General features: G+C 48.3%; 2 protein-coding genes across 2 annotated transcripts; both read right to left on the bottom strand.

Annotated features, from left to right (window-relative positions):
- Positions 1–17,382: 17,382 nt before the first annotated feature.
- On the bottom strand, positions 17,383–23,938 carry LOC141148569 (uncharacterized). Its single transcript, XM_073636129.1, has 2 exons — positions 22,849–23,938; positions 17,383–19,164 (listed from the first exon to the last, which is right to left on the bottom strand). Exons 1-2 carry the CDS (start codon positions 23,399–23,401, stop codon positions 18,569–18,571), a joined length of 1,149 nt encoding a protein of 382 aa, XP_073492230.1. The 5' UTR covers positions 23,402–23,938; the 3' UTR covers positions 17,383–18,568.
- A 10,074-nt stretch (positions 23,939–34,012) lies between these two features.
- Positions 34,013–57,844, bottom strand: LOC141148568 (natural cytotoxicity triggering receptor 3 ligand 1-like). The gene is made up of 5 exons (XM_073636128.1): positions 57,704–57,844; positions 45,440–45,766; positions 44,948–45,250; positions 40,810–40,950; positions 34,013–35,478 (listed from the first exon to the last, which is right to left on the bottom strand). The coding sequence occupies exons 1-5, from the start codon at positions 57,774–57,776 to the stop codon at positions 35,303–35,305; spliced, it is 1,020 nt and encodes a 339-aa protein (XP_073492229.1). The 5' UTR covers positions 57,777–57,844; the 3' UTR covers positions 34,013–35,302.
- Positions 57,845–71,298: the final 13,454 nt, after the last annotated feature.

Below are 71,298 nucleotides of genomic sequence, written 5' to 3'. Positions count from 1 at the left end.
CCACTTACGGCTAAATTTCGTCGGCGAGTCTCTTGCAGTATGTATTAGTTTTTCCATTTCTGCTACTTTTTGTATTCTGACGAACCATTCTTTGAGAGTGGGTATCTTTTTTGAATTCCAATGTACAGGGATGCATTGTTTTGCTGCGTTAATTAAGTGCATCATTAGTGATTTATGATACGTTTTGTGTGGTAGGGGGGAGAGGTGTAGGAGAAATTGTGCTGGGGTGAATTCTGGGTTGTAAGTGGTAATTTGCGCGATGATACGGTGGACCTCAGACCAAAAGGTTTGCAGAGGGGTGCACGTCCACCAAACGTGAAGGAGGGTACCCCTCTCTTGATGGCACCTCCAGCACGTTTCGGGGATGTCGGCTTTAAATTTGTGTAACAGTACTGGGGTATGATACCATCTCGTCTGAATTTTGAACCCATTCTCCTGTGTATAGACATTAGTGGAGCCCTTGTGTATGTTTAAAAATATTTGCTCCCAGTTCTCTTCCGAAAGTTGGATGGATAAGTCAGCTTCCCACTTCCTACAGAATTGACTGTCACTGAAGTTGTGTATGCGGGAGATAAGATGGGCTTGTAGCGTTGTTTCGGTACATAATATTTCGTATGGTGTAAGCTGTCTAGAACATTGACCCTTTTTATCTAAAGTTTTGAGGTAGTGGGCTATCATTATGTATGATCACGGAGGGATAGGCGTTTTTTCGAAGTAGGTTGCGATTTGCGCTGCAGTGAGTAATTTGCCCTGTGTGTGGAATTGATATGCCCTAATTTGTCCCTGTGGTAGATTGTCAGAGAGGAATTGGTGGTGCATACCTGGCGGGAAGTCAGGGTTCAACTTAATTGGAGTCGGTGGGCCAGGGGTAGAGGAGATAGAGGTCTTCTTTTTTTTTTGAAAAATATTTATTGAATTTTTCAAAGTATTTACATAGACAACATTTTACAATGCAAGTATAAGGGAGAGATATACAGCTGTTCTTGATACATATTGGCTATTATATCTAAAGACAATTATAGGGAAGAAGGGGGAGAGGGAAGGGGGAAGGAAGGGGGAAGGGGAAATGCAAGTCACGCTTACCGGCCTATCACTAACATTAGGCAGGAATTGCCAAATCTGGTCTATCGTAACTTTTGTACCTTTAGGGAATGGAGGCAACTTTTAAACATGTCTAACTAAATAACCTACATTATGGTTTGGTCAAGACAATTTGTTCGGGTGAAGAAAGTCCCATGGCTGAATATATGAAGTTGGTGGATGTTAAGGAGCTGTAGGCGGATGTAGACAGCTTAGACAGCTTAAGGTGGTTTAAATGAAGAAGGGTCTGACACTGGAGGTAGTTTAAGTTTTCCAAGCGAGTTAGAAATATCTCTTGTCAGGTACCACTCTGTGTAACGAAATGGATGCATTATGTCTTGGATAGTCCGTTGAGGAAATGTGGTTTCTAGAAACCTTCTCCATCGTTTGAAAAATCGTGGGGTAAATCGGAGGCTTGACGTGATGAGATCCAATCTTTCCAAATAAAATAATGATGTCAGAGCTTTTATAACCGCAGGTAGATTAGGCGGTGATGTCGTAATCCAGTGGGACATGATCGTCCTGCGGGCTACAAGAAGACAGATATGAGCCCAGTGTGGTATGTTAGGAGAGTCCAGTGAGGACGAGGAGGAGGCTGAAGGCGTAATGCTGAATAGGCATAGTAGGCAGTCTCTGTGAAGGTTGATATGACTGATTTTGTTAATGTAGGCAATCACATCATTCCAATAGTTGGTAACAACAGGACATTCCCAGAGTCTGTGTAGCAGTGTGGGTCTTGGCAGCGAGCACCATGGGCACAGGGCTTGAGACGGGTCTTCTTTGTTAAAACGGAAAGGGAAGTATGCTCTGTGGATGATCTTAAATTGGGTCTCACGCCAGGTCTCAGAAATTGTAAGCTTACGTGTGAGCCTATATCCGTCAAGGATTTTGTCGGGTAGGTCTTCATCCCCCAGGAGGTGAGACCACTTTTGGAAGGGTGCGAGGCAATATTTCCGCGATTGGTGTTGGATGAGATGAGAGTAGATGGTGGAGATAGAGTATTCTTTGCTTTGTATTATGTTGTCAATAAAGGATGGTTTAAAGGGGTCCGAATCAGGAGCACAGCATGTTCTCAGAAAATCCGTAAGTTGGTGATAGTAGAAGCTGTGAGTTGTCGGCAGGGAGAATTCTCGCATCAAGGTTTGGTACGGCTTGAATGAACATGGCTTATCTTGGTACATTGAAGTTATCTTTATGAGGCCTCTGGATTGCCATTGGGTATAGGCTTTATGTAGAGTAGAAGGTATGAACATAGGGTTGCCTTGTATTGCCAGGTGTTTAGAAATGCTAGAGGGGAGTCCAAGTAATTTTCTGACCTCTCTCCATGCGATGACAGTATCTCTGAAAAGTATGCTAGTTTTGAGGTGACAAGGCAGGTTGTTAGGATTAGAGTGGAGGATGCCTGTAAGATTGTAGGGGCAAGCCATAGAATCTTCCAGGTCATGATTAGAATATTTGGAACTTCCCGTTAACCAATCTAGGCCCTGTCTGAGTAAACAAGCTAAGTTATAGAAGCGAATGTTAGGGAGCCCTGCCCCCCCCTCGCCCTTCGGGAGACATCATTTTTGAAGCGCAATGCGCGGTTTTTTGCCCGACCATAGGAAGGCTGTCAGTGCCTTCTGAAGTTTCTGTACATCTGAGTGCCTCAGTAATAGGGGTATGGTCTGCATGGGATACAGCAAACGTGCAAACGAGACCATTTTAAAAAGGTGGCATCTCCCAAAGAGCGAGAGGGGAAGGGCACCCCAAGCCTCCAATTCCCTGATTATTTTGGTAACCAAGGGAGGGTAGTTGAGTACATATAATGAGGATGGGTCACGCCCTATGTTTATTCCCAAGTATGTAATATATTGGGATGCAATGGCCAGCGGGGACATGTGTGCCCATTTAGTAGAGAGGCGTGGGTGCAATGCTAAGATTTCACTCTTATCAAAGTTTATTCGAAAGCCCGAGCAAACTCGGAAGGCCGCAAAGAGCTGTTTCAGTCTGTCAAAGTCTGATACGGGGTCAGTAGAAAACAATAAAATATCGTCCGCAAATAGCGCAGAGCGAAGTGTTTGGTTACCCATAGTGATACCACTAACTCCCTCGGTTGAGTTGAGGATTCTAGACAGGGGTTCAATCGCGATGTTGAATAACAATGGGGATAGTGGGCACCCCTGTCGCGTTCCCTTTGCTAAAGGGATGGTGTCTGACATGAAGTCCGGAGTGACAAGGCGCGCCGTTGGGGAAGCATACATTGATGATAGGAATTTTGTGATTTGTCCTGAAAAGCCGAATTTCTCCATTACCGTGAATAGCCATGAGAACCCAATGTTGTCAAAGGCTTTTTCGGCATCTAGGGACATAATTGCGACGTCTTGGTCGGGGTGGGTTTTAGCATATTCTAGAGCCATTAAGACTTTACGGATGTTTAGTGTAGCTGATCGTCCTGAGACAAAGCCAGATTGGGCTGGGTGTAGTAGGGACGGGAGCAGGAGAGCTAAGCGCGACGCTACTATTTTAGATAGGATTTTTACATCCACATTTATTAATGAAATTGGACGGTAGGAGCCTGGGAGTAGAGGATCTTTCCCCTTTTTGGCAATTAATTTGATATGGGCCTGTGTTCCTGTGGGGAGGTATGGACCTCCATTCCACATGGCTGCATAGACATGCTTCAGGGTGTGGGGAATAAAGTCAGTTGTGAGTTTGAAGAATTCAGCAGTGAATCCATCTGGACCTGGAGCTTTGGCAGAGGCCATAGATTTGATCGTGTGTTGTATGTCTTCTAGGGTGATAGGTGCGTTTAGTGGCTCCAGTTGCGACATTTGAAGTCTGGGCAGAGGAATCTTGGCTAAAAGAGCTTCCGTGGCAGTTTGATCTGCTGGGTCAGCTCGGTATAGATCTGTATAATAGTCTGCAAGTAGTTTGCTGACCTCGGCAGGCGAGGCTACTAGCGAGCCGGAGGCATTTTTCAAGTTTGGGATATGTGTAGGACGTCTTGGTCCCGAACATAATCTAGCAAGCAGTCTGCCTGCCTTGTTGCCAAACCTGTGAAAGTGTAAAGTAGAGTATGAAGTTTTAGCAGCTTCGTGATGCTCTGCCCAGAGATCAAAGGCGCCCTTGGCTTGCCTCCATTCCTGTATGTTAGTTAGAGTGCGGTTCAGTGTCAAGTCTTCACTTGCTTTCATATAATGTTGTCGGGTGTGCTTTTTAAATTGAACGGTGTAGGAGATAATTTTACCCCGCAGGAAGGCTTTACCCGCTTCCCAAAAGAGGTTTGGGTCAGATATATGTGCTCCATTTGTGGAGATATATTCTTCCCATGTTTGGTGCAATATGTGTTGGAAGTCTTCATTGTCCGCTAAATATGAAGGGAAACGCCATGTAGGGGAAGGAGTTGAGGCCGTGGTCTGGGTCATATGAACTGCAATGGGGCTGTGATCTGAAATTCTGGCATCATAAATGTCTGGGGTGTCTATTACAGAAGCTAGGGCTGGGGAGGCGAAAAAGTAATCTATGCAAGAGAAGGTATTATGTGGGGGCGAGAAAAAAGTGTCTGTCTGTAGGGTGCCTCAGTCGCCAGATGTCAAGAAAATGCATAGAGTCAATGGAGTGCGTTAAGGGGGTAGAGATTGGTGTCAAAGGGGAATCGGCACCTGTCCTTTGTGTAGGGCGATATGTGTGGTCTGCTAGTGTGGACATGACAGCATTAAAGTCTCCGCCTACTAAATGTAAAACCTCAGGGGCAGTAAGAATCCATTGTACCATGTCTTGGAAGAAGGAAACGTCTGGGGAGTTGGGGGCATAGATATTGGTGATAGCCACCGCTTTGTCTCCTATAGTCATATGTATAGTCAGTTTGCGGCCTAGGGAGTCAGCCCTGACTTCTCTGATGGAGTGTCGTAGGTTTTTATGTATAAGAATAGCTACACCAGCTTTACGGCCCATGGCAGGTGATCCGTATACAGATCCCACCCACATTTTCTTAAGGCGTACCAAGTCATCTGCGGACAGGTGTGTCTCCTGCAGAGGTCTTCTTGCACGATTGGTGAAAACATCGTAGGGTGGGGCCTATCGTCGGATGTGTTTGAATGTCTGGTGGGACTTGGTTTGGGGAAATCCAAGGGAGCGAATTTAGGGATAATTTCGTAAAAGAAGCCTCTAAAGAGACCCAGTCTTTTTTTTGGGTATGGACATTCCAGTCCACAATCCTAGTTAGGTGAGTGGCAGTGTGGTAGTGAAAGATGTTCGGGAGGCCTATGCCTCCTAGGTTTTTCGGTCGGGTGAGCAGGTCGTGACTGATCCTGTGCCTGTGTCTTCCCCACAGGAAATTAGAGCATATCTGTCTATGTGTTTTAAAGAAAGAGGGAGGGATCTGTATCGGTATTGTCTGTAGGAGGTATAGAATTCTTGGAAGAACATTCATCTTCAATATGGCTGCTCTGCCAAACCAAGAAAATGTCGGTTTATTCCATGTTTTAAGGTCCGAGTTTAGTCTGTTTAAGAGGGGGAGAAAATTTTTGGTGTATAATTCTGAGAGTTTAGATGGAATCTGGATGCCTAGGTATGTTATCGAATCTGGTTTCCAATGGAATGGGAAATTATCCTTACACTGTTTTACCTGACTGTGGGTTAATGAGATGTTGAGAGCAAAAGATTTAGTAAGGTTAATCTTCAAATTAGAGAGGGTCTGGAAGTGCTTAAATTCAGCTAATAATACTGGTAAAGTCGTTGTCGGTTGTGTGAGGAACATTAGGATGTCATCTGCGAATGCAGCATATTTGTATTCCTTCTCTGGAGATTTAATTCCCTTTATGTCTGGGTTAAGTTTAAGTTTGCGGAGGAAGGGTTCGAGTGTAAGTACAAAAAGGATAGGTGACAGGGGGCATCCCTGTCTCGTTCCATTGCGGATTGGGAAGGCGTCTGACAGAGTACCATTGACCCTCACTTTCGCAGAGGGGTTGCCATATAATGCCAGAATGAGTCCGATCATACGGGGACCAAGTCCTATCGCTTGTAAAACTGCTGTCATGTAATCCCAGGATACTCTGTCAAACGCCTTCTCCGCGTCTAGTGACAGGAAGAAACCGTTTTGCTTAGTTTGGGTTGTCAGGTAGTGTATGTTGATTGCTTTGCTTGTGTTATCCCTGGCTTCACGACCAGGGATAAAACCCACTTGATCTGGAGAGACGATGGAAGGGAGGAAGTTTAACAGTTGGTTGGCTAATATTTTGGAGAATATCTTTATGTCCACGTTCAACAATGAGATTGGCCTGTAGTTACCTGTGTGAGAGGGATCTTTACCTTCTTTGGGAATGACTACTATGTGAGCTTCTAGCATTCCTCCCGTAAGGAGATTTGTGGGGGAGATAGAATTAAAGGTTTTGAGGAATGGGGTTTGTAGTATGTCTGAGAAAGTCTTATAATATACTGCTGGGAGACCATCTGGGCCAGGGCTCTTTCCAGGTTTAAGCTGTTTGACTGCCTGTATCCATTCCGTGGAGGATATTGGGGTGTCAAGGGTAGCCGCTTCGTCTAGAGGTATTTTTCCCGGTATATATTGTTCAAGGAACGATTTATATGTGTTGGGCTCTCAGTGATGCTAAAGATGTGGTGGGTTCTGAGGTGCGTAAATCGTAGAGAGAGGAGTAATATTTTGCGAATTCCTCTGCTATGTAATCATTGCGTGTAAGGGGCTTTCCATTAGTGGATTGTAGTTGGTAGATTGTGTTATTGGCTTTTTTTTTGCGTAGTGCCCGTGCAAGTAAGTGGCCACTCTTGTTTCCAACCTCGTAAAAGAGTTTGTGAGATAGAATGAATTTTTTCTTAAGATTGAGGTGTAGCTCATCCTTGATAAGAGTACGGGTCTCAGTAAGTTCAGAGTGTGTTTGTTGTGCTAGAGTCTGTTTATGTAAGGCTTCAAGTTTCTTCAGTTTCAAAAATAAGTTAGATAGGGTAGCTTTCTTTGCTTTCTTAACAGCTGCTGTTAGGGATATCAGTTTCCCTCGTATGACACATTTGTGAGCCTCCCATTGTGTCTGGGTGGAAGTATCTGGGGTGTCATTTTCGATGAAATAATGCTGTAAGCATGAGCGAATATCTTCTACCTTAAGTTCGTCTGTTAGAAGTGTAGGATCAAGTTTCCATACATACGATCTGTGGGGGGTATCTGGGAGGGAAAGTGTCATGGAGGTAGGATGGTGGTCTGAAAATGTCATGGGGTCTATTGTTGCCGCTTTCAGATTCGGAAGATCTTGTTGTGTAAGAAACAGGTAGTCTATGCGAGAGTACTTGTTGTGGGGGGTTGAGAAGAAGGTAAAGTCTTTGTCTTTTGGGTGTAATGTGCGCCATGCATCGTGTAGTAAAAGTTCTTGTAGGCAGCCCTTGATCTGCTTCAATGCTCTATACGGTAATTGAGATTTGCCTAAAGAGGTGTCTACTAGAGGGTCTAAAGGGACATTCAAATCGCCCCCTAGGATCAATAGGCCTTCATGAAAAGTTGTCAGTTTACTTGTCACTGTTCAGAAAAATGGGACTTGGGAAGTGTTGGGGCTATAAATGTTTGCCAGGGTAATGGGTCTGTTTTTGAGTGTGCCTTTAAGGAAGATGAACCTGCCCTGCTCATCTAGCACGGTATCCGTTATTTGCGTGGGTACATTTTTTGACAGAAGTATGGATACACCTTTCGTTTTTGAATTTGGGGAAGCAGAATGATAGCAATGGGGGTAAGAATGGTTCGTCAGTTTAGGAATATTTTTACTGCTGAAATGGGTCTCTTGAAGAAAGACCACATCTGCCCTCGCACTACGCATGTGGGCAAGCAGTTGTGAATGCTTTTCAGGGGTATTCAAGCCTTTCACATTGAGAGAAATAATTTTCAGAGAGAGAGTAGTGGGTGGTGCTCTGTGGGGGGCCATCGTTTTCTAATCAAGGTGTTGGATACCAAGTGTGCTACTTTCCAATTGGGAAGTCAGAGACGGGGGGGGGAGGTTGACACGAGGGTAGAGATGAGGGGGAGGTGTGTGTGAGGAGGTGAGGGGGGGAGGGATGAGCGGAAGGTGGTTCAGATATGTAGTGTGGGGAAGGGGGGGGTGTGTGTGTAGGAAATGAGAGGGGAATTACAAGGGATGTACCGGTTGTGGGGGATGACCTGCAGTCCCACTAACCAACTCTGTGGGAGACCGGTATTGGTCAGCGGTATCTACCAGAGTCCGCTGGTGGCGGGGGTGGTAGGTGACGTTCAACCGATGGTGGAAGTCCTGTGTTCCCTTGAGGTCATAAAAGCTACTCGCGTGGTTTCTATGTTAATTTGTCTGGGATCTTAAAGGTAGGATAGGTGAGCCCATGTATGATCCCGACAACAAGAGTAAGTTTTCGTACAATGGTGTAGGGATATATTCTTGGGGCTGGAAGGTAGAATAGATGTGTAAGGTCCGTTTGTCGCAGAGAATATAACGGGTGCTGCAAAACTATATATTAATGGCTCGAAAGAAGTATATTTTAGACTATCTATACCGTGTCTAAATAGCGATTGACTGTGGAATCTTGTGTATGTCTAGATATTACGTGTGGTATATGTTGTATAGTTACCGAGTGCCTGTATGGCTTGGACAGATTTTGATTGAGGGAATAGAAATGCGTGGGATGTTAATTATGAATATACAATCCATATGACACAGAGTGAAATGGTGAGCGTATATTGTAGTGTGCAAACTTGGTCAACCGTGACCCTAGAAAAAATGGAACAACTTAACACGTAAATGCATACCTGAGAGAGAAATAGACAATAGCAAGTCCTCTATAATATTTCTTTGGTATCGAGTGGGGCGTGTCCAGTAGTGGTCTAAGGGCAATTAACCTGCTTGCACCCCTCCTCGAAATGGGAGTAATGCTGATCTCTATGTTTATTGTAGGAGGGTAGATCTGATCCTCAGGGAAATATATGAGTGTGCAGGTATAGTGGGTTGTTTTAACTTGCTTACCTGAGCACGCCCCTCTCGACTCCCAGACAGTGTTGTTCACATCATGCTTCCTATGAACTATATTATGGGAATATCTAGAACCACATCTAGAGGGAGAATAAAGGCATGTTAAGTAAACATATCGTTGTTACCCTAAAGAATCTATTGTGAAGATAAACAGCAAGAAAAGCAGGTGAGATAGTGAGGCCTGGAACGTCATAAAAGAAAAAGAATAGTGCAGGGCCGGGCATGACAGTGTGTCTAGTGACACACAGGGTTAAGCTGGCTTGTGTTTTGGTGGGGGGCGGAGTCAGCAGGAAACTTGAGGGGAGCGGCCATACAAAAGGAGGGGCGGAGTTTTGGACGGGGTCAGTGGATTGAGGAAAGACACGAGGAGGCAGATTTTCTCTGCTCCTCCACAGCCATGGCCGACATCGACCTGATCCTGGCTCGTTTGCGGCAGGCAGCGGCGTCCAGGGGACCAGAGTGGCTCCATAGCCAGGTGGCGGGGATCATTGATGCAGAGGCTGGCGGTTCGGCCGCGGCAGGTGAGGGGACTGCGCGTGCGCGGAGGTCGCGGCCTCCGGCGCGGTATTCGCCGGGACCCGGTGGCCGATCGGGTCGCCAGGCACGAAGCCCTAGGGAGGAACAGTCAGCCCCACCGGCCAAGAGGAGTCACCCGACGGCCGCTGCTGGGCCCGGGCGGAACACACGCCGAGGCCACAGCGCGGTGGGCGGGGCTACGAGGCAACATGGCGCCGGTTCCCCGAGTACAGGGCCCAGGCGGGAGCGAGCGAACCCCCCAGCAGCTCAGCACGAGCCGAGGGGGGAGGACAGAAGGGAGAGGACAGCGGCAGCGGCGTCCAGGGCTGTAACTAGAAGCCGTACCGACACCGCAGGTGGGCATCGGTCACCTGGCGTTGGGAGAGAGCTGCAGAGGGAAGGCCAGAGGACTGATCAGGCCGGGCGGGTGTCAGTCACTCCAGGGCGGCGCGGACTCCAGTCGGGAGGCGGGGCTTCGGAGGTCAGACAGGTCGCGTCCCAGCGGGGACATACGGCTTCCAGGAGGGACGCGCCTGGGGGGCTCACTACGCCGGCAAGCCCATCTCAAGGGGACCGGTCGGACGGGGAGGAGTCGGAAGAAGGTGAGGTGGAGACACGCCAGCAAGATACGGCGGTGGAAACCAGATCAGCGGCTGTCGGGAGGTCTCCGGGTCGGCCCGGTAAGTCAAGTAATAATTTTTCTGTCACCAATGATTTACAAAATATATGGGCCATGGTTACCTCGGGTACGGCAGGGGTAGCCGCCCACCCGCCACGTTTGCAGGGACAGGGCCAGGACCACCAATTGGCGGGACCAGGATCCGCCGGTTCGGGGTCAGGGGGACAACTTCAGGAGCTGTTGGAGGGCCTGAGGGCACTAGTGGGGCGCTTTGGGGAACAACCTCCTCAGGCGACCACGAGTTCAGCATCGCAAGAAGCGCAAGGGACTGGCGGGGGCGTGTCTGCGGGGGGGAGGTAGAAGTCTCTTCAGGGGTGTCTGCTAACAAGACCCCGGAATCGGGGGTCGGTAAGGAAAGGATGGGAGAAAGAGGGGCAGCGGAGGCTGTGGGTAGAACGGATCGCGGACGCAGCGAAATGCGAGGAATACGTCTGTTTTGAGGGCCCGCTGGGTGCGCATCTGAAACAGGAGGTTCGGGAAAAAATTCAAAAAGGGGAATACGTGGAAATCTTTTCCTTGTTGCCGTTGGAAAAGTTTAATTTGGACAGGGTTAGGCCTGATGACTCCAAGAAGGAAGAGGAGGAGAAGAGGAGATACAGGTTGATTCCAAGGATGTTTGTTAACTGGTTACAAGCGTTCGCTATCATGGCCAGCGTCATTGGCGAAAAGAATCCTGAACATTGTTCGGGGTTGTTTTGTTATATGGATGCTATCGGGGAGGCTCACAGAGTTTATGGGGGAACGGCTTGGCTGCGCTATGACGAGCAGTTCCGGCAACGCAGAGCGGTTCGTCCGGCCCTGCGTTGGGACCATAAGGACATTAGTCTGTGAATGAGACTGATGTCCTCGGCCAAGGCCTTGCCTCAGTTTTTTCAAGGGGGGGCCGGGGGTACACACTCCTCAGGACTACCGGCCGGTAAAAAATGGGGAGTGTGTTGTCAATACAACGAAGGGAACTGTAAGTTTGGGGGTTCGTGCAAATTCAAGCACGAATGCTCAGGGTGTGGGGGAGCCCACACATTTGCCAGATGCTTCAAAAAAGGGAAACGTACCGGGGAGCCTGCTAACAAGAAGGATGACGCCGGTGAAGGTGGAAAGGATGCTGCCTTTCCTAAGTATCCGGATAAGGAAGCGGCATCGCTAATCATTGCAGGTTTTAGGGAGGGGTTCAAAATACCATGCACCTTGGAGGTGGTTCCCCCCATGGCAAGGAATTTAAAATCAGCATTGCAACCCCCCGGGGGTGGTGGGTGAAAAATTGGCGAAAGAAGTGGCGTTAGGCTGCATGGTAGGGCCATTCACGGAGAAGCCATTACCGGATTTAGTGGTGTTCCCACTGGGGGTGGTGCCCAAAAAAGAACCAAATAAGTTTCGGTTAATTCAGCATTTATCCTTTCCAAAAGGGGGCTCGGTCAATGACTTCATTGACCCTGATGCCTGCGCTGTATCCTATACTTCATTCGATGCAGCGGTGCGGTGGGTTAGGAGGTACGGAAAGGGGGCACTGATGGCAAAGTCCGACATAGAAGCGGCGTTTCGGCTACTCCCAGTGCATCCGGACAGCTTTAGGCTGCTGGGTTGCCACTGGCAAGAACAGTTTTATGTCGATAAATGTTTGCCCATGGGTTGCTCCATTTCTTGCGCCATGTTCGAAGCATTCAGTTCCTTTTTGGAGTGGGTGATTAGGGATGTGTCAGGGCTGGACTCGGTTATCCATTACTTGGATGACTTCCTTTGTATAGGTCCTCCTTCCTCCAGTGTGTGTGCGATTTTATTGTCAACGTTGCAGCACATTGCGGAAAGGTTCAGCGTGCCATTGGCAGCTGAGAAGACAGAAGGCCCAACAACTGAGATTAGTTTCCTGGGTATCGTTATCGACACGATACAAATGGAATGCAGGTTACCACAAAAAAAATTAGTGGATTTGCAGAAGGAGATCCGGGAGATGCATGGAATGCGGAAGGTGCAATTGCGGACCCTGCAGTCATTGCTAGGTAAGCTAAATTTCACTTATAGGATCATACCTATGGGTAGGGTGTTTTGTAGAAGACTGTCCGCAGCCACGGCGGGAGTTAAAGCCCCTACACATTTTATCAGGTTGACTCGGGAGCATCGGGAGGACCTGAAGGTATGGTATCAATTCCTGTCAGTGTACAACGGAAGAGCAGTGTGGATGTCAGGTCCGGTAAGTAACTTTGACGTGGAGCTAGTTACGGACGCGGCGGGTTCTACGGGTTACGGAGCATATTTTCAAGGGCAATGGAGTGCTGAACCTTGGCCACAATCATGGGTGACGGCGGGGTTTCTTCGTAACCTGGTACTGTTGGAACTGTTTCCAGTGGTGCTGGCTATGGAGTTATGGGGGCGGTCTTGCCAGAATTTGAAGTTGAGGCTTAATTGCGATAACATGGGGGTTGTGCAGGTCGTCAATCGCATGTCAGCGTCTTCCCAACCTGTCATTAGGCTGATGCGACAGTTGGTATTGCGGTGCTTGCAATTGAATATCTTTATATATGCTGTACACATACCGGGGATTGACAACTCATTGGCTGATTTGCTGTCTCGCTTTCAGTGGGACAAGTTCAGGGAACTAGCTCCGGCGGCAGAGAAGCAAGGGATTCCTTGCCCAGAGTGGATTTGGGAGCTGACATTGGAGTCGCCACAGGATGGATCCAGCAATCAGTGAGTAATTCCACTTGGATGGCATATGTGAAGGTATGGAGAGAATGGGTGGGTCTAATCCATGAAGCTGGGGTGGAGAAGGATGGGTCCGGGGTGAGTTTACTGGTCTTGTATTTTGTGTCCAGAAACATGGAAAACGGGGTTGCGGTTTCGTCCATTGAAAAGAAGATGGCAGCCTTGTCATTTCTTTTCAAGTTACAAAGGAGGGAGGACTGGACGAAGGATTTTTGGGTTAGGCAAGCCCTCAAGGGGTACAAAAAAGGACAAAAGAGAAAAGATACAAGAAGGCCCGTCACTTTTGCAAACCTGATGTCCATTTGCGGGCAGTTAGGGTCAATATGTTCTTCTAGTTATGAATGTTTGCTGTTTACAGCAGCTTTTTCGTTAGCGTTTTTTTGAGCGTTCAGGATTGGGGAATTGGTTAGCCCGGCACGGGGGACTGCGGGTGGCATTTTGGTACAGGACGTTAGGTCACACAGGGATAAAGTGTGTTTGCGATTGCGGAGGTCAAAGACTGATCAGACGGGGAAGGGTATAGACGTATGGTTGGTCGCTCTGCCTGGATCCACGGTATGCCCGGTAAGGGCGGTCGAGGAATTGGCACGGGTAAGGCCGACGGGTGGAGGACCATTTTTGCGTCATGAGGACGGGTCCTATTTATCTAAGTTTCAATTTGTAGCAGTATTTAGAAAATGTTTGGCGAAGTTGGGATTGGATGGGAAGGCTTACGCTTCACACTCCTTCCGCATTGGGGCGGCTACTGAAGCTGCCAGATGTGGGTTGGATGAGGCAGCCATGAGGAGGATCGGTAGATGGGAATCGAGAAGGTTCGGCACCTACATACGACCTCAGCTGATTGTAGAATAAAAAAAAAAAAAAAGGGAAGGTCCGGGTAAGTGGGGGGTTTTGTTAAGTTTATTATAAATGAACGTTGCCTTGGTTTGTGATCTTTTCATTTCAGAGGGAGGTGCTCCACGCCTCGTCTGGATTCTTGGGCACTCTTACGTGGGTTGGGGGGCCCGGAGAGGTGATGCGAGACGGCAGCTGGGAATATCAAGGAGAGAGGCATATATCATGTGGCTGGGGAGACCGGGTATGATGTGGGGTAGAGTCGTTCCGGAAGTGGAACGTTATGCGAGGTTAGACAGACCACCAGATGTGTTGGGCATTCACGCAGGAGGAAATGATTTAGGGTTACGGACGGTCAGAGCATTAATGGCAGATGTTAAGTTGGATTTGTTATATATCCGCACGGTTTTTCCCAATACCCTTCTGTTATGGTCCGACATGGTGGTACGAACCACCTGGCGGATGGCAAGATCTGTTGCACGGCTTAACAAAGCACGTATACGCGTTAACAAGGTAGTGGGGAGGTTTTTGGTGCAACAAGGGGGTATGGTGATAAGGCATAGAGAACTGGAGATTAATGTTGGCCTTTATTTACGCAGGGATGGGGTTCACCTCACGGATGTGGGGATAGATCTGTGGACCATGGGGCTGCAGGATGGAATCCAAAGGGCATTGAGGGTGTGGAGGGGCCCTTAAGGATAAGGGTTCATCCTTTCGGGGTGTGGCTGTGTTTTTTCTGTTGGTCGGTGGCGGTAGCAGTAAACAAATGTGGTAAAAAGGGGTGGGGGGGTCATCGATAGTATGGCCCCTCGGGTGTATTCCCGAAATGGAATACCGGTATGTTTACACTGCGGGCAAGGAGTTGTCTCCGAGCGGCACAGCTGGAGGCCTATCAAGTTGGAAATGGTTCCCGCAGTGTATTGTTTTGATATGTGGTAAAAGGGGGTAGCTCTGCCATTGACCAACAGATTGCGGTTAATAATATGTAGTTTGCACTGAAGTTATATGGTATTTTTATACTTAAGGTTATTGGAGTTATTTATTCATTTTGTTTAATAAAAAGGCTGTTGTGGCCAGTTTATACTCCAGTAAGTTGGTGTGGTCTCGTTAATTAAGATAAGAGGTAAAAGGGGTCAGAGTAAAATGGTATAGCGGTAAGAGGAAGTAGGTGGGTACATCTAGAATACACTGGTCAAGGGTTAAGATGGGTAGAGGTTATTTGTAGATAATATCTATTAGGGAAAACTAGGAGGGGGACATAGGAGTAAGAGGAGAGATAGGGTGGAAGGGGAGAAAGGAGGAGAGGGGGAGAAAAGGGGTAATAAATGTATGCATAGATACTGCATGTGTCCTTAAGCGAGTTCCAACGATTATCTCTTGTCTTCTTAGCTGTTGCGGGCTGGGATCTATGGTGGATGAAAGCTCCGTTGGATGTAGATAAATGTTGCATCAGTGCTGTTCGGCAACCAGGATAATAGATGCTTTCGGACGACAGGAACCAAGCAGGGAGAGTATCTGGATGAGGACAGTAGCTTCCACCTTTGTAGAAGAGGGAGGGGGAAGGGTTAGGGCCAATGGCAAGGGGGTGGCGTTTTCGTTCAGTGCAGAGTGATCTATAGCCGAGTGCAATGTCAGTATCTTGCTCTGGTGGATAAGTGGGGGAAGCGATGATGGAGTAGGCAGTTAAGTCTCTCTTGAGCGGGGTAGAACCACTGTCTGGAGCCTCAATGATGCATCAAGAAGTCCGGTGTCAGAAAAAAAAATAAAGGTGACTCTCACAGGTATTGGCATCTTATATATGAAAAGGGGTGAAAAACTTGGAGGTTTCCATCCTGTGTCATGTGTCAAAAAAGAGATGTGAAGGCAAGGCACGGCCGCCTGTTTAAGTGATACAGGCCCTGCTATGTGCAGAGGAGGCCGTGGGACTACCATTCCGTGGTATACCTGGGTCTCTTAGAGGAGAATGGGGAGGTGCTGGTTGAGGGCGGCGGCGACCGAGATAGAAGTTTCCCACTTCTGCGATGCCATCCATCGATGTAGCTCTTTGCATCTGAGGTAAACGGAAGTCGCTATACCAATCAGGCAGCGCGACTGCTGGAATGTCCAGAGTGGAACAAAAATGTTCCAGGTCTTCCAGGACCCTGAGAAGGGCTGTGTGGCCTTGATGTGTTGCTGAGAGTCCAAAAGGGAACTTCCACCTGTAGATAATAGATCTGGCCCTTAGTATGTCTAGCAGTGGTCTTAATTTGCGTCTCCTTTGCAGTGTGATATTAGAAAGATCTTGGTATATCTTGATACTTGATCCTTGGAAAGTCAGTTGGTTGCGATTTCTGGATGCTCGCAGGATTTCTTCCTTGAGGGAGAAATCTATTAGACAGCACACTGTATCTCTGGGGGGATCTGTGTCCCTTCCCCTCGGGCGTAATGCTCTGTGAATGCGTTCGAAGGCGACCGGGGCATCCTGGGGTCTCTCAAGCAGCTCATTAACAATGGATGTTACTGTTTGAGAAAGTTGATTAGGATCGATCGATTCTGGAATCCCTCTCAGACGGAGGTTGCGGCGTCTCCCGCAAATGTCAAGATCCTCCATGTGTCTGTTTATGTCTCTCAAGTGAATTGCGTGAGACTCTGTGAGCTGCTGTACATGGCATAGAGAGGATTCATGGCGCGTCTGTGTTGCTTCTACTTCCTCCACCCTGAGAGATATAGCTTGCAGGTCAGACCTCATGTCTGAGATGGCTGCCATTAGGGGGTTTTTTATATCAGCAGCTACGCTGTGTAAGTCTTCCAGGCTGACTGCGGGATGATGTCTCTGCTCTATTCCCGTTCCTGATGGGCTCTGGGCTCCCGAGCGGTGGGGGCTGACGCTTAGGGGGTATGTCTTACTTGAGGCGGCTGGATGTGAGGCCTGCATGGTGCTTCTAGGCCGGGGACGGAAGATCTCGGGGATGTGCCTATCGCAGTGATCTTCTTCATTCCGTGGGGACCGGGACCTGGTAGCTGAGGCACTGCGGGATGTCCTCACCATAGCCGAGGGAGTTCAAATGCTGTATAGCTGAATAAGCTGGACCTCATGGACGGGAGCTTCAGAACATCACGTCCATCTTACAGCGGCTCCAGACCACGCCCCCTTTTTTCATTTATAGCGCAGAAAATAAAAAACCCAGAAGTGCTCAAATACCACCAAAAGAAAGCTCTATTTGTGTGAAAAAAAGGACGAAAATTTCATATGGGTACAGAGTTGCATGACTGAGTGATTGTCATTCAAAATGTGAGAGCACTGAAAGCTGAAAATTGGTCTGGTTAGGAAGGGAGTTTAAGTGCCCAGTGGTCAAGTGGTTAAAGTTCACCAAACTCCACTTTTCATTCAATAAAGTGCATCCAATCACACATTTCCCAGTTTCTATTACATTTGGGTAATAAGCCCCCATCATGTCTAGGAGGACAACAAGGAGAGGCAGACGTTTCCATGCCACTATGAGGGGGGGCAGCAGCGTATGTCTCCACAGGCAAAGGTGGACATGGTCCATTCTCAGGCAGGGCATCATGACCTGTGAAGGACTAAACTTCAGTCCTAGAAGCTACCCCTTAACCATCAACCTCTAATACCTCCCACAAATGACACGACAAGGTGGTGGAGTAAATGGCCTTGTCGGCCTTTTATTAATAAAATATAAAACCAATAAATAACATTTTTGTAAATAACTTTTAAATAACTTTTAAATAACTTTACGGAATTATTGGAGTCTAGGAGGGGAATCCACCCACAGGTCACTGCATAGGAACTCTTAAACTTTTTAAGGCCTCCAGTCGCTAACCCCAGACTGTGAGACAGTACCCAACCTCTCAGTGACCAAACTTTTCCCCTTCCTGGTTAACCCCTCGTAACCGGAAGGTACATAAAAACAGCCCATATTATATATGGGTACCAACCGTGTAAACTCTAAACAGCCCATATTATATATGGGTACCAACCGTGTAAACTCTCCATACCATCAATCTCCTCCTCCTCACAGACCCAAACCACTGCCACACTACAACCAACGTCCCTTATTGCCATAACCTCAGGGAGGGTGGGTGGGAATCTTCCTCCCCGCCGCTCTCCACTGACGTCACATCCCCCCTTCTCCTCTCTACATTTCCTTCTGCCTCCTCCTCTGCTCCAGCCCCTCCCTTATCCTTAAAGGGGAAAGTGACCAGCACAAACAGCCTGACTGTGCAGTCCACACAGGTCATGCTGTCCCTGCGCTGATCCCCTGCTCCTCTCTGCTCCGGGACCTTCTTGACCTGTGAAGGACTAAACTTCAGTCCTAGAAGCTACCCCTTAACCATCAACCTCTAATACCTCCCACAAATGACACGACAAGGTGGTGGAGTAAATGGCCTTGTCGGCCTTTTATTAATAAAATATAAAACCAATAAATAACATTTTTGTAAATAACTTTTAAATAACTTTTAAATAACTTTACGGAATTATTGGAGTCTAGGAGGGGAATCCACCCACAGGTCACTGCATAGGAACTCTTAAACTTTTTAAGGCCTCCAGTCGCTAACCCCAGACTGTGAGACAGTACCCAACCTCTCAGTGACCAAACTTTTCCCCTTCCTGGTTAACCCCTCGTAACCGGAAGGTACATAAAAACAGCCCATATTATATATGGGTACCAACCGTGTAAACTCTAAACAGCCCATATTATATATGGGTACCAACCGTGTAAACTCTCCATACCATCAATCTCCTCCTCCTCACAGACCCAAACCACTGCCACTGCTCACAAGGGGTAAAACCTTACCCTTGCGAGCACCTCCACACCCTCAAAGCTCGCTGTACCCCCTCCTGCAAACCAAGCGCCCAAAGATCAGTGCCCACATCATTCAGATGCACCCCATCACTTCTCAGGTACCTCCAGGTATCCACCTCCAACTCCCTATGCCGTATGGTCACTCCCCCATTCCGCATAACAAACTTGCTGACCTCCTTATTTACCTTCACACGTGCCCTATCAACCTTTATATCAGACAAAGCCCAGCGCCATGACCTTCTACCCACCATGTCCGACCATACTATCACCATCCCAGGGAAAGCCGCCTGTAAACGTAGAACATCACATTTTATGTCACGTATGAGGTCCCTCATGGACCTGACCCCCATGTCATTGCCCCCCACGTGTAAAACTAAAACATCCGGGGCCCTGTCCCACCGAGCAAACTTGTGGACCTCTGACCTTACCCTGTTCCACATCATCCCTGACAACCCAATCCACCTTACCCGTGCTTCCTGCCTTGGGATACCCAGCTGCCTACCATTCGGCCGAACGTCGGCCCGCTTGGCACCCCAGAACACGAATGAGTGGCCCAATATCCAAACCAGGGGCACCGAGTCACCTGTAAAGTAAGGTTAACAGGACACAACAATAAATCACCAAAAACTTTCACCAGACCCCCCAAAATTCAAAAAGAAACACCCCCCTTTTTCTCAACAAGCCTATAATAAATGCGGGCGGATGTAAAGCTTAAACCTATCTGAGTCCCACCTGCCAATACGCTTAACTGCCTCAGAACCCAGGCCCGCCCTGGCCGCTTCAGTAGCAGCCCCAATACGAAAGGAATGGGACGAGTATCTATTGGGGTCATACCCGGCTGCCGATAAACACCTTTTGAACACGGCAACAAACTGGAATTTTGACAAAGAGGATCTGTCCGCATGTATCAGAAATGAGCCCGGGCAACGCGGGCGCAAATCACAAAATTTCTTTACCGCTGCTACCGGACAAATCTGGGATCCCGCGATCCGGAACACCTCAAGTTGTACTCCCTTCCCTGCCTGATCTGTTTTTGACCGTTTTATGTAAATCCTAACCGATTCCTGTGTACAGACCAAATCATCCCATTGCAGTCCCCCATTTGCTCGTTTGGACGGGCTGACCAGTTCGCTCACCCGTAGCGCCCCAAAAAACGCTAAAGCAAAAGCCGCACAAAAAAGTGCGCTTTCAAAACTAGAATTACAAATGCCTTCTATCTGGCTAAATAGCCCGTGTAACATTTCAAACGACACAGGTCGTCGCCCATCCCTGCTCTTATGACCTTTTCTGTAACCTTTCAAAGCTTGCCTAACCCAAAAATCCTTTGTATGGTCCCGCAACCCCTGCAACTTAAAGAGAAAGGCCAAACCCGCCATTTTCTTATCGATGGCGGCTGCCGAGATGCCCCGCTCGAAACCGAAATTGAGAAAGTATAGCATCGCCTGAGGTATCTCCCGGCTCACAGGGTCGATGTTTAAACTTTTTAAGCATGCCAACCATTCTTGCCATACCTTAGAGTAAGCGTCCCAAGTGACCTTACTCACGGAGTTTTGGATCCACCTGGCCGCGCTCCCAAGGCAACGGTCCATATCCAGTCCGGGCAGGTAACCCCCTGCTGCTCCGCGTCTGGTGCCAGTTCCCGAAACTTGTCCCACTGAAAACGAGACAGAGCATCAGCTACGGTGTTGTCCACTCCAGGTAAGTGTACAGCGTAGATGAAAACATTCATTTTCAAACAGCGCAACACTAAATGCCTCAGCAACCTGACCACTGGCAAAGACTTGGCCGACAAACGATTAATCACCTGAACCACGCCTAGGTTGTCACAGTTCAGCCGCACCTTCAAATTCCTAAAAGACTCCCCCCATATTTCCATTGCCACCACAATTGGAAATAATTCCAGCAGGACCAGGTTCTTCAAGAACCCTGCTTCCACCCAAGCTGTGGGCCAACGGGCGGCGCTCCAATTTCTTTGGAAAATAGCCCCATAGCCCGTAGAACCTGCTGCATCAGTAAATAGTTCTAGATCCCAATTACTGATGGGACCTGACATCCACAAGGCCCGCCCGTTAAAGGAGTCTAAGAACTCGTGCCATACCCCTAAGTCCTCTCTGTGCTCCCTGTTGAGCGTCACAAAGTGAGTGGGGGTGGTGACCCCCGCGGTCGCTGCCGACAACCGTCGGCAGAACACCCTGCCCATTGGCATTATTCGGCAAGCAAAATTCAGCTTGCCCAATAATGATTGCAGCTGCCGCAATTGCACTTTACGCTTGCCAATGGTCCCACGTACTTCAGCCTTGAGATTTTCCAGCTTGTCCACCGGTAGCCGACACTCCATCCCCATGGAGTCTATCTCAATACCCAGAAAAACAATGGTGGACGTAGGGCCCTCCGTCTTTTCCGGTGCTAGCGGGACGCCGAAACGGTCTGCTATGTGCTGCAAAGTCCCTAATAGGACCGCACAAACGTTGGAACCCGCTGGGCCAACACAAAGGAAATCGTCAAGGTAATGGATTACCGATTGGATCCCCGACACGTCCCTGACCACCCATTCGAGAAATGAACTGAATTTTTCGAAAAGGGCGCATGAGATCGAACATCCCATTGGAAGGCAGCGATCCACGTAGAACGCGCCATTCCATGTGCACCCAAGCAGGTGAAAACTATCCGGATGAACCGGCAAAAGCCTGAAAGCAGACTCGATATCCGCCTTCGCCAGCAGCGCCCCCCGACCATAGCGCCGCACCCATGATACTGCAGCATCAAAGGAAGTGTACGTCACCGCACACATTTCCGGCGCGATTGCATCGTTGACCGACGCACCCTTCGGAAAGGAAAGGTGGTGGATCAACCGGAATTTGTTGGGCTCCTTCTTAGGAACTACCCCCAACGGAGAAACCACCAATCCCGGCAGGGGTGCGGAGGTAAAAGGGCCCGCCATGCGCCCCAAATGTACCTCTTTTCCCAATTTTTCGGCAACCACCGATGGGTGCATGAGAGCCGACCGTAAATTCTTTGCTAAGGGGGGCGCCGCCTCCAAGGAAGCTGGTATTTTAAAACCGTTTTCAAAACCCGAGTCTAATAACCGTGCTGCCTCCCGGTCGGGATATCTACTGAGAAAAGGACGCATCCTTTCCACCCGTATTGGGGTCTTCCCTTTTGTTCGAAGGCTCCCCTCCACGACCTTTTCCCCGTCTAAAGCATTTGGACAGGGCATGGGATCCCCCGCAACCCGAGCACGTGTGCTTGAACCGGCAGGTTGCACCAAACTTACAGGTGCCCTCATTGAACTGCCAGCAGAAGCCCCATTTTTTGTCGGTCGGCTGTCCTGGAGCTGCGTTACCTCCGACCCCTGCCTGAAAAAACTGGTTCGGAGCCCTCGCCGCCGTCATAAGCTTCATCCACAGGCTGATGTCCTTATGATCCCAGCGTAGTGACGGTCGGACGGCCATCCGTTGTCTAAACTGTTCATCGTACCGCAGCCACGCCACTCCGCCGTACGTCCGATGAGCCTCGCTGATAGCGTCCAAGTACACAAACAAGGCCGAGCAGTGTTCGGGAGCCTTCTCCCCCACCACACTCGCCAGGATAGCGAACGCTTGCAACCAATTGGAAAAGGTACGCGGAATCAGCCGATACCTGCGTTTTTCCTCATCCTCTTTTTTGCGTTCTTCTGGCTTCAATCTATCCAGATTGAATTTTTCTAAGGGCAACAACGTGAATATCTCCACATATTCCCCTTTCCAAATTTTTTCTTTTACCTCTGCTTTAAGATGTGCACCCAATGGGCCTTCAAAGCAAACGTACACTTCACTTTTTGCCGCATCCGCCAATCTGACGGACTCGGCCTTCTTATCTCCAGTTTTACCCTGGCTGTTCGTGGCGGAATCTCCACTTGACGTCCCAGGCGACTCAACGGTCGCCGACCCTGCGGCCTCCGTCTCCGCACTTCCACCCACCACGACCGCCGGTACTGGCGTACTTACCACAGCCGTCTCCTTCTCTGGGGTTGTGCCCCACGCCCGCGCCGGTGACGCTCCGTCCCCCGTGGGTGGATCAAAACGCTGCACTAAATCCCGCAAACCAGCCAACAAATCCTGCAAGCCCTTACTACTCGCCCTCTCGCTTGCCTCCCTAGGATGTGTAGCCGGTGACCTAACCTCACTCACCCCCCCGGAACCAGCCCCCCCAGAGGGAGCCCCTTTTCTACCCTGTTCTAACAATTGTTCTAATAAAGAAGAAATGGAAACATTAGATCTGCACTCACCAGGCTGCACAGGACTGGGCCGATCAGCCGCCCTTCCGGAATCCACCGCCGACGCTTGTCCCTGGTCCTCGTCTCTCTCTGACCCGGACAGTTCACCTTCCGACCTGTCGCTGACTTCCTCCTGGCGAACGACCGGTGCCTGCACGCCAGAGGTTCCCGCTCTGGCTGCCGGGGGTCTCCGCTGTTGCTCTCTCCCCGCACGCTGCGCCGCAACACCGGACCCGCGTCCTGGCCTTGTAGACGGACTTCTGTTCCTCTGACTATGCTGGGCCTCCGCTGTTCTCCTTTCACCTCTGTTCACCACCGACACTGTGCTTCTCAAGGTTCCACCTCTGGCTGGCGTAGGGCTGCTGGCCGCATGGACCCCCTGACCAGCCCCCCGATCAACTGCCGATGATCGACGGTCCGACTGACCGCTTGCTGACCCCAGCGACTCTCCATCTGGTTGTTCCTGTCGCCTGCGACGCGCTGAGGGGGGGGAACCGAGGGTTGCGCTGGTCTCCCCCATCCCTGCACTTCTTCCTCTGCGCTGTGAACGCTGCACCTCTCCCATGCTGGCTCCCCGAGCTTGCTGAGCACTGGGGGGGGGTGGCTGATTCTGTCTGCCTCTGTGCTGGTCCCTGGGCCTCTGACTCACAGGAGAAGAGTCAGGGCTGAAGCGCTGTGGCGGCCTGGAACGGCGCCCACGTGGAGTCTCCTGGCCCCCCCCCGCTCGGTGCCGCTCTGTCTTCCTGTATTATGGCTGCGACCTGAGCCTGCAGCCAGTCTGCCCCCTGAGTTGCGGCCACCGCTCTGAGCTGTTCGAGCAAAGCCGCCGCCGTTACATCCGCCATGACAGTGGATTTTTTTTTTTTTTTTTTTTATGGAGCAGTGTGAGAGCGTGTCGAATCTTCCTCCCCGCCGCTCTCCACTGACGTCACATCCCCCCTTCTCCTCTCTACATTTCCTTCTGCCTCCTCCTCTGCTCCAGCCCCTCCCTTATCCTTAAAGGGGAAAGTGACCAGCACAAACAGCCTGACTGTGCAGTCCACACAGGTCATGCTGTCCCTGCGCTGATCCCCTGCTCCTCTCTGCTCCGGGACCTTCTTTTCCTCTGTTTAGTCATGTGCCCATGTTATCCATCCAGCCACAGCATGCAGAGGAAGTGGTGGACTGGCTTACTAAACTATCCTCATCCTCCTCATCTTCTATGACCCAAGCTGACACTAGTGGGCACTCCACCGTAGCTGCCAGAGCGGCTTATTCTGCCTCCTTGTCCAGAGCTATTCCTGCCATAGCCTCACTATCATGCATGGAGGAGTCAGCTGAGTTATTTGAACACAGCGTCAGCCATTTGCTTATTGGCAATGCAGAGCCATTGCTTGATTCCGATGTTGGTTCTGAGGCAGTAGCGGCTGGGGAAGTTTTAGGATGGGGGGGTGCCAGACCCTGCCCTTCCTTTTTGACCCCTCCCACTTGGTGAAAATGGGCGTGGTTTCAGCAAAATAGTGGGCGTGGCTCTAAGGTGGTGTGGTTAGCGTCTGAGATGAATGAGGGATGGAGGGAGAGAGGGATGGAGGGACAGCAGGCCCACATCCTACACAACAATAGAAATATGTGTATTCTAGAAAGTTTAACAATCAGCAGATAAAGATACTCCAAACACCTAGTGTTAGCACTTCAATCATCCCGGCACCATGGTTGTTGTGGTGTCAGGATGATTGAAGCGCATTATTTCTATTATTACATTGTAATATAAAATGAAATCATTCAACTCACCATAATTCAGAATCAGTGGGAGCCCTGAGCGTGTCACTAGCCACGTCGCCTGCCACCAGATGCCATCAGGTGTCCCCAGCGGAGTCCCTCCTTACATGTAGCCTGTGTCACATCAAATGCAGCCTGTGTCACATCAAATGCATCCAGCCTGTGTCCAGCCTGTGTCCCATGAAATGCAGCCAGCCTGTGTCCCTGCGTCCAGCCTGTGTCCCTGCGTCCAGCCTGTGTCACAAAAAATGCCGCCAGCCTGTGTCCCTGTGTCCAGCCTGTGTCACATGAAATGCAACCAGCCTGTGTCCCATGAAATGAAGCCAGCCTGTGTTCCCGTGTCCAGCCTGTGTCCCATGAAATGCAGCCAGCCTGTGTCCCTGTATCCAGCCTGTGTCCCCAGAAATGCAGCCAGCCTGTGTCCCCAGAAATGCAGCCAGCCTGTGTCCCATGAAATGCAGCCAGCCTGTGTCCCTGCGTCCAGCCTGTGTCCCATGAAATGCAGCCAGCCTGTGTCCCATGAAATGCAGCCAGCCTGTGTCCCATGAAATGTAGCCGGCCTGTGTCCCTGTGTCCAGCCTGAGTCATATGAAATGCAGCCAGCCTGTGTCCCTGTGTCCAGCATGTGTCACATGAAATGCAACCAGCCTGTGTGACATGAAATGCAGCCAGCCTGTGTCCCTGTGTCCAGCCTGTGTCCCATGAACTGCAGCCAGCCTGTGTCCCATGAAATGCAGCCAGCCTATGTCCCTGCGTCCAGCCTGTGTCCCATGAAATGCAGCCAGCCTGTGTCCCTGTGTCCAGCCTGTGTCCCATGAAATGCAGCCAGCCTATGTCCCTGCGTCCAGCCTGTGTCCCATGAAATGCAGCCAGCCTGTGTCCTTGTGTCCAGCCTGTGTCCCATGAAATGCAAACAGCCTGCGTCCCTGTGTCCAGCCTGTGTCCCATTAAATGCAGCCAGCCTGTGTCCCTGTATCTAGCCTGTGTCCCCAGAAATGCAGCCAGCCTGTGTCCCATGAAATGCAGCCAGCCTGTGTCCCATGAAATGCAGCCAGCCTGTGTGCCTGCGTCCAGCCTGTGTCCCATGAAAGGCAGCCAGCCTGTGTCCCATGAAATGCAGCCAGCCTGTGTCCCATGAAATGTAGCCGGCCTGTGTCCCTGTGTCCAGCCTGTGTCCCATGAAATGCAGCCAGCCTGTGTCCCTGTGTCCAGCATGTGTCACATGAAATGCAACCAGCCTGTGTGACATGAAATGCAGTCAGCCTGTGTCCCTGTGTCCAGCCTGTGTGACATGAAATGCAGCCAGCCTGTGTCCCTGTGTCCAGCCTGTGTCCCATGAACTGCAGCCAGACTGTGTCCCATGAAATGCAGCCAGCCTGTGTCCCTGTGTCCAGCCTGTGTCCCATAAAATGCAACCAGCCTGTGTCCCTGTGTCCAGCCTGTGTCCCATGAAATGCAGCCAGCCTATGTCCCTGCGTCCAGCCTGTGTCCCATGAAATGCAGCCAGCCTGTGTCCCTGTGTCCAGCCTGTGTCCCATGAAATGCAGCCAGCCTATGTCCCTGCGTCCAGCCTGTGTCCCATGAAATGCAGCCAGCCTGTGTCCTTGTGTCCAGCCTGTGTCCTATGAAATGCAACCAGCCTGCGTCCCTGTGTCCAGCCTGTGTCCCATGAAATGCAGCCAGCCTATGTCCCTGCATCCAGCCTGTGTCCCATGAAATGCAGCCAGCCTGTGTCCCTGTGTCCAGCCTGTGTCCCATGAAATGCAGCCAGCCTGTGTCCTTGTGTCCAGCCTGTGTCCCATGAAATGCAACCAGCCTGTGTCCCTGTGTCCAGCCTGTGTCCCATGAAATGCAGCCAGCCTGTGTCCCATGAAATGCAGCCAGCCTGTGTCCCTGTGTCCAGCCTGTGTCCCATGAAATGCAGCCAGCCTGTGTCCCTGTGTCCAGCCTGTGTCCCATGAAATGCAGCCAGCCTGTGTCCCTGTGTCCAGCCTGTGTCCCATGAAATGCAGCCAGCCTGTGTCCCTGTGTCCAGCCTTTGTCCCATGAAATGAAGCCAGCCTGTGTTCCCGTGTCCAGCCTGTGTCCCATGAAATGCAGCCAGCCTGTGTCCCTGTGTCCAGCCTGTGCCCCAAGAAATGCAGTCAGCCTGTGTCCCATGAAATGCAGCCAGCCTGTGTCCCATGAAATGCAGCCAGCCTGTGTCCCTGCGTCCGGCCTGTGTCCCATGAAATGTAGCCGGCCTGTGTCCCTGTGTCCAGCCTGGGTCACATGAAATGCAGCCAGCCTGTGTCCCTGTGTCCAGCATGTGTCACATGAAATGCAACCAGCCTGTGTGACATGAAATGCAGCCAGCCTGTGTCCCTGTGTCCAGCCTGTGTCCCATGAACTGCAGCCAGCCTGTGTCCCTGTGTCCAGCCTGTGTCCCATGAAATGCAGCCAATCTATGTCCCTGTGTCCAGCCTGTGTCCCATGAAATGCAGCCAGCCTGTGTCCTTGTGTCCAGCCTGTGTCCCATGAAATGCAACCAGCCTGTGTCCCATGAAATGCAGCCAGCCTATGTCCCTGCGTCCAGCCTGTGTCCCATGAAATGCAGCCAGCCTGTGTCCCTGTGTCCAGCCTATGTCCCATGAAATGCAGCCAGCCTGTGTCCCTGTGTCCAGCCTGTGTCCCATGAACTGCAGCCAGCCTGTGTCCCATGAAATGCAGCCAGCCTGTGTCCCTGTGTCCAGCCTGTGTCCCATAAAATGCAACCAGCCTGTGTCCCTGTGTCCAGCCTGTGTCCCATGAAATGCAGCAAGCCTATGTCCCTGCGTCCAGCCTATGTCCCATGAAATGCAGCCAGCCTGTGTCCCTGTGTCCAGCCTGTGTCCCATGAAATGCAGCCAGCCTATGTCCCTGCGTCCAGCCTGTGTCCCATGAAATGCAGCCAGCCTGTGTCCCTGTGTCCAGCCTATGTCCCATGAAATGCAGCCAGTCTGTGTCCCTGTGTCCAGCCTGTGTCCCATGAAATGCAGCCAGCCTGTGTCCTTGTGTCCAGCCTGTGTCCCATGAAATGCAACCAGCCTGTGTCCCTGTGTCCAGCCTGTGTCCCATGAAATGCAGCCAGCCTGTGTCCCATGAAATGCAGCCAGCCTGTGTCCCTGTGTCCAGCCTGTGTCCCATGAAATGCAGCCAGCCTGTGTCCCTGTGTCCAGCCTGTGTCCCATGAAATGCAGCCAGCCTATGTCCCTGCGTCCAGCCTGTGTCCCATGAAATGCAGCCAGCCTGTGTCCCTGTGTCCAGCCTGTGTCCCATGAAATGAAGCCAGCCTGTGTTCCCGTGTCCAGCCTGTGTCCCATGAAATGCAGCCAGCCTGTGTCCCTGTGTCCAGCCTGTGTCCCAAGAAATGCAGCCAGCCTGTGTCCCATGAAATGCAGCCAGCCTGTGTCCCATGAAATGCAGCCAGCCTGTGTCCCTGCGTCCGGCCTGTGTCCCATGAAATGTAGCCGGCCTGTGTCCCTGTGTCCAGCCTGGGTCACATGAAATGCAGCCAGCCTGTGTCCCTGTGTCCAGCATGTGTCACATGAAATGCAACCAGCCTGTGTGACATGAAATGCAGCCAGCCTGCGTCCCTGTGTCCAGCCTGTGTCCCATGAACTGCAGCCAGCCTGTGTCCCTGTGTCCAGCCTGTGTCCCATGAACTGCAGCCAGCCTGTGTCCCTGTGTCCAGCCTGTGTCCCATGAAATGCAACCAGCCTGTGTCCCTGTGTCCAGCCTGTGTCCCATGAACTGCAGCCAGCCTGTGTCCCATGAAATGCAGCCAGCCTATGTCCCTGCGTCCAGCCTGTGTCCCATGAAATGCAGCCAACCTATGTCCCTGTGTCCAGCCTGTGTCCCATGAAATGCAGCCAGCCTATGTCCCTGCGTCCAGCCTGTGTGACATGAAATGCAGCCAGCCTGTGTCCCTGCGTCCAGCCTGTGTCACATGAAATGCCGCCAGCCTGTGTCCCATGAAATGCAGCCAGCCTGTGTCCCTGTGTCCAGCCTGGGTCCCATGAAATGCAACCAGCCTGTGTCCTTGTGTCCAGCCTGTGTCCCATGAACTGCAGCCAGCCTGTGTCCCATGAACTGCAGCCAGCCTGTGTCCCATGAATTGCAGCCAGCCTGTGTCCCTGTGTCCAGCCTGTGTCCCATGAAATGCAGCCAACCTGTGTCCCTGTGTCCAGCCTGTGTACCATGAAATGCAGCCAGCCTATGTCCCTGTGTCCAGCCTGTGTCCCATGAAATGCAGCCAGCCTGTGTCCTTGTGTCCGGCCTGTGTCCCATGAAATGCAACCAGCCTGTGTCCTTGTGTCCAGCCTGTGTCCCATGAACTGCAGCCAGCCTGTGTCCCATGAAATGCAGCCAGCCTATGTCCCTGCGTCCAGCCTGTGTCCCATGAAATGCAGCCAACCTGTGTCCCTGTGTCCAGCCTGTGTCCCATGAAATGCAGCCAGCCTATGTCCCTGTGTCCAGCCTGTGTCCCATGAAATGCAGCCAGCCTGTGTCCTTGTGTCCGGCCTGTGTCCCATGAAATGCAACCAGCCTGTGTCCCATGAAATGCAGCCAGCCTATGTCCCTGCGCCCAGCCTGTGTCCCATGAAATGCAGCCAGCCTGTGTCCCTGTGTCCAGCCTATGTCTCATGAAATGCAGCCAGCCTGTGTCCCTGTGTCCAGCCTGTGTCCCATGAAATGCAGCCAGCCTGTGTCCCTGTGTCCAGCCTGTGTCCCATGAAATGCAGCCAGCCTATGTCCCTGCGTCCAGCCTGTGTGACATGAAATGCAGCCAACCTGTGTCCCATGAAATGCAGCCAGCCTGTGTCCCTGTGTCCAGCCTGTGTCCCATGAAATGCAGCCAGCCTGTGTCCCTGCGTCCAGCCTGTGTCACATGAAATGCCGCCAGCCTGTGTCCCATGAAATGCAGCCAGCCTGTGTCTCTGTGTCCAGCCTATGTCCCATGAAATGCAGCCAGCCTGTGTCCCTGTGTCCAGCCTGTGTCCCATGAAATGCAGCCAGCCTGTGTCCCTGTGTCCAGCCTGTGTCCGATGAAATGCAGCCAGCCTATGTCCCTGTGTCCAGCCTGTGTGATATGAAATGCAGCCAGCCTGTGTCCCTGTGTCCAGCCTGTGTCACATGAAATGCAGCCAGCCTGTGTCCCATGAAAAGCAGCCAGCCTGTGTCCCTGTGTCCCATGAAATGCAGCCAGCCTGTGTCCAGCCTGTGTGACATGAAATGCAGCCAGCTTGTGTCCAGCCTGGGTCCCTGTGTCCAGCCTGTGTGATATGAAATGCAGCCAGCCTGTGTCCCTGTGTCCCATGAAATGCAGCCAGCCTGTGTCCCTGTGTCCAGGCTGTGTCCCATGAAATGCAGCCAGCCTGTGTCCAGCCTGTGTCCCATGAACTGCAGCTAGCCTGTGTCCCATGAAATGCAGCAAGCCTGTGTCCAGCCTGTGTCCCATGAAATGCAGCCAGCCTGTGTCCAGCCTGTGTCCCATGAAATGCAGCCAGCCTGTGTCCAGCTTGTGTCCCATGAAATGCAGCCAGCCTGTGTCCCTGTGTCCAGCCTGTGTACTTACCTTGCTGTGGTGTCCTCTCCTGCGATGTCTCCTTCCACTGGCAGTGGTGACTCCGCTCCTCATACTTCCTGTTTCCTCTCTCCCAGGCGCAATGGGAGAGAGAAAACAGGAAGTTATATCAAAGTCGCATGTCAATCAAACTGCCCGGCCGTGGTAATAGATACTACAAGCGCCGGGCGGAAGCTACTCGGCGCTTCGGAAAGTGCTGCAAGGTGGGATAAAAGCCTGCAAATGAAGCGCCGTGTCTGCAATCTCGTGATTGCATAGACGTGGCGCTTCCCATAAGTGCACTGTGTCTGGTGTCGCACTGTGTCCGGCGTCCGAACACAGTGCACTTAAGGACCTTTTTTTTTTTTTTTTTAAAGGGCCAGCTTTAAAATTTTTTTTACATTTTTTTTGTGTCTGCCGGAGGGAGGAAGGGGGGCCGCCCAGTGTATTGCAAAGTTGGCTGCAGTGATGATGAGAATGGAGGATGGAGGGGATGATGATAAGGTCACTGACGCAACTTGGGTGCCAGATATCGCAGACGAGAAAAGAGAGGGTGAGGCACAACCCCAACGAGGCAGCCATCATGGGAGAGTAGAGAGCAGCCACCCTATTCCATCACATTGTGAAGCTGTTATCTCCCGGCCCACTTCCCACAACTCAGCTGTCTGGGCCTTTTTTAGTACATGTGCAGCTGATCGCACTGTTGCAATTTGCAATCTCTGCTGCAAGCAGTTCAAGCGTGGCAAAAACACCAACCATTTACTATAGCCATAGCTGACATCCTTCTGTAAGTGGTGGGTTGTGAGGCATAGTGGGTGCAAAGATGATGGAAGTCATTGGGCGCCAGACACTTCTTGCATGTAATAGAGGTTCTATTTCTTTTGACAGTCCTTTTTATATATTTTGGGGGAAAGAGGGTTAGGGCCAGGACACCCTTAGTTGCAAGCTCAATTGGCAGTCTCCGAAACTTTAATAGGAGGACAGTCGTACAGGGAAAGGCCCCAGCAAGGCGCCACTTCTGCACGTGCAGGATTGCTGTCTCCTATGGTAACAGTCCTTTAACAGTTCCTAACTCAAACGTAACAGTTCTTTCAGCTCCACTACAACTGCTCCTTGTAGTTCTTCAATACTTAGCTCCCGGTCTCTCACTAGACCCTCTGATTCACTGACTACGAATCCCTTGAGCTCCTCCAAGGTTTGCGGTGGTATCTACCTCAAGCATCACCCCCCGCTTCTCTGCTGGGTCCCTAGCTTGGCACTATGGATATCTTCAAGCTTCACCCCTGCTAACCAGCTCGGTCCCTGGCTTGACACACAGGGTGCTCTGCAAGCATCTCCTCCACTGGTTAGGTCCTTGACTTGATCACGGCCTGAAGTTTCCTGATTCTCCACTGTGCCCTTTCAGTGAGAATATGATTCCGGTACTTTCTTCAGTTACTCACTGTGGTCCCTGGTAAAGGCGATTGGTCCCTTCGTGGCGACAGCTTTCCTTCTACCTCCGAACACTGACAGGTTATCCAGCCGGCAGAAACGTCACTTTTGCTTGGACTGCAAGCCGCAGTCCCAACCCTGCGCTGCCCTCTTACTTCTGGATAGGCCCTCACACAGCCTGGCAGCCAGATGCCCCCGGGATAGGCCCAATCTCCAGCCTAGCAGCCCGGGGCAGATGACACACGTCCACCCAGACAGCCGTCCAGGTGGCAAAGAACACAGATCACTTGACCTCACCCGAATATATAGGCTCTCCCAGCAGGCCAAGGGATTAAAGAAACCCCTGCCCATTGGCTGGGACACCCACATACCCATAACCTGACCTTAGGTTGCCCTTCTCGTATCTAGTACCACCAAGTACCCGGCCACCTAGTCAGACATCTCAAGTCTCCCGGGAGCCTCCCGCATTTGGCTGTGGGCTCCCGGGCTCCCACGGGTGCAGGGTGATCTCCTGGCTGTGCCTGTCACTCAGCCACAGACAGACAGAGCAGCCTGAATGGCTGAATGGAGTACGGCTGCTCTGTCTGTGACTGATTGACAGGCAGAGGGGGGACAGCCAATACTGCTGTCCCCAGTCTGCTTTGGCTGCTGCATGGGCATGGGTACATTTTTTCAGCAGGGAAGGAGGGGGGTGGGCGGAGGCAGTGGCATTGTTATGAAGGGGCGGGGGGTGCGGACTGCATCCGGGTGACACCTGTGGGCAGCGGCATCGCACAATCCGCACACCCCACTGATCTGTGTCTCTCCTTGGCTCTCAGCTCAGATCGGTACCCCGCCCCTCCAGCCCTCTTCACTGCAGCTCCTCCCACACTACTGTACACAGGATGGATGAGGGAGTCCATGGAGGGACACACCGCTGTACATATCCCACGCTGTTCTGAGGTCTGAACAGTGTACTGTATATTTGTACATGGACAAATGCTGGGGGCGCTATGGGAGGGGGGACTACTAGCACAAGTGGAGAGGGGGGTCTGCACTGAGGGGGTTTATGCTGATGGAGGGGGTGGTCTGCACTGAGGGGAGTCTATGCTGAGGGAGGGGGATCTGCACTGGGGGGTCTATACTGATGGAGGGGGGTGAATATGCTGAGGGGGTGTCTATACTGATGGGGAGGTCTATACTGCGGAAGGGGGGTCTGTACTGAGGGAGAGGTGTCTATACTGCGGGAGGGGGGTCTGCACTGAGGGAGGGGGTCTGTACTGAGGGAGGGGGGTCTGTACTGCGGGAGGGCGGTCTGTACTGCGGGAGAGGGGTCTGCACTGTAGGATAGGGGTCTGCACTGCGAGAGTGTGGGATAGGAGTCTGTACTGCGGGAGAGGGGTCTGCACTTTGGGAGTGTGGGAGAGGAGTTTGCACTGCGCGAGAGGGGTCTGTACTGCGGGAGTGCAGGAGAGGAGTCTGTGCTGCGGGAGAGGGGTCTGCACTGCGGGAGGGGGGTCTGTACTGAATTCACTGACTGGGACGCCTCATCAGCCCCATTGCAGCCAAACCCCAGGCTCCAGGACCAGCAGCCAGACCCCAGGACCAGCAGCCCAGCTCCAGCAGCTGGACCCTCGGCCCCAGCAGCCAGACCCTTGTCCCCAGCAGCCGGCCCTTGACCCCAGCAGCCGGACCTCAGGCCCCAACAGCCAGACCCCAGGACCAGCAGCCCAGCTCTAGCAGCCAGACCCTTGGCCCCAGCAGCCAGACCCCAGGACCAGCAGCCCAACTCCAGCAGCCGGACCCATGGCCCCAGCAGCCAGACCCCAGGCTCCAGCAGCCAGACCCCAGGACCAGCAGCACAGCTCCAGCAGCCAGACCCCAGGACCACCAGCCCAGCCCCTGTGTGATCAGGCTGCATTTCATGGGCACTGGTAAGGATGCATTCCATGGGCACTGGTATAGCTGCATTTTATTGTAGGGGGGTCGGCACCGGCGCGAAGCGTCACCTCCCTGAAATAAGTTTGAAACCTCCCTAAAATTAGTTTTTGCAGGTTGGGATGTCTGCCTAGTGGTAGAAGAGAAAAGTGCAACAGGGCCAAGCTTAGGGAGAAATCAATAGATCCCTACCAATCGACCAAGATAATTACTCTTGGCAAGTAAATTTGTGAGGAGCTCCCTGACCAGGGCGCTACAGGCACATCAGCTGTCAGCGGGTTTCCCTACTGACAGCTGAATGTAAAAAAAAGAATGTCGGCAATGAAAAATACATGAAAGAAGAACGGCGTGAGGTTCAACCCCCCCCCCCCCCCCCCCCCCCCCATGCATACCAGGAACAAAAACTTTTGACCCTGAAGTGTAAAGATTTGCTCTACTATAGGCTATGTGTACAGGTCAGGCAACAAATGACACCAAGAAACAAAATTATCAATGAACATTTTATGTAGGTGAAATACACACTGGGCTGGCAGGAAGGTTTATAATGAAAGGGATGGTCGGCACGCAGGATGACATCCAAAATGGCATTTCTTTATTAAATACATGTACAAAGTTGTAAAACAGCCTAAGTGTTTTGGACGTTAGTCCTTAGTCATGGCTGAAGGTTTATAATGCCTTAAAATTGCTCTAATGCCGCATACACACGGGCAGACTTTTCGGACGGTCTTTCCGACGGACTTTCGACGGACTTTCGAACGAACGGACTTGCCTACACACGATCACACCAAAGTCCGACAGATTCGTTCGTGATGACATACACCGGACTAAAATAAGGAAGTTGATAGCCAGTAGCCAATAGCTGCCCTAGCGTCGGTTTTTGTCCATCGGACTAGCAGACGAGCGGATTTTTCGACCGGACTCGAGTCCGTCCGAAAGATTTGAAACATGTTCCAAATCTAAAGTCTGTCAAATTTTCGACCGAAAAAGTCAGTTGCAGGTCCGATGGAGCCCACACACGATCGGATTGTCCGCCGGATTCGGTCCTTCGGACCAGTCCAGTCGAACAGTCCGCCCGTGTGTACACAGCATAAGGTGTGTTTTTCTTTGTGTCCTGGGTATTCTCTTTTCACCTTTTTTTGCATTCTTTGAGGATTTTTAGGAAAAACAGAATCTGAATAGCAAATTAAAATAGTTTTTTTCTTTTTACATTTTTTCCCTTTTCTTTTTTGGTGTGTAGGAAGGTACAGCATGGTGCAGTATCGAACCATGTGTAGGCTCCATCGTACATTTGCTGTCGGAATTTCCGACAACAAATGTTTGGGAGCTGGTTCTCAAATTTTCCGACAACAAAACTTGTTGTCGGAAATTCCGATCGTGTGTACACAATTCCGACGCACAAAATTCTACGCATGCTCTGAATCAAGCAGAAGAGCAGCACTGGCTATTGAACTTCATTTTTCTCGGCTCGTTGTACGTGTTGTACGTCACCGCGTTCTTGACGTTCGGAATTTCCGACAAGATTTGTGTGACCGTGTGTATGCAAGACAAGTTTGAGCCAACATCCGTCGGAAAAAAATCCACAGTTTTGTTGTCGGAATGTGCGATCGTGTGTACAGGGCATTACTGTTATTAATAAAACAATTCACATCCCATTCCCCTCTTTGTCTGTCTCTGGATCTAGAGGATGGATTATCTCTCAGTAAGGATGTGGTGGTGGTTTTGGCTTCCTTGGCTGCTGGACTTTGATCACCTCGTCTGAGACTGCATTGTCTATGTTTATAGAGTTGTGTCTTTTTGCCTTATGGCTCTCTTCTGGGGTGTGCTGGTTTGTTCTTGTTTCAAGCGTTCCCTCTCTTCTGCATCATTTTGCACGGGCCGTGGGTCATTTTCTTCCCCCTCATTTGCATTTTCTCCACATTTTTTTTGATCAGGGTTCTTGGGAATTTTGGCATCTACAGCACACATTTAAAATAATACATTAAACATCAGTAGTGTAAATGACAATGTCATTAAATATAAATATATATATATATATAGCCTATGCAGGGAACAGAGCTGTGGGAGGGGCCCAGCAGGCTCCACCCACCACAGGCTGCCTGCAGAAAACTACAGGAGGAGGCGGAGACAAGACCAGTCATCCTGCACAAGGAGAGAGATCAGCAGTGAGCGGTCTTTATTACAGGAAGTCTCACACTGGATCACTGCACAGATCTGGAAGAAATATACAAAGCTCACCGAGATTCAAATAAGATGTCTCTTATACAGTATGTACAAAAAACGGTACCTAGCATAAGAGTGAAGGGTATTGGTTTTGGTGACCAGATTGCTTTAAGCAAAGAAATCCAGTAACCCAAATCAACCAATCAGGATCCATCTTGTACTGCTCTGATGTCATCAGCATGAGTTCTGATTGGTTACTATCCCTTACTATTATCTATCTATCCCTTACTATTATCGATCTTTCTATTACTATCCCTTACCTTTGTTGGCATAGTCATCTCTACCTTTGCCTTTGATACAGGAAACTCCCGAGAGCCTTAGTACAGTGTTTCTCAACTCCAGTCAGCAAGGCGCCCCAACAGGTCATGTTTTCAGGATTTCCCTCAGATGAAACGGCTGTGGTAATTACTAAGGTAGTGAAACTGATCAAATCACCTGTGCAAAATAATGGAAGGCCTGAAAACGTGACCTGTTGGGCAGCCTTGGGGACTGTAGTTGAGAAACACTGACTTAGTAAGACTGGAGGGTGAATATGTATTTGGCTAAACTTCCACTACAATCACCTAAAAGCATCTCTCTTTTATAGAAAATGTCTACTCCAGAATTCAGCTTTAATCATACAAAGTTATTTTTAACATCTGTATGGTGCAGTCAAACATATTTACTATACCTCCCAAATGTCCCTGATTTGGAGGGGCTATCCTATAATGGAACCAAATCCTTCTGTCAGTACCTGTGAAACTGCATCTACATTTATTCTCTGCAAATGGGGACAAAATCAAATATAACTATGCCAACACATTTCAGGGGCCACACAATCCCCCTTCATCAGGGATGGGTGAAATGGCAGAATGCTAAATGGACTCGAAAGCACCCCTAAGCAGACTGATTTGCAGACAGAGGATGTTGTAGACGGTAAACGGTCAGTGCTGTGTTCACAGTAGAGTTTAGAGGGCCTTACTTTTGAGTTAATTTAACATTAAAGTCAATGGGAAGGTTAATGTTGGAATTAGAATTATAGAGATGGTTAATGTTAGGTTACTCATGGGATTAGGGTTAGAGTTATGGGAAAGTTTCATGTTGGTGTTATGGATAGGGTTAGTGTTAGTATTGGAGATATAAGAAGGGTTCATGTTGGTGGCTAACGGATGGGGTTAGTGTTAGGGTTGTAGTTAAAGGCAGGGTTAGGATTACAGTTCTGGAGATGTTAGGGTTACACATGGGGTTAGGGTTGGAGTTATGAGAATGGTTCATATTGGTGTTACGGATGGGGTTAGGGTTGGAGTTATGGAAAGGGTTCATGTTGGTGTTACAGATGGGGTTAGTGTTATGGTTGGAATTATGGGAAGGGTTCATGTTAGTGTTATGGATGGGGTTAGTGTTATGGTTGGAATTATGGGAAGGGTTTATGTTGGTGTTACGGATGGGGTTAGTGTTAAGGTTGGAGTTATGGGAAGGGTTCATGTTAGTGTTACAGATGGGGTTAGTGTTATGGTTGGAATTATGGGAAGGGTTCATGTTGGTGTTACGGATGGGGTTAGTGTTAAGGTTGGAGTTATGGGAAGGGTTCATGTTGGTGTTACGGATGGGGTTAGTGTTATGGTTGGAATTATGGGAAGGGTTCATGTTAGTGTTACAGATGGGGTTAGTGTTATGGTTGGAATTATGGGAAGGGTTCATGTTAGTGTTACAGATGGGGTTAGTGTTATGGTTGGAATTATGGGAAGGGTTCATGTTGGTGTTACGGATGGGGTTAGTGTTAGGGTTGGAGTTATGGGAAGGGTTCATGTTGGTGTTACGGATGGGGTTAGTGTTAAGGTTGGAGTTATGGGAAGGGTTCATGTTAGTGTTATGGATGGGGTTAGTGTTATGGTTGGAATTATGGGAAGGGTTCATGTTGGTGTTACGGATGGGGTAAGTGTTAGGGTTGGAGTTATGGGAAGGGTTCATGTTAGTGTTATGGATAGGGTTAGTGTTATGGTTGGAATTATGGAAAGGGTTCATGTTGGTGTTACAAATTGGGTTAGTGTTATGGTTGGAATTATGGGAAGGGTTCATGTTAGTGTTATGGATGGGGTTAGTGTTATGGTTGGAATTATGGGAAGGGTTTATGTTGGTGTTACGGATGGGGTTAGTGTTAAGGTTGGAGTTATGGGAAGGGTTCATGTTGGTGTTACGGATGGGGTTAGTGTTATGGTTGGAATTATGGGAAGGGTTCATGTTAGTGTTACAGATGGGGTTAGTGTTATGGTTGGAATTATGGGAAGGGTTCATGTTGGTGTTACGGATGGGGTTAGTGTTAAGGTTGGAGTTATGGGAAGGGTTCATGTTGGTGTTACAGATGGGGTTAGTGTTAAGGTTGGAGTTATGGGAAGGGTTCATGTTAGTGTTATGGATGGGGTTAGTGTTATGGTTGGAATTATGGGAAGGGTTCATGTTAGTGTTACAGATGGGATTAGTGTTATGGTTGGAATTATGAGAAGGGTTCATGTTGGTGTTACGGATGGGGTAAGTGTTAGGGTTGGAGTTATGGGAAGGGTTCATGTTAGTGTTATGGATGGGGTTAGTGTTATGGTTGGAATTATGGGAAGGGTTCATGTTGGTGTTACGGATGGGGTTAGTGTTAAGGTTGGAGTTATGAGAAGGGTTCATGTTGGTGTTACGGATGGGGTTAGTATTAGGGTTGGAGTTATGGGAAGGGTTCATGTTGGTGTTACGGATGGGGTTAGTATTAGGGTTGGAGTTATGGGAAGGGTTCATGTTGGTGTTACGGATGGGGTTAGTTTTAGGGTTGGAGTTATGGGAAGGGTTCATGTTGGTGTTATGGATGGGGTTAGGTTTGGAGTTATGGAAAGGGTTCATGTTAGTGTTACAGATGGGGTTAGTGTTAAGGTTGGAGTTATGGGAATGGTTCATGTTAGTCTTACAGATGGGGTTAGTGTTAAAGAGGAACTGCAGTCTGCTCACATAATTTGTAATAAAAACATGTTTGCCATTCTGAAGCTTCCCTCCAACCACTTTGCATATTATTTTATATATACTGTGATCTGTACTTGTCAAATATGCTGCAGAAGTCTCCCTCCACCGAGTCTGTCTGTAACCATTTTAACTGTGGGCAGCTGAAGCTGCTGCATTTCCACTTCCTGGATTTACACAGACGCATACCTCCAGCTCTGCAGCTCTCATTGGCACTCTTATGACTCATCCCCCCTCCCTTCCTGGCAAACTCTCACGAGAGTGAGAGAGAGAGCTGTGCGTGATGTCATAAGCCTAGGCTAATGACCAGACAAGAAACAGGAAGTGGGCTGTATAAGGGATTTACTGGCAGAAGGAAAATGTTTTACTATCCAAAGTTAAAACAACAACAGGGGCAGAAGATTTAATAGATGGAAAGATGAAAAAATGACTGAAGTTCTGCTTTAGACCCCTTTCACACTGTGCCGCCACCGGCGTCATCAGTAAAGTGGCGCTATTTTTAGCACCACTTTACCGTTGTTTTAGCAGTGCTAGCGGGGGGGGTTTTAACCCCCCCGCTAGCCACCGAAATGGGGAAAAATCCGCCTGCAAAATGCCGCTGGAGCGCCGTTTTGGCGGCGGTATCGCAGTGCAGCCCCATTGATTTCAATGGGGAGCAGCGGTGGAGGAGCGGTGAGTTCACCGCTCCAAAGAAGCTGCTGGCAGGACTTTTTCTGATGCCCTGCCAACGCAACACTCCAGTGTGAAAGCCCTTGGGTGAATGGAGCAGCTGTTTAGGGGCGGTTTGCACGCTATTTTTAACGCTATAGAGCCTGCAAAACGCCCCAGTGTGAAAGGGGTCTTAAGGTTGAAGTTATGGGCAGGGTTCATGTTAGTGTTAGGGTTGGAGTCACGGGAAGGGTTCAGGTTGTTGTTACAAATGGGGTTAGTGTTAATGTTGGAGTTAAATGAAGTGTTAGTGTTAGGGTTAGAATTATGGTTAGGGTTAATGTTAGAGTTACAGAGAGGTTTGTTGTTAGAATCATAGTTATGGAGAAGATTGATATTAGGATTAGAGTTAGAGGGAGACCTCTCCTTGTAGCCCCCACTGTCTAAAACATCTTATGGTGACGGAGCAGTATTAAACCCAAAACCAAAAAATGTAATGTATTAGATGTGGTAGCTGCATTCGTTTTCTTTTTTAGACTTTTTCCCTTGGTTTTCCCCTGGTGACCTAGCAGGCAAAACACTTCCCGTATTAGAGTGCCCCCCACTCTGGATGAAGAAGCGCAGGTAACACATTTGAACAGCACCATTGTTACTCCAGAGGGATGGATTAGCAGACTTAAATATACTAACAAATTGAAGACAAACTCCAGCTCACACTTTAAACCAGTTACAACAAAGTAGTTTCCTTTATTCCTTTTGGGATAAAGGTTTTACATAAATAAGTAAAAGCTGATTATTGTAAGCACCCCTGTCAGTAATAAATGGTTTGTCCCAACCCCCCAACTTCTACATCTGCAGGACAGCTTGTTCTTTTGAAAAACAACAGATTTACTGACCAGATCACCAGGTGACAAAAAGGGAACGAAAGCCTAAAAAATAAAACGAATGCAGTCATAATATTTAAGAACTGGTAAGCTGCAATAAAATAAATGTTTGATCTTGGGTTAACTAGCACTAATTTTGTCCAAGCAGCCAATCTCCTGCACAGGCCGTGCTCCCTTCTTCTTTGGGTTCTTTCATAGTGATCCATTCATAAGTTGCTGAAACCTGTGCCTGGCTGATTTATATGTGTTTTATTTGTCTTGGCCAGGAATAGTGGATCTTCTGAACTCTTCCATCCTCTTCTTGAGCCGACTCACAGTTGTGTATGTGCATTTGTCACCTCGGTAATACAGAATACCTTCTTTACCTTCCCCCAGCCACCAAAATAATCACATTTACTGATTTTATTTTATTTTGATGAAAAAAAAAAGTTTCTGCAGAAATGTAATATTTAATCAATGCAAGCTACGGATCGAATGAAACAGGTGCAGCCTTAGTCATGTGATATTTGGTTTCAAAGACAAAACAGTTGAGTTATTTGAGATGTAGCTTCCTACCTTGTATTTGTTTTTTCAGCATATTGTGATCATATTTCCACAAAAGACAACAAATGATTATGGCTAATACCGACAGCCCAAAAAAGCAGCCAAGAATAATAGTTACAACTTTATAGTCAACGTCATTGGACATCTTTTCATCTGCAGAAAGAACAATGTTTACCTGTAAATTAAACTTCAAGTTGTTTTCTTTAACCACACAATAAATGACGCAGATAAGCAGGAAAAACAAAGAGAGAAATGAAGAGCAGCCACATTCTGTGAATACTGTAATGTACAATTCTCTCATTTGTCCCAGAGAGGTTAAAGTCATAAAAATGGTTCCATATGAAGTTAATAACAATAACAAGAGTCCCCCTTTACATCAGAGTCCACAGAGTTCCCCTTTTACATCTGATCTCGCAGAGTTCCCTTTCACTATAAGGGGGGACTCTGCAGACTCTGATGTAAGGAAAGAACTCTGGGGACTCCGACATAAGGGATGCTCTGGGAACCCGGATTTAAGGGGGAACGCTGAGAACTCTGATGTACAGAGAGGACTTTGCTGTGAGGGGAAACACTGTGGCCTCTGGTGTAAAGGGGAAATCTGATGTAAGGGGTGCTCTGAGAAGCCTGATTTGCCTTAGTGTACCTACTCAGAGGCAGGAGAGAAAAGGGGAGACTTCAGTCACAGACAGGGATGGATGGTGAGCTCACTCACCCCTTGGCAGTCAGCACCTCTCATCCAGATGTATCTGAGGCTGCTGGACTTCAATCCCCAGTGCTATGCCTAAGAAAAGGAAAGTTGGGGCTGAAAATTTGGAGTGTGGGCAGACACTGAGGGGTAGGGGCGGGAGGAAGAGGTGCAGATTGAGCCCTCTCTCCTCTCCCGTCTGTTTGTGTGTTGGGGTGGGGGGTTGGGGTTTGTTAGTGTTGGCTTTAGGCGCTGTGAAAGAGTTATGCCGCATACACAAGAGCAGACTTTTCAACTGACCGAACTCCGTCGGACAATTCGACCGTGTGTGGGCTCCAGCTGACTTTTTTTCCCCCAAAAGTCCGACGGACCTAGAAATAAAACTTGTTTCAAATCTTTCCGACAGACTCGAGTCCGGTTGAAAAGTCAGCTTGTCTGTATGCTAGTCCGATGGACAAAAAACGACGCTAGGGCAGCTGTTGGCTACTGGCTATCAACTTCCTTGTTTTAGTCCGGTGTACGTCATCACGTACGAATCTGTCGGACTTTGGTTGATCGTGTGTAGGCAAGTCCGTTCATTCGGAAAGTCCGTCTGAAAGTCTGTCAAGGAGTCCGCCCGTGTGTACGCGGCATAACAGACACTCTCAGCTTAGACAACTGCAGCCAGCAACCCTGCTGGGAAGCCATAGTCCAGTTTAAATAATGTGTCTGGGTTTCAGGCAGTCTGAAACCCAAACGCATGATTCCAAACACAAACTGTCCGGGTGAATCCTGGACAGGTGGCAACCCTAGACTGGCTGTCCAATCACGTGACCACTGTGATTGGCTATCACAGTGGTCACATGACTGAGGGCCTGTCCTACTGGTTCCTGAACATTCCTAGAGATCAGGACTTGTCCATGACAGCTCGGTCTCTGTGCTGGGAGTGTGTAGTGAGTGCGCTCTGAGCACAGAAACATTGGCTAACCATGGATGTACAGTATATGTCTGCTGTGTGGGTGTTAAGGGCCACCCTCTTTGCTGCTGCACTTATACATTGCATGGGCAGCAAGAAACAAACCCTTTTACTGCAGAGGAACCCTTAAAATAGTTTTCAGGTCTAGGGGAGCCTCTGCTAAAATTAGTTTATTGGGCTTTAGTGGGAAGAACGGACCGAACATTGGTGGTCAGTGGGAAGAATGTTCCTTACATTGGTGATCATTGGGAAGAATGATCCTTACATTGGTGATCAGTGGGAAGAATGCTTCTTACATTGGTGGTCAGTGGAAAGAATGCTTCTTACATTGGTGATCAGTGGGAAGAATGCTCCTTACATTGGTGGATAGTAAGAAGAATGTCCCTTTTACAAACAGCTAAAAAGATAACAGGTGTCATAGCATCGGGTCTTTCAAATGGCATTGACCCCACAACTATGCAAGCACCAGGGACGTGCATTCAGGGGAGGCAGGTGAGGCAGAGCCATGAACATAAAAAAATAAATAAAAATAAAAGATCGACTTCAAGGGTCGTAACTCAGTCCCAGAGACCCCAAATTTGTATAATATGAAAGATGAAGCTTTAAAATTGTGCACACACGTGGAATGGCACCAAACTTCAGTACTTAAAAATCTCCATAGGTGACGCTTTAAATTTTTTTACAGGTTACATGTTTAGAGTTACAGAGGAGGTCTAGTGCTAGAATTATTGCTCTCGCTTTAACGATCGTGGCGTATGTAACCTGTGTGTATCTGGCTCTGATACTAGCCAGTGCCTCACCAGCTACTGACCTCACCGCACGTCCCTGGCAAGCACCATCAAATCAGATGTCAGTCATCCACAGCTCAAGGTCCCCTAGCAACCTCCAGAGGAACCCAAGATTTTCCACAGAACCCTAGTGGAGAATGGCTGTTCAAAAACCATCATCCTACCTATGAATCTGTTGCAAGTAGCACTGGCCTGTTGATTTTTTTTTCTTTTTTATGCTCCCTAAGCAATGGAGACAGTAATGCCGCGTACACGCGGTCAGACTTTCCGGCTTCAAAAGTCCGACAGCCCGTCTGACAGACTTTCGATTGACTTTTGGCGGACTTTTGGCGGACTTGCGGCAGACTTTCTAACGAACGGACTTGCCTACATACGATCACACGAAAGTCCGACAGATTCGTACGTGATGACGTACACCGGACTAAAATAAGGAAGTTGATAGCCAGTAGCCAATAGCTGCCCTAGCGTGGGTTTGTGTCCATCGGACTAGCATACAGACGAGCGGATTTCTGGGTCCAGCGTAGTTACGGCGTAAAGATTTGAAGCATATTTGAAATCTAAAGTCCGTCAGATTTGCGGCTGGAAAAGTCCGCTGAAAGTCCGGGGAAGCCCACACACGATCCGATTGTCAGCCGGCTTTAGTCCGTCGGCCTTTTGTAGACGAAAAGTCCGACCGTGTGTACGCGGCATAAGGCTCCATTCATACCTAGGTGTTTGGAATCGCGGGTGGAATAGCCGCGATTCTGCCCGTGATCCCAGAATCGCGACAAAACGCAAGACGTGATTGAAATGCTATTGTTAATGGCACCCCAATCACGGTGTGATTTTGCCACGATTGTCCCGCAATAAATTGCGCTGCAATCGTGGCAAAATCGCAACGCTTGAAGCTTGCCGCTCAAAAAGGAGCTTCTTTTGCGTGACAGCATTGTGCATTGCAATTTTGCGGCTATTGCAAGCCGATTTATCGCGAGACAATCGTGGCAAAATCGCACCGCGATTGGGGTGTCATTAACAAGTAATGGTATCCCAATCGTGTCCCACATTTCGCCCACGATTCTAAACGCCTAGGTATGAATGAAGCTTCACAGCCAGTTTCCCTTACCTAAGATGCCAGCACCTGGACCTGAAGCTGATTAAAGAATCGGCTTGGGTGAGGACATTGCTGGATCCCTGGACAGATAAGTGTCCTTATATTAAAAGTTAGCAGCTACAGTTTTTGCACCTACTGACTTTTAATTTTTTGAGGGGGAGACTGGAGCTCCTCTTTAAGACAAGACTGCAAAATATGGCGTAACCACCAATCTGGAAGACGCTTTAGGCTGGGTTCACACTTATGCAAATTGGATGTGGGTTTCCCCCTGCTGCGTGCCGCTTCGCAGTGTGAACTCAGCCTTAGGCCAACCATTCTTGTCCAGGATCCCTCCAGGGATGTTGCTCAAACTGTGGTTGATTTATCTCCCCTCTGATGATGCCTCCAAAGTTCTTGGGCCAAAACCACTTGGCAGAGCCAGCAGCATGACACCAATGATCTTTTAAGCTGCCTGTAATGGTTGCATTCTTCCTACTGACCAACATCGTAAGGGACATTTTTCCCATGGACCCTGAATAAATTGGATTTAGTAAGGGTTCCTCAAGACCTGAAGATTGTTGTAGAGGTTCCTCTAATGTTAAAAAAAAAAGGTTTAGAAAGGCTGCTTTAGGCAAAATAAACAGCGTCATTACCTCCATATATATACAGTTGAAGGTCTTTATTCAGAGGTGTAGGTAAAGATACATGGTGGACTCTGCAGGAGAAGTTCCGCTTTCTGTCCTCCTCAGTGAGTCTTAGTATTATCGAGCTGTTTATACTGTATGTCCCATCCGGATTGTTTTGAAGTTTTCCTTCTAGAACATTGCCCAATGGCTCTCCATCCCGGAGCCATGTGATGTAAATGTCCACCGGGTAGAATCCAGAGATTTCATAGCACAGGAAACTCGTTTTATTTATCATGACATCATCATTAACAACTGTGATCTTCGGAACAGCTGTTAAATATATAAAAAAAAGTACAAAACCAGTATTGTGAGGTCAGTTCCAATGTATATGTGAAATACATAACTACAAATATATGTAAGCTATAATGACGTTTACACATTCCTCATGGAGTATGCACTTATATATTAAACATGGGTGATGTTCCTCTTTAATGTGTGGACACATCTAATATACCGTACCTAGAACGCTCACTGTAATTGTTTGCTCTTGGGATTGTGTATAGCTCACTAAACATTTGTAGATTCCACGATCTGCCACAGATATGTTAGAGATCCTCAGATTTGCAGTGCCATTTAAAGCTTGGTACTTATCCATGGAATATTTGGACGTATTATACCCCACCAAACCATCAGTTCTTAGAATAACTGATTCATTATAATACCAAAAAACTGCAAACTGTGGAAAATCCTTGAGATTTTGATCCGATGTGAATGTGCAGGGAATGTGAGCATTTGATCCGAGGGTGGCTGTATATGTAGAAGGTCCGGTCATCTTTACATCAGCATCTGCAGTGACAATAAATAAAGTGGTTATGTTTGTATGATAAGATAAATACACACACTGCATGCAGTCACAATCCTAGTGCTCCAAGTCATTGGATCCTTCTGTCCTTTTGTGACCATACAGTAGTTGCAAGGAATGCTAAAGCAGAAAATAACACAATTGACATGAATAGTCCATTAAAAGACAACGCGGCAAAACCAATTTTGCTGCAATATCCAGGTTCAATACAGAAATGTCCCATGCAGGAGTTTTTTTCTGCCACTAGATGTCCTCATTCAGTATGGACAGCATAATATAACCTACTTTCTGTGAGCCCAGGTCATCCTGAATCCACCGCAGTCTGTGATTGGATAGTGTAAAGAGATGCAACATGAGTTCATCTCTCTGTCACTCTGATTTCTCCTCCTATCAGCATTTTGTCAGTACATGAGCAGATTGGCTACCTGTGCTGGTACTTCCTCTCACACTCCAGCCCTGCTGTACAGGGACTGTTGTAGGCTGAGACCAGGTAAAATCTGCTAGTATTTAACCACTCCAGCTCTGGAAGACTTGCTTCCCTTCACCGGGTCATTTTTTGTGATACGGCACTGCGTTACTTTAACTGACAATTGTGCGGCCATGCGACGCTGTACTCAAATAAAATGTATGTCATTTTTTTCCCACAAATAGAGCTTTCTTTTGGTCATATTTGGTCACCTCTGCGGTTTTTATTTGCGCTATAAACAAAAAAAGACAGACATCTTGAAAAAAACAAAACAATATTTTTTACTTTCTGCTATAACACATATTCAATACATTTTTTAAAAAAAAATCTAATTTCTTCATCAATTTTGGCCAATATGTATTCTGCTACATGTTTTTAGTAAAAAAAAAAAAAAAAATCAATACATGTATATTGATTGGTTTGTGCAAAAGTTATCACGTCTACAAACTAAGGGATATTTTTCTATATTTTTTCTTTATTTTATTTTTTTTACTTGGTGGTGATTAGCGACTTATAGGGGGACTGTGATATTGCGGTAGACAAATCAGACACCTAACTGACCCTTTCACACTTTTAGGGGACCAGTGACACCAATACAGTGATCAGTGAAAAAAATATCCACTGACACTGCACTAATGACACTGACAGGGAAGGGGTTAACATCAGGGGGCAATCAAAGGGTTAAATGTGTTCTTAGGGAGTGCTTGCTAACTATGGGGTGGGGGAGGTGCTTTGACTTGGGAAAGGTAAAGATCCATGTTCCTGCTTAGCAGAAACACAGGATCAGTACATTCCCCTCTCACAGAACGATGATCTGCCTTGTTTACATAGGCACAGGGCTGGAATGGGACACAAATTTGGCCCTGGACTTCATCCAGACTGGCCCACTTTAATTTTGAGTGTCCCCATCAGCAGTCCCCTTACATCAATGTCCCCATTAGCAGTCCCCTTACATCAGTGTCCCCATCAGCAGTCCCCTTACATCAGTGTCCCCATCAGCAGTCCCCTTACATCAGTGTCTCCATCAGCAGCCCCCTTACATCAGTGTCCTCATTAGCAGTCCCCTTACATTAGTGTCCCCATCAGCAGTCCCCTTACATCAGTGTCTCCATCAGCAGCCCCCTTACATCAGTGTCCCCATCAGCAGTCCCCTTACATCAGTGTCCCTGTCATGAAGATCCTGCCAGTAACCGGCGATCCAGGCGCCCGGGAACACGGCCACGGGTACCACTGCGCATGCGCGCGCGTTCACGGGTGCGGTCACGCATGGGCACGCGCGCGCGCACTCCCGCTGGTATCAGGCGGGCTATTTAAACCGGACTATCACACCATCTCCGCTGTCTGCTCTACAGCGTTGTGTGTGTGTAACCTGATCTGATCTGAGTATCCTGCTATCTGACCCGGCTTTCCCATTGACCATCCTGCTATCTGCCTGCACCAGACCCTCTTGGCTTGCCTGACCATCCGCTGTCTTATCCCTGGTACCTCTGCTGCCCGACTGTTACCGACTACCGGCTTGTTGACCCTTCTACCTGCTGTCTATACCAGTCCAGCGTTCCAGTCTATTACCTGCTGTCTGTTCCAGTCCAGCGTTCCAGTCTACTACCTGCTGTCTGTACCAGTCCAGCGTTCCAGTCTATTACCTGCTGTCTGTTCCAGTCCAGCGTTCCAGTCTATTACCTGCTGTCTGTTCCAGTCCAGCGTTCCAGTCTATTACCTGCTGTCTGTTCCAGTCCAGCGTTCCAGGCTCCTACCTGCTGTCTGTTCCAGTCCAGCGTTCCAGGCTCCTACCTGCTGTCGGTTCCAGTCCAGTGTTCCAGGCTCCTACCTGCTGTCGGTTCCAGTCCAGCGTTCCAGGCTCCTACCTGCTGTCTGTTCCAGTCCAGCGTTCCAGGCTCCTACCTGCTGTCGGTTCCAGTCCAGCGTTCCAGGCTCCTACCTGCTGTCTGTTCCAGTCCAGCGTTCCAGGCTCCTACCTGCTGTCTGTTCCAGTCCAGCGTTCCAGGCTCCTACCTGCTGTCTGTTCCAGTCCAGTGTTCCAGGCTCCTACCTGCTGTCTGTTCCAGTCCAGCGTTCCAGTCTACTACCTGCTATTGTTCCTGGTTCCAGTCCTGTGTTTCTGGCTCTTACCTGCTGGGTTCCTGGTCCACCCTGCAGTCCAGTCTTTGCCTTCAGTCTTCTCTTGGCTTCAGATTCCAGAGGGTGCCACCACTACTGAACTCCACGACTGTTGATCCTGCCAGGCACTCATACCACTCCTCACTCCTGGCCCCCTGTCTCCATTCCAGGGGAGCAGGAGTGGGAGGTGTAGGGGAGGTCTCTCTCTGCACTTCAGGCTCAAAACCTACCAGGTACGTGACAGTCCCCATCAGCAGTCCCCTTACATAAGTGTCCCCATCATCAGCCCCCTTACATCAGTATCTCCATCAGCAGCCCCCTTACATCAGTGTCCCCATCAGCAGCCCCCTTACATCAGTGTCCCCATCAGCAGCCCCCTTACATCAGTGTCCCCATCAGCAGTCCCCTTACATCAGTGTCTCCATCAGCAGTCCCCTTACATCAGTGTCCCCATCAGCAGTCCCCTTACATCAGTGTCCCCATCATCAGCCCCCTTACATCAGTGTCCCCATCAGCAGCCCCCTTACATCAATGTACCCATCAGCAGCCCCCTTACATCAATGTCCCCATCAGCAGTCCCCTTACATCAGTGTCCCCATCATCAGCCCCCTTACATCAGTGTCCCCATCAGCAGTCCCCTTACATCAGTGTCCCCATCAGCAGTCCCCTTTATTCTCTTTATTCTGCCTATGAAGCCAAATAATTGGAAATATTAGGACCAGGATACACTCAGATTCAGGGTCCCATCTATACGTTTTTTTGGTTCTTTTTGCAAAAATGCACTACAGTCCACTTAACATGGTTTCCTATGGGATAGGTTCACACCTGTGCTTTTTTCAGCCGTTGCATTTTTGGAAAGGGTCAGGGGCTTTTTTTTAAACACAAAATGGTGCTTTTTTTGCTTTTTTGGTTCCATAGACTTCAGTGGAGAAGCTGCAGAAGAGCATGTAGTGCAATAAAAATTGGCCAAAAAAACCCCGCAAAACTCAAAATCGTGTGTGCAAAAACGCACAGCAAAATGCACTGTAGAATGCACCAATCGCAGACTGCATAGATGTGAACCGAGCCTTATGGCAGGTTTACACTAGACAAACTGGGCTGCACTAGGCAGCCACGCCCAGCACAGTCCCAACACATAGAGAAGGCAAAAGCTTCATATTGAATAAAGGATTCTGAAGTAGGCCTAAAGCTAATAAGATTCTATCCTGTTATGAACTCTCCAAGACTTCCCAGGTGTTTTATCATGGTTATATGATAGTTTACATTTTTTGGGTTTATTTGAGATGTGCAAAAGAGAGATCACACAAACACTTAGGCCTCTTTCACACGGACGATCCGTATGTCCGTTTTTCATCCTTATGTTTTCGGATGAAAAACGGACATACATTCATCCCTATGGAGCGTCGGATGTCAGCGGTGACATGTCCGCTGACATCCGACCCGCTCCGATCCGAAAAGTGTAACGGAGGAAAAACCTACTTTTCCATCCGTTATCGGATCGGGTGACGACGGACACTACGGTCCGTCATCACCCGATCCCCCATAGGGGAGAGCGGCGCTCTGACAGGTCCGCCGCTGCACAGCGTGCAGCGATGGACCTGTCATCTTCCTGCTCAGCGGGGATCGGCGGAGCGATCCCCGCTGAGCCAGCGGATGTTCATGGGGCGGATCATCACTGATCCGCCCCGTGAGAAAGAGGCCTTATATGTGTAACGTTTATTTAAGTAATGGCAGATACAGATAACAAATGTAATAATATTAGAAAATATAACTAAAATACTTAGCTATAGATGCCTTTTTCACCACGGAGTCCCCCGTCCTTATGGCGTGGCACAAATGATCATATTAGATGCGTGTGTAATTTCAGCTCTGAGATGTGACTCACTTTTACAAGTTTTAGCTGTAGTATATACAGGACTAGTGTGTGAGTAAATGATCATAATTGTTTGTAGAGTGATATCACCTTTTAGGGAAAATACTGGACTTGGCCATATAGTCAGTTTACAATGCCATTCCTATAGCATTAGATCAGTTAAAGTGGTTGTAAAGGCAGAAGGTTTTTTTATCTTGATGCATTCTATGCATTAAGATAAAAAAAACCTTTTGTGTGTAGAAGCCTCCCCAGCCCCATTTCTCTCCAGCGATGTCCACGAGTGTCTAAGCCATCTGGGACACTCCTCCTGATTGGCTGAGACACAGCAGCACCGCCATTGGCTCCCGCAGCTGTCAATCAAAATCAGTCAGCCAATCAGGGGAGAGAGGGGGAAGGGCCGGTTTGGGCTCTGTGCCTGAATGGACACAAGGAGCTGTCGGTTCCAGTGTCCCCATAGGAAGCTGCTGACTGTGGGGGCACTTGATAGGAGGGAGGAGCCAGGAGCAGCAAAGAGGGACCCAAGAAGAGGAGGATCTGGGCTGCTCTGTGCAAAACCAACTGCACAGAGGAGGGAAGTGTAGTGCTTGGTTGCTACTAGTAACTAACATCTACCATATCACCCAGCTGCCAGACCTCCATCTATCACCTCAGAGACAATGAACAGTCATTTGCGTTGTTTTGCCTTTGTTTATTGAGGGATATAACTTGGTTAGAGGAAAGGGAATATGGGATGCCCATAGAACATGTTGCTTTGCCATCATATTAACCACCTCAATACTGGGCACTTTCACCCCCTTCCTGCCCAAGCCATTTTTCAGTTTTCAGCACCGTCGCACCTTGAATGACAATTGCGCGGTCATGCAACACTGCACCCTAATGAAATTTTTATCATTTTTTTCCCCACAAATAGAGCTTTCTTTTGGTGGTATTTGATCACCTCTGCGGTTTTTATTTATTGCCCTATAAACAAAAGAAGAGGGACAAGTTTGAAAAAACACAATATTTTTTACTTTTTGCTATAATAAATATCCAAATTTTTTTTTGTTTTTAAACAAATTGTTTCCTCAGTTTAGGCCGATATGTGTTTTTCTACATATTTTTGGTAAAAAAAAATCGCAATAAGCGTATATTGATTGGTTTGTTTGCGCAAAAGTTATAGCATCTACAAAATAGGGGATAGATTTATAGCATTTTTATTTATTAATTTTTTTTACTAGTCATGGTGGCGATCTGCGATTTTTATTGTGACTGAGATATTGCAGCGGACATATCGGACACTTTTGACACATTTTTGGGGACCATTCACATTTATACAGCGATCCGTGCTATAAAAATGCATTGATTACTGTGTAAATGTGACTGACAGGGAAGGAGTTAACACTAGGGGGTGATCGAGGGGTTAAATGTGTGTACTAGGGAGGTGATTCTAACTGTGGGGGGAGGGGACTGACTGGGGGGAGGTGACCGATCGGTGTCCCTATGTACAAGGGACACACCATCGGTCTCCTCTCCTCTGACAGGACGTGGATCTGTGTGTTTACACACACAGATCCACGGTCCTGCTCTGTTACCCGGACATCGCAGCCGCCGGGCATGAGCATCGGGTCCCGAGCGACGCGGCGGGCACGCGCCCCCTAGTGGCTCGGGAGGGCGATCACGTCATATGACGTCCGCCCAGAACAAGAGCTGCCTCGTCCCGCAGTCATATGACAGTGGGCGGGCAGCTAGTGGTTAAAGAACTTGAAATTTGGTTGAGCCTTGAAGTACTGATGCACATATAATATCTACAGTCTCTTCCCCTGCATCACCATGCAGACTATTTCCCCTCCTCTGCGTACCTCCTGCAGACTGTTGCTCCCAGGACTTCTATCCTCCTGCACAAACTTTACTGTAGATCATTATCTTGCCTGTCACATCATCCTCTATGAGCAAAAGAGGCCGCTCTGAACAGTCTCAGTGGCTGGCTGTAATAGTTGTTGTTACTAGGCCAGAGGTCTGCAGTACCTCTCCCCGGTGGCCTAGTAATTTAGTAGCACATGTAGATTGGTGGACTTCCAGCTAGTCCAGTTTGCAAATTCTGCATCCTCAGTCCGCATTGATTTGACACTTTCCCCACAGTCTCTCCACTGGCCTCGCACCCAGCTCCCCTGGCATGCCTCATCCAGCAATCCAATTTGGACCACTCACCGACCTTCTCCTGTCCCGAGTCCATGATGGAGAACTCTCACTGTACATATGTTCTGGCAGCTTCTCCAGCCCCTCTGTTCCAGGATGCTTCACGCATGACTGTGTAAAGATGAAGCTCCCTCCCAGCTCTCCCGGGGTCCTCCACTAGGCCTCGCACCCCCCCAGATGGGGATGGGGACCCTGCTACTGCCTAGTACTCCATTTTCCACATCGCCGACAACCCTCCCCCAGTGGGCTGGACCTGAGCTTATATTGGAGGCCCGCCTCATGCCAATTCCAATTGGGGATTGGTCAGGGCTCCTCATATGAGCTCCCTGCCACTCCAGTCCTGTGCCCTGCCCCTCTTCCAGATCATTCTCCCTGGAAGCAGGGGAGGCGCCCCAGAACTAAAGCAGGTGGTCACACTCACTGCTACACTAACCACTCCCTGCCCACAGATGAAAACAAACAGGCCTAGCCTGAAGCATAGGCCTGCCCAAATTGACCTGCTCTGGCAGCTTTCCTACAAAAATCCTCACTCTAGCACCTACCTAAGGTAGAGGGTGCTACAGAGGTGTAACATGTTTGTTATTTTTTAAAGAAAAAAAACAGACTTTACAATCACTTTAAGGTAAAACCATACTTATGTCCTTATATGGTCCCTTAACCAGGATTTGGAGGCTTTCTTATACATTAATGAGCCACATTTAAAGGAGAAATTAATTTTCTCCATCACTGGGGTAACTACAACAGGAACGTGTGGATGTTTCATGACCCTGAACCTGACTTGTGGTTTATCTGTAGTATGACATCCCACTTTTGCTAAATTTAAATTGTAGTTTACCAGTTCTAGGGCCAGCCATCACATCCTTAAATAGCAAGAACACCTAAAAAGGTGATTGACTCCTAAAAAGATAGGACTTTGAAGGATATGAGGCTGTCACTGAGGTGAGCTCACAATCAAGGTAATATTGTACAAACATTATTAAAATTCCATAAAGATAGATACAATCATATCACAAAGTGTAAACATTAGCACAAAGCTAGAGTTGATATTGATACTTGTTTCCAGCAAGAATATATTGAGTTCATTGATACAGAGAAGTCCAACGCATTTCGCAGAGTGGTGTCTCCGCTTCCTCAGGGAAACTCAGTATATGTCAACTTCATCAAAATATAAGTGTGTATGTTTCTATGGATGCAAAGGACCGAGACTGCAAGCTGGCCAAGTAGTCCATGGCGTCAGTACCCAGGACCAGGACTGGCAGACACTGGATCGCACACAGGTGGATTCAGGCGGAAGCAGTTTATATGCCCAGAATGCTAACAGATCAGCTCAGCAAAGCACTGCACACAGCTTTGCAAACAATGTCCACCGCCGGATATACGTGGATATCAGAGCTGACATATACTGAGTTTCCCTGAAGAAGCAGAAACACCACTCTGCGAAGCGCATTGGACTACTCTGTGCCAATTAACTCAATTTATTCTTGCTGGAAACAAGTATCAACTCTAGCTTTGTGCTATTGTTTAAGATATAGGAAGCAGAAAAAAGAGGAAGAAGCGCCAGGGCAGTACATGTGCAGCATAAAATGATTTTATTGTAAAAACAAGATTTGTAACAAAGTGTTATGCACTCACATAGTGCTCTGTAGGTGGGGGGCTTACAGCGGGCCTGAGGAGCCGCCCACCGCTCTGATAGCCAATCAGTGAATACTGATTGGCTATCAGAGCGGTGGGCGGCTTCCCAGTGTGACAGCTCAGGATCACTTCTACACTGAGCAATCCAGCTGGCATCCTTCTGTGATCCCGCGAGGCTTCAGCTCCGCGCTGACACAAGATGATCACGGCATTACAACCCAAGGATGCAGCAGTCTTTCAAACGCAAATTTTGGGGAAAAAAATTATTTCACGAATTAAAAAAAAAAATAAACAGAAAAGTTAGCCCAACTGTTTTGTATAATGTAAAAGATGATGTTATGTCGAGTAAATAGATACCTAACATGTCATGCTTTGAAATTGCGCACACTCGTGGAATGGCGACAAACTACGGTACCTAAAAATCTCCATACGCTTTAAATTTTTTTAGCGGTTACCAGGTTAGAGATACAGAGGAGATCTGGTTCTGATGATTACGGGGACACCTCACATGTGTGATTTGAACACCGTTTACATATGCGGGCGTGACTTACGCATGCACTTTGCTGCGTGAGCTCGCGGGGACGGGAGCGTTTTAAATGTTTTTCTTTTTTTTTTTCTTATTTATTTTATTTCTTTATTTTTTTTTACACTATCTCTGTAAAAAAAAAAAAAAAATTCTGATCACTTTTATAGCTGTCACAAGGACTGTAAACATCCCTTGTGACAGTAATAGGTGGTGACAGGTACTCTTTATAGAGGGATCTAAAAGACCCTCCTTTGCACTTCAAAGTATTTAGATCGCCAAAAACGATGATTCTGAATACTGTAGTTTTTTTTTAAATTCGGCGCCATTGGCAGCCGAGTAAACTGGAAGTGACGTTGTGACGTCGCTTCCGTGTTTTCACATAGGAGACTGGAACGAAGCCATTTCCGGCTTTTATTCAGTCTCTCTAGCCGGTGGAAGTGCCGGATCGCGGATCGGGTCTCCCGGTGGGTTGAGAGGCCCGGGAACATCGGCGGAAGGCAGCGGGAGGGGGCATGTCCCCTCCCGTTCCTGTGGCATAACAACCTTACGGCTTTTAGCCACAACGGTTGTTATCCCTAAAGAGCCGACTGCCCGCTCTAAAAAACAGTACTGGGGTGATGCCTGCAGCTACAGCTATCACCCCCGTATAACCCCTGAAAGCCAAGGCTGCATATGTGTGTACGGTGGGCACTAAGGGGATAAACAAGTTTATATTACCTTGATTGTGTGCTCACCTCAGTGACAGCCTCATATCCTTCAAAATCCTACCTTTGTAGGAGTCAATCACCGTTTTACGTGGTCCCACTTTTGCTAATCTGTTCAGATTATTTTTCTGTCAAAGCTTTTTAATGCCTGTAAATACTGCTTACCAAGTGTTTAGGTCATTGTATAAATAATTATATTACAAAATATGTACTGAACATTTATATCCATGTATGCCAATAAACTCCTCTGTTATCTCACCCGTAAGAAAAGTGGCCATGATTGAATTCCACTAAACGAAGAAACAAAGGGTGATAGACAATGGCCAGAACAAGGTAGATGAAGGCTACATTCACACTGTTGCATGTTGGGAAATCATGCAAAATCACGTACTTTCCCGACATGCACAGAAACGTGCTGCCTTTAGCAGATGTTCGGCAGTACAATTAATTCTTAATACCACCCCTCACACATCTCCTAATGCACACACCATGCGGCCCGATTTTACAAACGGTTCAGGGAATTCTTTTGTATGTTTCTCGCTTGTAGGGCAGCCCATTGAAATGAATGGGCTGCACTACACGTAATGCATAGGAAACGCGCTTCTGCTCCATCTTACCTCTACAGTAAGTAGAAATTCATTACTAGAAATAGTATGGCAAGCAACAGTGGAACTGTTCCAGGGACATGCAGGTCTGCTTGATCATGGAGACAAGGTGTGGAATGAGAACAACACCCTTGTCTGATGGGGGAGTCACATTGGACACAAGCAAATCCCAACCATGCATAAGAAAGGCAGATATCATTCATGGCTATCTATCACAAGTCTTACTATCAAGCTTACTCCGGAAGGGTGTTGTTTAAAGCAACTGTGATGTAGATGGAGTGATTACAATGTAATCGACTAGATAGATGAAAGGAAGGAATGAAAGAAGGAAAGATGGAAGATGGAAAAAAGAAGGACAGAAGAAAGGATGGAAAGAAGGAAGGAACGAAGGAAAGAAAGAAAAAGAAAGAAGGAAAGAAAGAAGCAAAGATGGGAGAAAGAAGGAAGGAAGGAACGAAGGAAAGAGAAAGAAGGAAGGAATGAAAGAAGGAAAGATGGAAGAAAAGAAGGACAGAAGGAAGGATGGAAAGAAGGAAGGGACAAAAGAAAGAAAAAGGCAGAAAGACGAAAAGAAGCAAAGAAGAAAAGAAGGACAGAAGGACAGAAGGAAGGATAGAAAAAGTAAAGAAGGAAGGAACAAAAGTAAGAAAAAATAAGAAAGACGGAAAGAAGCAAAGAAGCAAAGATAGATGGAGGGAAAGAAGGAAGGAAAGAAAGAAAGAAGGATAGACAGAAGGAAAGAAGAAAGAAAGAAGGAAGAAAAGAAGGAAAGAAAGAAAAACAAACAAAAGAAAGGAAGGAAGAAAAGAGAGATAGATAGATAGATAGATAGATAGATAGATAGATAGATAGATAGATATGAAAGTTTAGGCTGGCAATACATTACACAACTTTCTTGTACAATTTTCCTTTAGATTTACTAAATCCATATAATATGAGGTCAGACCTAAACCCAATTTGTATGAAATCAGGCAGGTCCTTGTACTACATAGTTGAAGGTAAATCTAAAGGAAATTGAATAAGAAATTTGTATGGCCAGCCTTAGCTTTAGCTGATAAATAGAGATAGATAGATAGATAGATAGATAGATAGATAGCAATGAGAGATTAGCTTCAGCTGCTCTGATAATGAAGAAATTAGGTGTCAGTTTCTGTGTCAGTATATACTGATAGTGTTCCCTACATCATGCAACTAAACTAAGGCCCCTTTCACACATGCGGACCGTATGTCCGTATTTCATCCATCCGTTTTCGGATGAAATACGGACATACATGCATCCCTATGGGATAGCGGGTGTCAGCGGATGTACATCCGCTGACACCTGATGTTGTCCGGCTCCGCTCTCGTCCGATTCTGCGGACGGAAGAAAATCCTATTTTTCTATCCGTCTGCAGAGCGGATCGGATGAACACGGACAGACGGTCCGTGTTCCTCCGATCCCCCATAGGGGAGAGCGGAGATCTGACATGGCGGTCCCTGCACAGTGTGCGGGTCCCGCCCTGTCATCTGCCTGCTCAGCTGGGGAAAACGGAGCGGATCAACATGGATCCGTCCCGTGTGAAAGGGGCCTAAGGCTGACCATACATTATGCAATTTTCTTGAAAAATATTTCCTTTAGATTTACCAAAACCATATAATATGAGGTCAGACCTAAACACATTCAACTACACTACACTACATAGTTAAGGTAAATCTAAAGGAATTTGAACAAGAAAATTATATAATGTATGGCCAGCCTAAGTCCGTTGTTCAGTACCTCCCATAATATAACAATGATGCTCCTCTCAGTGAATGAACAAAAGAATAGTGAAATCAAACTGACCTGTATAATAGAGAAGCAAGAGGAGGACGGCTGCCTGTCCATACCCCATGTTGTTCTGAGGGTTCCATACCATTTGTTGATTTTCTTTAAGTTGCTCAGATGAATTTACTTTCGATATTTCTTACTAGTATTTCCGGTTAGAGGTGTACAAAGGCATCTGATGAATGTCACCTTTCCACAGAGTGACATAAAGATTGTATATTCAGATGACATAGAAATTCATTCTTCTGAAACCATCAGTCATAGAGCAGGTCGGGGTAAAAAAACGGAAAGGTATAAGAAAAATATTTGCGTAGGTACTATGTGGAAATTACTGACGCTTGTACGAGGACGTTCCAAGAATTTATGGAAATATAGTTTTCTATAAATATAGAAAAATGATGGGTTGGTGACACCCAGCTACCTCATTAAGGTTATTGGACCTAGGACAAGTCCAAAGGATTAAAGGTACAAAGAAACAAAGGGTGAGACCTGGCGCTTAGGATAATGAAATAAAGTCAGAATATACACATAAACAGATATTACATTGAGTGACGTGAAAAAGTATATTGGAACTCAGTGTTCAGCGGGGGAAATCTGAAATAGTAGATTGGGTCAAAGCTGTGCACTGGGATTGGCTCTGTGTGAAGTCAGGAGGTGACAGCAACCGAAGATACAAGCAGAGGCAAGGTTGTATATAGAGGGCACTCTGGATTTCAGTAAAGTCAGGATACCATTGTAAGGACTGAGCGGTGGTATGGATGGAAGCTCAGGGAGGAGTGGAAATGAGAGCTGTCTCCTCTTCAGTGTCGGCAGAGTAATAGGAAATGGAGTCAATTCAGGGCCACAACCGGGTTGCAGCATGCGCTCCCTGTTTCTGTTGCCTAGCAAGGTTTCGGACAGAGACCCTTTCTCAAACTTGAAACCTCCCTATACATTACAGTGTCCTTAGTACAATAAAGGGGAACTATACTGCATCTGACCATCACAAACAAAAAATGCCATTTCATTCATTTTCAATATTTTAAGCAAACCCCCATCCAGTCGGGTGTCTCCTAGATTTATTTTGCTGAGAAACCATTTTGAACCCCCCCCCCAGCATTTCTGGCCATGGCCATCTTGAGTAAGGGCACATGATTACTTACTTCCAGGAATCCATGTGCCCTTAGCTCGCGCATGCAGGAAGGAGGATGTGCTTAGCTGAGAAAATCCTCCTCCACTCCTGAAGGCTCCTGGGAGGTATAACGTCATTTGCCTAGGCATGAAAATCAGGAAGTAACTGAAGAAATGTAAAATAAAAAATAAGTTTAAAACAAGTAAATATGATATACCTTCCTATCTAATTACTAATGCTAGCAGCATAAGGATTCAAAATAGCTGATGTTGATGGAGAGTGAAGATCCACTTTAACATGCTGTAGTTGGTTATAGAAATAAATGATTACTTTTTCAGATGGTCATATAATTGTCCTCATCTCTCCATTCTGAAGGTGGGTGGATATACCCAGCATTGGATACACAGCCCCAGAAACTCAAAACTCTGCACATGGCTTTGTTCCCTACCCACGCATGCACAGTCTGCTTTTATTTCATTCTCTTTTTCAAAATGCTGAGCTGTGAGAGGGAGCAGACTGTGCATGCATGATTCAGGAACAAAGCCAAGTGCTCGCTCCTGGATCTGCAACATATCTGAATTTTTCTGCACAGCAATGACATCGCCCACCCCTTTGTTTACACTTGGATGACATCGGGGCGATGTTATATGTGGGTAAATAAGTGGTGGGTGTGGGTTAGCAGGACTGTGGGTGGCTTGCTCTGGAGACCCCCTTATGTTAACCACTTGCTGACCGGGCTATAGCCGGATCGCAGCTACAGCGCGGTCATCCAGTTCTGGGTGGCCATCATATGATGGCCTTCTGTGATCGTGCCCGACACGCGCATGCTGTGGGGCATGGGCGGCTCCTCTAGACACTGCCGAACACAGATTGAGGTACAGAGCCAATCAGCAGGCTCTTTACCATGTGATCAGTTGTGTCTAATCACAGCTGATCACAATGTCAACAGAAGCCGGTTACCAGCTGTCTTCACCGCTCCTTCTCACACTGTCAGTTTGTGGAGGAGAGGAGAAAAGAGCCGATAATCAGCTTCTGCAAAATTGTGCCCACCACTGCTGCCAATTAGTGCCCACCACTGCCGCCAATTAGTGACATCACTGCTGCCAATCAGTGCCCACCTATGTCTCCTAATCAATGTCACCTATCAGTGCTGCCTATCAATGTCCATCAGTGTCGCCTACCAGTGCCTATCAGTGTTACCTACCAGTGTTGCCTACCAGTACCCATCAGTGTCGCCTACCAGTGCCTATCAGTGTTACCTACCAGTGTCGCCTACCAATGCCCATCAGTGTCGCCTACCAATGCCCATCAGTGTCGTCTACCAGTGCCCATCAGTGTCGCCTACCAGTGTCCATCAGTGGCGCCTACCAATGCCCATCAGTGGCGCCTACCAATGCCCATCAGTGGCGCCTACCAGTGCGCATCAGTGGCGCCTACCAGTGCCTATCAGTAGGGATGAGCCAAACACCCCCCCCCCCCCGGTTTGGTTCACAGCAGAACTTGCGAACAGGCAAAAAATTTGTTCGAACACGCGAACACCATTAAAGTCTATTGGACACGAACATGAATAAGCAAAAGAGCTCATTTTAAAGGCTTATATGGAAGTTATTGTCATAAAAAGCCTTTGGGGACCTGGGTCCTGCCCCGGGGACAAGTATCAATGCAAAAAAAAGTTTTAAAAACGGTCGTTTTTTCGGGAGCAGTGATTTTAATAATGCTTAAAGTGAAACAATAAAAGTGTAATATTCCTTTAAATTTCGTACCTGGGGGGTGTTTATAGTATGCCTGTAAAGGGGCGCATGTTTCCCGTGTTTAGAACAGTCTGACAGCAAAATGACATTTCAAAGGAAAAAAAGTCATTTAAAAATACTCGCGGCTATCAATGAATTAACGGTCCGACAATACACATAAAAGTTCATTGATAAAAACGGGATGGGATTTCCCCACAGGGGAACCCCAAACCAAAATTTAAAAAAAATGCTTGGGGGTCCCTAAATTTCATACCAGGCCCTTCAGGTCTGGTATAGTTATTAAGGGGAACCCTGTGCCAAAATGTAAAAAAAATGGCGTGGGGGTCCCCCTAAATTCCATACCAGGCCCTTCATGTCTGGTATGGATATTAAGGGGAACCCTGTGCCAAAATTAAAAAAAAAAATGTCATGGGGTCCCCCCAAAAATCTATACCAGACCCTTATCCGAGCATGCAACCTGGCAGGCCGCGGGAAAAGAGGGGGGACAAGAGAGCGCCCCCCTCCTGAACCATACCAGGCCACATGCCCTCAACATTTGGAGGGTGCTTTGGGGTAGCCCCCAAAGCACCTTGTCCCCATGTTGATGGAGAGAAGGGCCTCATCCCCACAACCCTTGGCCGGTGGTTGTGGGGGTCTGTGGGCGGGGGGCTTATTGGAATCTGGAAGCCTCCTTTAACAAGGGGACCCCCAGATCCTGCCCCCCGTGTGAATTGGTAATTTGTACCCCTACCACTTTACAAAAAAAGTGTCAAAAAGGTTAAAAAACACAAGAGACGGTTTTTGACAAGTCCTTTATTAATTTCTTCTTCTTTCATCTTCTTTCTTCTGGTCTTCCTTCGGTGTTCTTCTTCTTCCTCCATCTTCTTCTTCATCTTCTTCTTCTCCATTAGGGATGAGCCGAACACCCCCCGGTTCGGTTCGCACCAGAACCTGCGAACGGACCGAAAATTTGCACGAACGTTAGAACCCCATTGACGTCTATGGGACTCGAACGTTCGAAATCAAAAGTGCTCATTTTAAAGGCTAATTTGCATGGTATTGTCCTAAAAAGGGTTTGGGGACCCGGGTCCTGCCCCAGGGGACATGTATCAATGCAAAAAAAACTTTTAAAAACGGCCATTTTTTCGGGAGCAGTGATTTTAGTGATGCTTAAAGTAAAAAAAAAAAGTGAAATATTCCTTTAAATATCGTTCCTGGGGGGTGTCTATAGTATGCCTGTAAAGTGGCGCGTGTTTCCCGTGTTTAGAACAGTCCCTGCACAAAATGTCATTTTTAAAGGAAAAAATCTCATTTAAAACTGCTTGCGGGTTTAATGTAATGTCGGGTCCTGGCAATAGGGATTGAAAATCAGTGAGACAAACAGCATGGGTACCCCCCAGTCCATTACCAGGCCCTTTGGGTCTTGTATAGATATTAAGGGGAACCCCGCACCCAAATTAAAATAAGGAAAGGCGTGGGGCCACCAGACCCTATATACTCTGAACAGCAGTATACAGGCGGTGCAAACAAGACAGGGACTGTAGGTTTGTTGTTAAGTAGAATCTGTTTGTAATTTTGAACGGGTACATTTTTAATGTGTTTAGCTCCAGCCAAAAAATCTTTTTTAAGCTTTTTGGAAAACATAGGGAAGGGTTATCACCCCTGTGACATTTGTTTTGCTGTCTGTCCTCCTCTTCAGAAGATTTCACCTCACTTTTTGTCCCAATGACAAATGTTTTTTGAAAATTTGGGTTTTTTCGTGGAACAAGGATTGGAAAGCATCAGTGGAAAGGAGAAATGTTTTTCCCATATTAACTCTTACAGGAGAGAATTTCCCTTCCTAGGGGTAGATTTCATCTCACTTCCTGTTGTCTCCTTCCGTATGCAAGTAGGAGTCGTTTGTAAGTTAGATGTTTGAAAGTAGGGGCCTGCCCTATATACTCAGCAGAAATTTGGGCCTCAGGTGTTGTTGTGGCCACAACACTGTAAGCCCTCACAGGGCCCTGCTGTGAAATATTAGATCAAGAATTGTAATTACATGCCCCTGTTGAGCAGGGGCAGAAAAATTGGGCCTTTGGTGCTCGTGGTGGTGGTTCTGGTGCCACAACACTGTAAGTCCTCATTCTCTCTTGGTGGGCGCAGAAATGGGCCCTGCTGTGAAATATTAGATCAAGAATTGTAATTACATGCCCCTGTTGAACAAGGGCAGAAAAATTGGGCCTTTGGTGGTGGTGGTGGTGCTGGTGCCACAACACTGTAAGTCCTCACTCGCTCTTGGTGGGTGCAGAAATGGGCCCTGCTGTGAAATATTAGATCAAGAATTGTAATTACATGCCCCTGTTGAACAAGGGCAGAAAAATTGGGCCTTTGGTGGTGGTGCTGGTGCCACAACACTGTAAGTCCTCACTCGCTCTTGGTGGGTGCAGAAATGGGCCCTGCTGTGAAATATTAGATCAAGAATTGTAATTACATGCCCCTGTTGAAAAAGGGCAGAAAAATTGGGCCTTTGGTGGTGGTGGTGGTGCTGGTGCCACAACACTGTAAGTCCTCACAGACACTCTAGTTGGAACGCAGGAACGAGCCCTGCTGCAAAGTATTGCATCAAAAATTGTAATTACACGCCCCTGTTAAACAGGGGCTGAAAAATTGGGCCTTAGGCACTGGTGCTGGTGCCACAACACTGCAACCCCTCACAGATACTCTACTTGGAACGCAGAAACGAGCCCTGCTGCAAAGTATTGCATCAAAAATTGTAATTACACGCCCCTGTTAAACGGGGGCTGAAAAATTGGGCCTTAGGCACTGGTGCTGGTGCCACAACACTGCAACCCTTCACAGATACTCTAGTTGGAACGCAGGAAGGAGCCCTGCTGCAAAGTATTGCATCAAAAATTGTAATTACACGCCCCTGTTAAACAGGGGCTGAAAAATTGGGCCTTAGGCACTGGTGGTGGCGCCCAGAACCAAAAATATTCTTATAAGCTATCAGCGTGATCATTGAGGAGGAGGAAGAGGATAATTACTCAGGGATAGTCACTCAGCATCAGCATAGGCAGTCTTTGAAGGGATCTGAAAAAAATTATTCGGTTACATCAGCATCAGGTGCTTGGTAGCTGGTGGTGATCCAAGACTGATTCATTTTTATGAAGGTCAGTCGATCGACCGAGTCGGTGGACAGACGCACCCTGTGATCGGTTACAAAGCCTCCAGCAGCACTAAATGTGCGTTCCGAAAGAACGCTGGATGCAGGACAGGCCAGTAGCTCAATTGCATACTGTGCAAGCTCTGGCCAGTGATCCATCCTCAAGACCCAGTAACCCAGAGGATTTTCAGTGGGAAAGGTGTCCAAGTCAGATCTTGCCCCTAGGTATTCCTGCACCATGTAAAACAGACGCTGGCGATGGTTGCTGGAACTGATCATACCTTGGGGCTGCGGACCAAAAAATTGTCTGAACGCATCGGTCAGACGGCCACCTTCTCCACCGCTCCTTCTTTGACTGACCGAAGCCTCAGCAACACGTTGTCCAGAAACAGGAGTTTGTAACCTCCCAGTCTCTGGGAACGCGTTGCACAGACCTTTCTGCAAGGCCTCCCGAAGATGTTTCATCCTCTGCTCCCTCTGCGATGGCAAGATAAGGTCTGCAACCTTACCCTTGTAACGTGGATCAAGGAGGGTTGCCAGCCAGTATTGGTCCTTCTCCTTGATACCACGAATACGAGGATCCTTATGCAGGCTTTGCAGGATCAGGGAGGCCATGCAGCGTAGGTTTGCTGAGGCATTCGGTCCGGAGTCCTCTGGGTCACTAAGGACGACATGGTCCGCAGCCACCTCCTCCCAGCCACGTACAAGTCCATGTGTTTCTTGGGACTGATCCCTTAAAGACTGCTGCTGATGCTGAGTGCCAGGCTCCACCTCCATACTGACACAATCTTCCTCCTCTTCCTCCTCCTCATCCTCTTCCTGTGTGATCCTGTGTGATCGGCGGGCACACAAGAACACTGTCTGGATAAAGGGGGCCTTGAGAGCTAAGGAAGTCCTCCTCTTCCTGCCTCTGTTCTGCCTCAAGTGCCCTGTCCATTATTCCACGCAGCGTGTGCTCCAACAGGTGGACAAGGGGGACAGTGTCACTGATGCATGCACTGTCACTGCTCACCATCCTCGTGGCCTCCTCAAATGGTGACAGGACAGTGCTTGCATCCCTGATCATGGCCCACTGGCATGGGGAAAAAAAACAAGCTCCCCTGACCCTGTCCTGGTGCCATAGTTGCACAGGTACTCATTGATGGCCCTCTGCTGCGTGTGCAGCCGCTGCAGCATGGCCAACGTTGAGTTCCACCTGGTGGGCATGTCACAGATTAGGCGGTTCTTGGGCAGATTAAACTCCTTTTTGGTGCCAGCCGAGCACTGGCATTATATGACTGGCGGAAATGCACACAGACTTTCCTGGCCTGCCTCAGGACATCCTGTAAGCCCGGGTACCTGCCCAAGAACCGCTGCACCACCAAGTTAAGGACGTGAGCCAAACAGGGCACATGGGTCAGTTGTCCCTGTCGGAGGGCAGAGAGGAGGTTGGTGCCATTGTCGCAAACCACCATTCCTGCCTTAAGTTGGCGTGGCGTCAACCACCTCTGAACCTGCCCCTGCAGAACTGACAGAACCTCTGCCCCGGTGTGGCTCCTGTCCCCCAAGCACACCAGCTCAAGCACCGCATGGCATCTTTTGGCCTGCGTACTTGCGTAGCCCCTTGAACGGCTACGGAGCACCGCTGGTTCCGAGGACAAAGCACAGGAAGAGGCCATGGAGGAAGAAGAAGAGGAGGGGGTGGAGGAGAGAAGTGTGTCACAATCATTAGTAGTGACATTTTGGAGGCGTGGTGGTGGAACAACCTCCAACACTACTGCACCTTGTCCTGCATCCTTCCCAGCTGCCAGCAGAGTCACCCAATGCACCGTGAAACTTAGGTAACGTCCATGTCCATGCCTGCTGGACCATGAATCAGCAGTAATATGCACCTTACCACTGACCGCCCTGTCCAGCGAGGCATGGACATTGCCTTCCACATGCCGGTAGAGAGCCGGAATCGCCTTCCGTGAGAAAAAGTGGCATTTGGGTACCTGCCACTGAGGAACCTCACATACCACAAACTCACGGAAGGGGGCAGAGTCTACCAACTGAAAAGGCAGCAGTTAGCAATTTAGCCAAGCTAGCATTCAACCACTGGGCATGTGGGTGGCTGGGAGCAAACTTCTTTCGGCGGTGCAGCAGCTGGGGCAGGGAAATTCGCCTGGTACAATCTGGCGTCGGTGTACCAAAAGCAGATTGCCCACAAGTACTTGGCTGTGACACACCTAATTCTACACCTTCATTCCTCTCAGTGCAGGTCTCAGAGAGGACTGAAGGTATAGTGGGGTTGGAGATCTCAGCTGATGAGGAGCAAGGAGTGGTCCTCTTTGTTCTTTGGTGTGGGTCTTTTAGATACGCTTGCCAACGAACTGCATGGCAGGTCAACATAGGTCTGGTCAAGCATGTAGTACCCAAGCGGGAGATGTTTTGGCCACGCGAGATACGCTTGAGACATATGTTGCAAATAGCAGCGGTGCGATCTGATACACTCATCTCAAAAAAGGCCCACACCAAAGAACTTTTTGAATAACGCGCAGAGACTGCAGCGCCCTGCACATGTGGGGTTTTGGGGTGTGATGCAGTCAATGTGCTGCCCTTAGGCTGGCCCCTGGAGGGCATCCTGCCTTGTTGGTGATGTGCCGCCTCCTCCTCCTCCTCCTCTCTCCTATCAGGCACCCACGTTGAGTCAGTGACCTCATCATTCCCTCCCTCCTCATCACTGGAGCAAACCTGGCAGTATGCTGCAGCAGGGGGAGCATGACTGCCAGATTGCTGTCCTTCTTGGGCACCCCCTCTGTCCGTGCTCATGTTACTGCCTTCATCGAGCTCAGTATCATCATCAGAGCCTTCCAAACATTGGGCATCCTCCTGGAGCATGTACCCAACACTGTGATCAAACAGTTCGAGGGACTCCTCGGGAGGACATGGTGGGGCTAGGGAAGGAGTCACTGATGACATTGAGTCGAGGGAAGAGGCCGCTGCTTTGCCAGACAAAGTACCCTGAGCATGGGTGGGAGAGGATGAGGAGGATGAGGACGGCTTGGTCATCCACTCGACCAAGTCTTCCGCATGTTGCGGCTCAACACGGCCAGCTGCCAAAAAATAAGCCAAGCGTGTCCCACGGCCACGTGCTGATGAGGATGCACCGTCTCCACGACCAGCACTAGACACAGAGCCTGCTTGCCCTCTCTTATTGGCTTGTAAATCTCTGCCTCTCCTTCTTGGCCTTCCAGACATACTAATGGCCTGTTGCTGCGCTAAGCTGGGATATATATATATATATATATATATATATATATATATATATATATATATATATATATATATATATAATATATATATAAATATATATACTGATACTGCAGCTAGCAAAATCAACTGCCTGCCTGTAGTATGAGAACACCACCAACCTTCTACAGGTAGCTTTAGCTGAGCACTGTGCAGAGCTCGCAAAAAACTAACTTGTAGCTTTTTTAGCTGCCTGCGGTAGTGATAGGTTCAGGAAAACACCACCAACCTTCTACAGGTAGCTTTAGCTGAACACTGTGCAGAGCTCGCAAAAAAATAACTTGTAGGTTTAGCTGAACACTGTGAGGAGGACGCACCACACTAACTTGTAGTTTTAGCTGAACACTGTGAGCAGGACGCACTACACTAACTTGTAGTTTTAGCTGAACACTGTGAGCAGGACGCACTGCACTAACTTGTAGCTTTAGATGAACACTGTGCAGAGGTCTCACTACACTAACTTGTAGGTTTAGCTGAACACTGTGAGGAGGACGCACCACACTAACTTGTAGTTTTAGCTGAACACTGTGAGCAGGACGCACTGCACTAGCTTGTAGCTTTAGATGAACACTGTGCAGAGGTCTCACTACACTAACTTGTAGTTTTAGCTGAACACTGTGAGCAGGACGCACTGCACTAACTTGTAGTTTTAGCTGAACACTGTGAGGAGGACGTACCACACTAACTTGTAGTTTTAGCTGAACACTGTGAGCAGGACGCACTGCACTAACTTGTAGCTTTAGATGAACACTGTGCAGAGGTCTCACTATACTAACTTGTAGTTTTAGCTGAACACTGTGAGGAGGACGCACCACACTAACTTGTAGTTTTAGCTGAACACTGTGAGCAGGACGCACCACACTAACTTGTAGTTTTAGCTGAACACTGTGAGCAGGACGCACTGCACTAACTTGTAGCTTTAGATGAACACTGTGCAGAGGTCTCACTACACTAACTTGTAGTTTTAGCTGAACACTGTGAGCAGGACGCACTGCACTAACTTGTATTTTTAGCTGAACACTGTGAGGAGGACGAACCACACTAACTTGTAGTTTTAGCTGAACACTGTGAGCAGGAAGCACTGCACTAACTTGTAGTTTTATCTGAACACTGTGAGGAGGACGCATCACACTAACTTGTAGTTTTAGCTGAACACTGTGAGCAGGACGCACTGCACTAACTTGTAGTTTTAGCTGAACAATGTGAGGAGGACGCACCACACTAACTTGTAGTTTTAGCTGAACACTGTGAGCAGGACGCACTGCACTAACTTGTAGTTTTAGCTGAACACTGTGAGCAGGATGCACTGCACTAACTTGTAGCTTTAGATGAACACTGTGCAGCGGTCTCACTACACCAACTTGTAGTTTTAGCTGAACACTGTGAGCAGGACGCACTGCACTAACTTGTAGCTTTAGATGAACACTGTGCAGAGGTCTCACTATACTAACTTGTAGTTTTAGCTGAACACTGTGAGGAGGACGCACCACACTAACTTGTAGTTTTAGCTGAACACTGTGAGCAGGACGCACCACACTAACTTGTAGTTTTAGCTGAACACTGTGAGCAGGACGCACTGCACTAACTTGTAGCTTTAGATGAACACTGTGCAGAGGTCTCACTACACTAACTTGTAGTTTTAGCTGAACACTGTGAGCAGGACGCACTGCACTAACTTGTAGTTTTAGCTGAACACTGTGAGGAGGACGAACCACACTAACTTGTAGTTTTAGCTGAACACTGTGAGCAGGACGCACTGCACTAACTTGTAGTTTTAGCTGAACAATGTGAGGAGGACGCACCACACTAACTTGTAGTTTTAGCTGAACACTGTGAGCAGGACGCACCACACTAACTTGTAGTTTTAGCTGAACACTGTGAGCAGGACGCACTGCACTAACTTGTAGCTTTAGATGAACACTGTGCAGAGGTCTCACTACACTAACTTGTAGTTTTAGCTGAACACTGTGAGCAGGACGCACTGCACTAACTTGTAGTTTTAGCTGAACACTGTGAGGAGGACGCACCACACTAACTTGTAGTTTTAGCTGAACACTGTGAGCAGGAAGCACTGCACTAACTTGTAGTTTTATCTGAACACTGTGAGGAGGACGCATCACACTAACTTGTAGTTTTAGCTGAACACTGTGAGCAGGACGCACTGCACTAACTTGTAGTTTTAGCTGAACAATGTGAGGAGGACGCACCACACTAACTTGTAGTTTTAGCTGAACACTGTGAGCAGGACGCACTGCACTAACTTGTAGTTTTAGCTGAACACTGTGAGCAGGATGCACTGCACTAACTTGTAGCTTTAGATGAACACTGTGCAGCGGTCTCACTACACCAACTTGTAGTTTTAGCTGAACACTGTGAGCAGGACGCACCACACTAACTTGTAGTTTTAGCTGAACACTGTGAGGAGGACGCACCACACTAACTTGTAGTTTTAGCTGAACACTGTGAGCAGGACGCACTGCACTAACTTGTAGCTTTAGATGAACACTGTGCAGAGGTCTCACTACACTAACTTGTAGTTTTAGCTGAACACTGTGAGCAGGATGCACTGCACTAACTTGTAGTTTTAGCTGAACACTGTGAGCAGGACGCACTGCACTAACTTGTAGCTTTAGATGAACACTGTGCAGAGGTCTCACTACACTAACTTGTAGTTTTAGCTGAACACTGTGAGCAGGACACACTGCACTAACTGTAAATAGTCTAGCTGCCTGACTGTGGTACTAATAGAATCAAAAGAACACCAGCAATTTTCTTCAGGTAGCTGTAAATACTGTAACAAGACAAGCCTGCCTGTCAGTAAGAAGATAACAGGAACGGATCTAGCTAAACTGAATACAGTGTATATATATATATGCAACACCTGGGATGCATATATATATACACAATACACTGTAAGTGCAGCTAACTCACTGACTGTCCTGCCTAATCTAGCTAACTCAAATGAAATGACACTGTCTCTCTCCCTCTATCTAAGCAGGCGGCCTTATATAGTGTGGGGCGTGTTCTAAACCCCCTGAGCCATAATTGGCCAAAGCCACCCTGGCTTTGGCCAATTACAGCTCTCTCTACCGACGGCGCTGTGATTGGCCAAGCATGTGGGTCATAGTGCATGCTTGGCCAATCATCAGCCAGCAATGCACTGCGATGCCGCAGTGAAATATGGGCCGTGACGCGCCACACGAATTTGGCGCGAACGGCCCATAATGTTCAGAATTCGGCGAACGACCGAACAGCCAATGTTCGAGTCGAACATGGGTTCGACTCGAACATGAAACTCATCCCTATTCTCCATCTTCTTCTTCCTCCGCTCTTCTCGTCCCGCATCTTCCTCCAGGCTTCTTCTCTGCTCCGTCCGCACGATCCGCCTCAGTGGGAGTCTTCCGCCGTGTGACGCTTCAGTTCTTCTGACATTTCCCAGAGGACGCCATTTGTGGTGAAACGTACGTCGGAAGGTTGACGCTCTGACATCATCGCCATCCTAGTGTGGACGGGTGCTCGCTATGCCGGCCGGTTATTTGCTGTTTTTAATCTACTTGTAAGTTTTCTACCTTTTTTTTATTAAACTGTCCTGCCAGTATTACACTATGGTCAGTTTCTTTTCCTTCACATGCCTGTGAGACGAGAGTTTGGGGTCCTTGCTACATCCTCTTAGCCACGCTGTATGCAGTCAAGTCACACCAGCTGTATTTTCCCATACCAGGACGGAACATAGTCTAGTTTTTGCTTGCCTTGTGGTAAGCGCAATATTTGTGTGGTGGCGGATCACTGAGTGTGGTGTCTCTTTCATCTTTACCACCAAGTCTGGCTGTGTCCATTCATGGGCTTCTCTCTGGGACTGATTCTGGTCAATTATCATAAAGATTTCCATCTACCACATATGGACATCACCTTTTGATTCACAGTTATATATATGGACTTATAAAACAGAAAAAAATTCCGCGCTAGAAATACAAAAGAATAAGCAGCAGTAAACAGTGCGACAACACCAACCAAACAAATAAAAATAAATAAACTGCGCTAAAACAAAAGTTATATGTGTTGGGTGAGTTGATAGTGTGACCAAACCCCAACAAAAATATAAAAAACAAGTCCAGTAAATAAAAGTCCAAATTCCCAAGGTAGTATTCAGTATAAGTGTGGATGCTGTTCCAAATGAGCTATGATTGCTCTTACCAGAAATCCAAAGATATAAGCGGATGGCAAAAAACCCTTGCCAGGGCCTCTGAGGTATTGGACCAATCAGCACCGTCCGTGGTCAGGTCAAAATCCCCTCAATAAATGCAGGAGAAAAGCAAACACAAGAAAAAACTGGCCATAGTGTAGTATGTTAAATGCTAAA

This window comes from Aquarana catesbeiana, linkage group LG06 (genome assembly GCF_042186555.1).
Source record: "Aquarana catesbeiana isolate 2022-GZ linkage group LG06, ASM4218655v1, whole genome shotgun sequence".
Classification (NCBI taxonomy): domain Eukaryota; kingdom Metazoa; phylum Chordata; class Amphibia; order Anura; family Ranidae; genus Aquarana; species Aquarana catesbeiana.
Note: the sequence above shows the minus strand (reverse complement) of the source record. Positions and strands in the feature narration are given on the sequence as shown.

Excerpts from the sequence above, each read along its gene's own strand:
- LOC141148569 (XM_073636129.1), bottom strand. The coding sequence starts at position 23,401 with ATGGGAGAGGTGCAGCGTTCACAGCGCAGAGGAAGAAGTGCAGGGATG. Across the intron at positions 19,165-22,848 it reads GCCCAGTCCTGTGCAGCCTG|GTGACTCGGTGCCCCTGGTT; the intron begins GTGAGTGCAGAT and ends CTTACTTTACAG.
- LOC141148568 (XM_073636128.1), bottom strand. The coding sequence starts at position 57,776 with ATGGTATGGAACCCTCAGAACAACATGGGGTATGGACAGGCAGCCGTC. Across the intron at positions 45,251-45,439 it reads AATTACAGTGAGCGTTCTAG|CTGTTCCGAAGATCACAGTT; the intron begins GTACGGTATATT and ends TATATTTAACAG. Across the intron at positions 40,951-44,947 it reads TCAACTGTATATATATGGAG|ATGAAAAGATGTCCAATGAC; the intron begins GTAATGACGCTG and ends TTCTTTCTGCAG.